Raw genomic sequence first — 72,089 nt, 5'->3', positions numbered from 1 at the left:
ACAATAAAGCATGCATTGAGCTATCAATACTCAGTCTGTATGGGGGACATTTCCAAGTCAACCACCTGAAATTAAAGTCCCTGATTTTATGATGCTTGGAAAGTTGCAAATGTGGAAATATATCTTTCTCTTTAGTTTTAAATCCCAATGTTCCACAAATAATTTTCTCACTGTCATGGAGTGCCACAGGATTGATTGTCCTCGACAAGAGAGGAAAGGTTATCATTAGCATGTTGAACAATGGATGACATCCACTGCATTTTCTTGTTTAGGAAAATAAATCATCCTGAAAACTTTCATTATGTTCTATGTAAAATGGAAGCACATCAGCAGTTGTCTGTTTTCTTTTCCTGAGTTGGTTTGGCAGGGTGCCTTGGGCTGAAAGAACAGCCAGGGGTTGCCAAGCCAGGGCTGGCTTGACTCTGGGCCCATTCCCCCAGGGATGTAAACATCCTGCCCTGGAACACTTCACCAACCTGCAGCTAGAAAACTCCTGTGTGCACAGCGTGTGGCTGGGAGAACTGGAAACCATGAGTCACAGCACCAACCCGGCCCTGCTGGGTAATGAGGAGGTCAAAGGTTTAAGCTTTATCCACCCCACCCCAGGCCCCAGTATGAGAGTAGCACCGAATTTAGTAGCGAAACTTGAAAGAATCAAGTGTATACAAAAAGCAAAGAAGACAAAGATTTCCTGAGCACCCGCCAAGCACATGCCTGACACTTAGCAGGCACTCTCACGGCCGCTCAGTGGGTAAGGCTTTGGTCTAGAGTCAGACACCCCTAGGCTACCACTCACTGGCTGTGTAGTCTTGGGAAATTTGTATAATCTCTCTAATTCTCAGTATTTTCATCAGCCAACTAGGGATGTGCCAGCCAAATACTGAAACCCATATTGCCAGGCAGTCGGGAGCACTTGCCTTAAATCCCCAAAGCACACACCTTCCACTATCCTGGCTGAACTAGCTCCTCTCTGGGAATTACCCCACCCATCATGGGTCACTTTGCAATCCAGGAACTACAGGGATATGAGGGCACAGGAGAGTCTCTGAGCCTGTCCAGTGGCAAGGGCTGGTTTGCTGTCATTGGTTGGTACTCATGGAATATAAGTTGCTAGATGGTTTGCTAGGGTTATCCTGGAAAAAGCAGGGAAGATTCTATAGAGCTTATCATATGATAAGCCCCAAATAAGTGATGGTAATTATATCTATTATACAGCTGGGGAAAGCTGGGCTAAACAAGGTTAAATTACAGGGTGAAAACTGTGCTATGGAACCAGGATATGAATCTAGTTGACATAGTTTCTCAACTTGAAGTCTGTCAACCATGACCTTTTAATCGGAGAATCAGAAAAGCCTATTGAATGACATCATGAAAGACATCCCTTCAGATGGCTATGCTCATCTTGAATGTCACCCTTGAGTACTCCATAAAAGGCAAGCATGGATCCAGTTGTGATGACAATGTTGTAATAGACTCATTATATGGAAATGGCTTTTCTCAAGACTGAATAGAATCATTTGGTCTGAGCTTAGGACTGGAGTTTGACAGGCATGTAGCTAGTCTTCTCAATCACAAGGTGATGTGATGCTAGTTTTATGTTTAGGTAAGTGAGCACTGAGTTGCCCCTCTATGGTTCTCTGTGTTCTCTGAGGGTGGGAGAAGAATGTGTGTAAGATTCAATACCTAATTTCATACTGTCAAAAAGATCACTTAAAAACTTGTATCAAGGCAGGATACTGTCAGGATGCATGGAAAACAATAGTTCATTCATTGGAAATGAGATTCTGTATAGTAGTCACAACACAGATCCTACATCCTGCTCTGTAACACAAAGTCTTCTGATTCTATTTCCTAGTTGTTTACCAGCTATTAGCACTGGAATGTGATGAAATGGTTGCCTGGGGACAAGAGGGTGCTTCTATGGGAATAGGACATAAGGCAGTTAAGTTTTAAGAGAAAGAGATAGGAACATTAAGGGGAAGGTCAGAGTGGAGATGATTCCAGAAGCAATCTAAGCTTTTGCTACTCAATATGTGGGTCCTGGATCAATAGCATCAGCCTCACCTGGGAGCCCATCATAAATTAGAAACTGAGGCCCAGCCCTGTGCAACAGATGATAGTCTGTATTTTAATCCAATGCCCAACCAGTTCGTACGCACATGGCTCTTTGAGAAGCTCTGTTCTAGGAGATTCAGCTTCTGCCCTGACTTCGTGGAACTGAACTAGTTGGAGCTGGCCTAGAGCAGAGGATGAAGTTGTGAGAGATGGGAAGATACCCCAGTGTTTGCTCAGAGGTCATTCTGTCTGGATCGGCTGGAGGAAAAGTCTGTTCTCAGCTGACTGACAAGCAGGCCACGGGCGCAATCGCACACAGCATGGTGGCCATCTGTGTATCACAGAAAGGAAACACTGTGCAGGGACGCGGAACTGCGGCAGAGGCTAACCACGGCCAGGTGTTTAAGGGGAAAAAGGCAGTCCCGAAGATCAAAGGCAAGTCAAACATCTTGCCCACCAAACCCAGGCCCTCGGAATGGAGAAAGGGCAACATCTGAACAGACCAGATGTTAGCAGCCAAGGGATCCTGAGAGCCTAGAGTAAACTCTCCAAAATAGTTCTGTGGCATCAAAATCTCATTACCTGCCAGACCCACCACTAAATACAAACATAGGTTCTATAAGAAGATGGGAAAGTCCTTTGTGGCACCCAGCTGAGGCAGCAGGAATTTTCTGTCCCTGTGGTTATATGGGCAGTCATTAATTATAGGACTGATTCTGGAGCCCGGAAAGGAAGTTCTCTTTGGGGGATAACAAGGGAGTGCAGTTTTTGGAAAGAGCTGTGGGCGCACTTCACATTCACCAGTCTGGGGCCATGACAAGTGCCATCTCCTGCAGGCCTGGGATGCATGTCAAGTTATTTTTGTACAGAAGAATAGGTGGCTTTGGCTTGAAAGCTACCACCCCTTATGGCCATACTTTATACCTGGTACTGGACAGGATCACTCCACCAGCAACCCAGCAAGATTGTGGGGGACAGGCAGGGAATGGATGTTTTGACAGCTTGTGAATTTTCCACAAGTACAAGCTGGTCTCCTCTTAATTGCCCCCACAGAGATTTTCATAAATACATTTAAACATTGTTATAATATTTAATAATTATTGTTTTACTTTGTACTTCTAGATGGCATGTTCCCTTCAAGTAGCTCAAAGAACTATTCTGAAATTATCCAATTAATCTTTGCAAAATTTCTGTGAAGAAAGTGGATGGCAGTTTCTTTGCATTTCTGGAGATGAGAGAAACAGAGAGAGGTACAGGCCTGGGGTACCATGGGGATGGTGCAGAAATGAAAACTAGACTCCCAAAAAGTCCTCTCAAGTTCACAGCCCCCCAAGGTGCAAAGCTGCGGAGGCCAGGGCCTTAAGTACAAACGCTTGTATTCATACCCTGGCTTCACCCCTCAGGAAGATGCATGGATTGATGCCAGTCACTAAGCCTCTCTAGGCTGCCACTCCCCCATCTTTCAAATGTCTCAGTGAGATACTTGATGACATGTGGTGTGCGAAGGACTGCGGGGCTGCTTGGGCAGGGCTCTAAGCAGTTGCACAGACACTTTCCGTACTGAGTAGCACAGCCTCTGGAGTCTAAACCCCTGTGGCTCTTTTGAAGTTATATGCATTGCAGTGTAGGTGGCATATTTGGGGGTAGAATGGAGCAGGAGAGTCTAAGATCTGGCTGGGGAGAGGAACAGACTAAGATCTTGACTCCAGTATTTCCTAAGTCTTAGGACTTTGGACAGTTCAACTAACCATGATAAACGTCTGTTTCCTTATCTGTAAAATGGGGATGGTGATGACTAAATTTGATAGTGCAGAAAATATGCCTGGCATTAGGACATTCAGTGAGTATTGAGAGGTTACGAGATGAGGAGGCTGCTATCAGACTGCCTGCATTTGAACCCTGGCTCACCACTTTCCAGCTCTGTGACCTTTAAGCAGGTCATCTCACCTGACTGGACTAGGAAAGCTCCTGTGAGGACTAAGCAAGTTCATACATGTGGTTCACAACAGAAGTAGGCACAGAGTCCACGCTTGATGAATGTTAACTGGCCTCCACCCCCAAAGAAAGATGTGATGGTAAGGTAGAAATAACTTAGTATCAGGCCACTGTTACTCTGGGAGAAGATTGGGAGAAGTATCTCTTAGATGGAAAACGCTCCTTCTGAGGTCAGACCGACTACAATCTGTCATTCACTAGCTAAGTGATGCTGGGCAAGTCCTTCTGTCTTCCTCTCAGTCAAGATGTCTATAAAGCAGTGGCAACATGCTCACCACCTTGATTTGTTAGAAAGGTGACTTGAGCTAATATATATAAATGCACTTCATAAACTTTAAATAATATATTTAAATGATTATGAATTCAGAAACACATTTATACTTCAAGAACACACAAAGATCTGAACTTTCATTTGAACAAGGGGAAACTAAACACTTCTATGTATATTCTTCTTTTTCATTTCTTTCAACAAAAAAATTAAATCTTTTGTCTCAGTTAGGAGAAGAACGAAGATATTTTAATTCCTGATGGTGCCAGCACCTTGGGTTAGTCCTCACTTCAGCTACAATAAAAACAAACAAAAGTATGTCCACACACCCAAGAAACTCAAAGTTACTTGGATTTCTCTTTGCCACATTTTCTGTGGGGACTTCAAAGCCTGGAGACTTTGCAGATGTCTTACTGGTGACATCCCTTTACCAAACACATGGAAAATACTCCAATAAGAGAGACACTAGCTCCACCAGAGGAAATTTAAGGGGGAAAAAAAGGGAAGACAGCTGGCCAGCCGAGCTCAGTGTACACAGCTGCCCGATACTCATTTCTTGGATGGACAGCATACATTTGCTGCAGGCAGCTAGGACTTCAGCTCACCTCCAACACAGCAAGGAAGTATTGCTTGGGTTCTAGGTGGTAAATACTAAAAGCTGAACTTGGAAGAACTATATTAAATATTTCACTTTTGCCAAGAACCTCCCTGTAGGTGTTTTTCCCCCTTTGGAGACAACAATGATGGACACTCCTACTTGAGGAAAAAGAGGAAGGGTAGGCAGAGCACAGGTCCAGTCGCCAGTTGTGTTATTTTCAAATTTATGGTTCTCCTATGTTTATTTGTTTGTTTTTTAAGATGCTCCTTTCCTTCCTGAGCTGTTCACACACATCTGCAGCATTCCCTCCTGCTCTCCTCTGTGATACCCTGATAATTAAAATTTTTTTTATTTTAATTGTTGTTCATGTACACTTTTCTTGTCTTTTACTCCCATCCTAGCCCACTGCCCCCAGACCATCTCACCTCCCTCCCATTTCCACCCCGCCTTAGTTTTTGTCCATGTGTCCTTTATACTTGTTCCTATAAACCCTTCCCCTTTTCCCCTGAAATTCCCTCCCTTCTCCCCTCTGGTCACTGTCAGCCTGTTCTCTATGGAATGCTATGCAGCAGAAAGAAAGGAGCTCCTACCCTTTGCAGCAGCATGGATGGAACTGGAAAGCATTATGCTGAGTGAAATAAGCCAGGCAGTGAAAGACAAATACCATATGATCTCACCTTTAACAGGAACCTAAACAACAAAACAAACAAACAAGCAAAATATAACCAAAGTCACTGAAATAGAGAACAGGCTCTTCTATGTTTTTGATTCTCCTCCTAAAGCATACTTCCCTTGACACATAGTCAGGGACACTTTTACCATGAGCAGCTATGAGGCTCCAACACAGAAAAGTAAATCTTTACTTTCAGGAAAGTTCCTTGGTGGATTAAAATCTGCTTTTGAATCAAGAAGCAGCTCATCCTTTTAAAACTGTAATTTATGAAAAATCTACAGTGTTGTCTACAAACCTAGACAAGGAATGTTAAGAGTCTGTGCAATTGGCAAGGTGACTGCATCCGCAGGACCACAGTGGGGATAGGAATGCAGAGGGGCACCCACTCTGGGCCCAGCACACTCTCCCAGGGCAGAGGAGGGCACTTAGCAAGGTAGTGGCCTAGATCTGGGGGCAATAACTGTAGCTGCAGGTCAGAGTGAAGCCCCCTTATCTACTGGGAAACCAAACCCACATGACCAAACAGTTCCTCAGCTGGGAGGTGCCCTGCCTGCCTGCCTGGTGTTCAACTCCAGTTGTTTTTATACATTGAAGATCCTATGAACACACCTGCTATGAGTCAGGCGTGGTGACTTCCTGAGTAGCCCTAAACCAATGGTACTTGTAGTGACCCTCTCTTACTGCATACCTAATGTCATAAGCTACTGAAACTAGTGATGTGTCTTTTTGTCAGATAAATACATTTTGTTCTCCAAGAGTTCAATCCATGAACTAACTAGGTGTTTTCATTTGCAACATAAAATTTTAAATTTTGTTACGTAAAAAAGAAATATACAAATGGATATATGAAATGGCTATTGAGATTTGTTAGAACAGGGTATGTTATAATCAGAAGTCACTGGCACCTTTTCTTGTTTTAACAGTTTTAAAAAATATATTTTATTGTTATTCTATTACAGTTGTCCCAATTTTTCCTTTTGGCCTCCTCTGCCCACAGCCCACCCCCCGACCCCACAGACATTCCTGTTGTCCATGCCTGTGGGTCATTCACACGTGTCCCTTCACTGGTCCTTTCCCCTTCTTTCCATGCTTCCCCCTCCAACTGACACCTTTTCACAGGCAGAAATCCATGGTCTCAGCTCAGATAACACCAGGTTCCCACCTGCTTTAAGTCCAGGTAAAGTCATAATGGGATTTTGACCTTTGCCCTCTCATTTGAATGATATTCTAGAGATGCTCTTGTCTGGGGGCTCTAAGTGAGCAAAGATACCTAACAGACTATGTAGCAAACCAAAAAGAATATCAAAGTAACTCCCAATATTTTACTCTTGAAATTCAACATGCTCTCAAATTCTAGCAAAATTTCCAGTAGAAACGATGAACAGTATACAACTCTCATCACAATGACTATAACTCAGGTGACATAAACACAAAAGGCATGAGCCATTCTTGAGGACAAGAAACAACACTGACAAGAAAAATAATTAGATTTAAACCCACGAATTCTACTAAAATTTCTTTAGGGCTGATAATTTCCCCTTCTTGGAATAAAGATAATGCATATTTGTTGATCAAGATGAGTGAGGACTTAATTACCTATAGTAGGGTTTCTGAACTCTAGCAAGTCAGAGGGGCTCTTGCAGGTTGCATCTGCCCTCAAATTTCACCTCCAGGTGCAGAGTTCAGAATGTCCAACAGGTGCTGGATTCATACAAATAAAGTTTAACGGCTATGGTTCCTTTAAAGAATTTCCTAAATGTCGAAAGGAGACAGGTGTTGTAAATAAGTTATCACCTGAGGTTGGGCAGGGGCTTCTTTTCAAGACTCACAGTATTTCTTTTTCCTATTTACTGTTCCTTACTTCCTTTCCATCTCCTTGGCCATATTCCTCTCACCCTAACCCTGGCCCAAGTAGCCCAATTTTCTTGTATATCTTCAGAAATCCACAATGTTTTACTACTAATGTCATTTAGGAATAAAACTTTAGGGAGGTTAGCTATATTATTGTTTGCGTTTGTTAAAATGAGCATGTATTACTTTTATTCTAAAATACTGTGTGTGTAAGAATAAACGGCCTTAAACTCTCAAATGTACTTTTTAAAACAACTGGCCAAGTCTCCAAAAAAATAAAAATAGAAACAGGCCTACCTTGACCAGAACACTGTAGCAACATGAAGCATTTAACATCAAAAGCTACACAGGAACAGCACTTTGTGGCTTGTATAGGGCCTTCATCATATTTTCTCATTTAATCTTCCCACCCAGTGTTGGGTGCATTCATTCTTCTTGTTATCCAGATGAGCAAACTAAGGCTCAGAAAAGTCAGCTCACTGAAATCACAAAACTAGCAGGCGGAGGGCAGGAAGGCAGGAGCTTCTCTTGCTTCTCACTTAAACCGGTGCTCTTTTCAAGCACAAACACAATCCCCAGGGATGGAGGATGGGTTTCTTAAGGAGGCAACGTCCCTCTTCCATCCAACAAACAGCAGAGCCTCTGCTGTGAGAGAGTCTGAAAAGACCAGGGAACTCTCAAGTTAGTGCTACACTGACCAACACAAGCACACACACTGGAAGGAGCCAGGGCCACCTCAGGGCTACAAGGACGTTCAAGTGTCCCCTAGATGGCAGATGGCAAGAAAGGATGGCTCCTCAAAAGGTTGAAAGCTCAGAACAGATTGTGGTGGAGGGGACCCTGACTTCCTCTCAGAGCCCTGGAAAGGGGTGAGCCTGGAGGCCTGGTGACACAAGGAGCTTGCTCAGCTGCTAGCAACTTGGCACCAAAGTGTCACCAGGGAATGTCACAGACAGACCTGGAGCCGGCTCACAGGGGGAGGTAGAGTCCTCCTAATTTTGCTCATTGCTAGAATCTAAAATACAGCTTTAAACAATTAAGGGTCTTGGAATGCCACAAACATTTTGACAACTTCCCATTAGGATCAGAAAGACACTTGGAAAAAGGACCTTCAAACCAAGCGTCAGAAACGAGAGGTGGCCCAGGTGACCACACTTCACTTGGCCCGTTAATCAAGCATCAGTTACCAATGGTGGGGTGTGGCTATGTGGAAATGGGCTCTACAGACTTATAAAATGGGAAGCCACTGTATGGATAGTCGCATGTTTTGCTTACATACTAAAGGGGAAAACCACCTTGGTCTTCTTCCTGAAATTGTGAAATAAAAGTATGAACATTTCATTTTTGGAAGTCTTTTAGGGAAAGGCATGAGGGACAACCAAGGACAGTCAGGGGACCATATTTTGTGCAACAGCAATTCTTCTAAATATAGGACAGAGAGTGATCAGAAGAAGGATGGGAGCTGTCTTTGGATGCTCCACAGAACAGGCTGAGACCAAGCTGCTCAGAGGGCTTTGCACTGGAATCCTGGGCTCCCAGATCCAGCAGAAGGCTTACTCCCCCCTCACAGCACTGGGTGTGGGGCGGAGCCACAGTCCATGCATTCTGCACTTACTTCATTTTGTCCTCTGCCACCCTAACAGACACATAACTCCCCTCCCTACCCCACCCCACTGAGGGCATTTGATGTTTAAAATCAGGTAGAAGTAAATTTCCTTACCCAAACTCGGGCTATCTCTAACGTTTGCCAGATATCACAGGCCAACTTCTTTTCTTTTTTAAACCCCATCTTCCCAGCAGAAACATAAAAGGGGAGACCTATAAACATTTCAGATTCATAATATACTACTTCCTTTAGGTTCTTCTAAGCGGAAACTCTGCTCTTGAGAAAAGGTGAGCATCTACTAAAAAAGTAATTTTCTCTGTCAGGAGGGCTCGCCATGCACTCAGTTGCAGCTGAAACGTGTTTTAATAAGGCCTTTCTCCTTTACAAGCCGGCTGGTTTTCAGCTCCGACCTCAGGCAGGAGGAGGAAGATGGCTCTAAGATATCCTTTTGTGACTCTAATCAGAGCCAGTAGGGTTGTATTGACTTTCGGGCCTTGGGGAGTTATAGGTTTTCTATCCATCTCATCCAAGAAAATCAAGTTTGATTAATTTGTCATCAAGGAAAATGTGTGACCCTTCCAGAACAGGGCCTTTGAAGTGGAAGGGTAAAGCCTGGGCTGCAAAAGCTGGGTCAGCAGGAGAAACAGGAGAGCTGTCTGGTCTCATTTACAACACTTCAAAAAAAAAACAAACAACCACCTTTTCCACACGTGTGCAGAGTTGGAGTGCCCCCTGTCTAGGGTCTCCTTTTGTTTACTTTAATTTTGAAAATAAAGACTACAAAGCAAGACCCAGAAAATGCTTAGCCATGACACCAAGCATGGGGGTAAAAAAGCTTGACCTCCTGCCAATCATAGAAGACCACTGCAAATTGAGAGAGCGGGGAGGGTGGAGCTCTGTGTCAGCGTGTGCTTCTGGAATGAATAATCGGAAGGGGTCCCCAGCTGGGTCAGGGGACAGATGCTCATTTACGATGTTCTGGTCTTGTTAACCTGCACTTAAAGGAGTCCCAAACTGCTGAAAATGCATAAGGTAGTAGCCCCAAGATATTATTTAATCCTAGACTTAGTGTCATATTTCTTGTTCAGATGCTATATATACTTTATAGAGAACTACAGAGCTTTTAAAAATTACAGAGTAAGCAATCTGTAGGCATTCCACAGTAAAAGAATCCTCATATTTAACATGTTGGTGCACAGGCCTTTTTATGATGGTTACCCCTGAGGTATATACATGACACAGTGAATAACTGAGCAGAAGTCGAGGACTTGCTTAGCTTTTAAAGGTGTTTGAACAGCACCAACAAACTGTAAACAGTTTTTGTGGTTACTGAATTCAGTGTCAAAACTATTATTAGAGAATTTTAGAATAATGAGATTAATGAAACACTCAGCTTTAGAAATCTAACACTATTTTGATTTAAAAAACCAAACCTCTGTTTATGGCATTTAAACATTCCTTCATTCAAACAAGCATTAAATTCACAGTATTTTGAGCTCAAAGATGTTTAATATATACCTCCTGCCTTTTTTATGGCCTAGCAGTTTGCAACTTTTAATGCTATTTACCAATCCACTAACTTGTAAATGCTATGAAAAAGACACAATGTCCTGTATTGCTTATTTTTGTATCCCAAGTGCCTAGCACATAATTGTTCAATAAATACTAAGTGAATAATTCAATCTCCCAAACAGTCCTTACCTCAGCTATATGAATGCCTATTAACTTTCTCTTCAGGTATCTCGGATAAAAGAATATGCATGGAATACGGGGAACTCTTGGGAGCCTCTTCCAACCCTCCTCCAATGATAACTTTGAGTGCTCATAACCCACAGAGGACAACATGGGACTTATGCTCCAACATAGATGTGTTCAGCTTGGAAAACATTTTTATTACCTGAACTTCCTTCTTATATTCCTAAGCAAGAACACCCTTAGAAAATAATTAATTGAAAAGTTCATGTGTCCTGCATAATTGCTACTGCAAACCCTTCAACCTTTTCCCCTGAAATTCCCTCCCCTCTCCCCTTGGGTCACTGTCAGCCTGTTTTCTATTTCTGTGTCTTTGGTTATATTTTGTTTGTTTGTTTGTTTTGTTGATTAGGTCCCTGTTAAAGGTGAGATCATATGGTATTTGTCTTTTGCTGTTTGAGGATTTAAATAAAATTTATATAACATTCAAAAAAAAAGAGAAAAGTTCATTCAGGTTTTAAGTTGGTTCTGGCAAATTGACTCAAAAGTCAGAAAAACAGAGGTCAAGTGAAGAAGGCAGATTTGTTTTCCCCAATGTAGTGTGACAAGAAAGGAAAGTCAGCAGACAAGCAGGAAACTAGTAAGTTTGGGCAGTGTTAACATCAACAACTTACAGAACTTCGAACAACTTTAGCTGGACCAACAGCTTGAGAGGAAAATGCCAAAGGTGGATCACTTCATTCTCTTTACCATAAGGATGAATAGATACAGTCAACCAATGAAGTACCATTTACTAACTGTACATGAGCAAAGTATTGAACTGGGTGCCTAAATACATTATCTGCTTTGAAGAAACTCTATATATTTCTGTCTAAAGATAAGTGAGTTGGAGCTCAGAGAACATGAGTGACTTACTCAAGGCACAAGCTAATGGGATTTCAACCCAATAAAATAAATTCCAAACAAAGCTCTTTGCATCCTTGCAGTTTTCTTTTTTTCTGTTTACCAACACCCAAGGCTAAACTGGGCACCTCACAGGGTTTCAACCCAGAAAGAATCCCAGTCTCCCACCAAAACCTCCAAACCTTTTACCAGGATATGTAACACTCTGCTCAAGAAATCAAATTCCATCTTCTCTGCTCGTCTCCTTTCCAATCCCTGGTAGAAGCATTTGCAAACACAAATAGTTAAAGGTCACTGGTAAGAAGCAAAAAATGGATTTTGCATGATCCATCTGTGCTGGGATAATCCAGAATTGGCTGTGAATATGCTGAAGGGCCTACACTACACCAGTAATTCTTCTTCACCTGCCATCCACAGCAGTCAAATGTGTTATTTTTGTACATTCTTTAGAGAAGAGTGTTAGGCATGTGCATCTACAGATTGGGTACTTCAATGAGTGAGACAGAAAAGCAAATTTCAAAGTAAATTTTTTAATTCCCAGTTAAATCCTTGAGAAAGTAAGCAAGTGGATGGTGTGTCCTAGTTATAAATTGATTTCAAGTCAAATCTGTTTTCATGGAACTGATATGAAAAAGCAGATTACAAAATGTGTATTTTTTTCTACATAAGGTATGCGATGAAGGAAAGATTACTGATTTTAACAGTCAGATTTGGGGATCTGGCTGCAACTTTGCCACCAACTGCTTAAACAAAGTCTCTCTACTGTCTGGGTCAATTCTTCATTTGTAAAATGAAAAGGTTGAACTATACCATAGATGTTTTTCCATTTTTTTCTTAAACTTGTAGATCCTCTCTTTTAGAAACAAGCTTTTATAAGAAATCACCAAAGTACTGTACATTGGAATCCTTACTTTCCATCAGTTCAGTCTAGTGTTGGGAAAACAGGCTGGAGCTACACTACCTTACATGTCCTGGCTCTGTGACACATTGTGTGACCTTGAGCAAGTTACTGCACCCCTCTGAACTTCAGTTTCCACATGAAGAAAATAGGGGGCAACAATAATTGTATCTATCTCATCGAGTTTTGGGGAGAAGTACATTAATCTCCTTAGATGGCATGGAAGTCCACATTAGCTGTAATTACTGATGTGATAGCTATGAACAGAGCCACACCACATCAGGAACTTGTCAAAATGCCAAATCACTGACTTTCAGGAGGTAGCAAAGGCTTACAGAGTGTCATTCTGCACCTGTTTAAAAGGCTTATATATAGCTTTTGTGTATCCAACTTTCTTTAGCAGAGGAGCATCTACATAAAAAAGATAAAAGTAATGCTTATCCCTTGAGAAAGCAGAAAGAAATGTAAAGAAGGGCTTACTGTAGGTCAGGGAAATAGTTATTTTAGCAGAGAAGTTGGGGCTGTGATAGGGAGGGAACTCTAGAATGGTGCTCCTTAGTGGCTGGCAAAGTTCTAGTTCTCGACCTGTGTGCTGTTTTAAGAATGTGCTCCTTAGAACAGTTTACTCCTTATAAGTTACCCATTTGTTTTGGGTAGTTTTTCCATATCTCTGTTTTATTTTTATAATAAGAAGGTTTAAAAAATGATATTTCATAAAATGAGTACATAAGTTATGCTTACTGTTTTCCAAAATGTTAACATCTCGTCACATAATACATGTAAGTAGGAACATGTTATTGTTTTAGTACATTTTAAATATATATATTTTACAATAGGAGCTTTGTTTGCAGTATCTCGAAGTATTTCTGTAGAACCAACCACCTGGAGAACACTCTTTGAAAGCCAAAGACTTCGGTTAAAATTTTATTATGAGTTCATGATTTTTAAAGATACATTTTGAATATCAAAGTCTTGTCCTTTATAACTTGCTATCTTCATGAAACACCAATTATTTTTTTGCCTAAGAAATGAAACATTGTTTTAGTGTTTAACCTTCACTTCCATCATTCTCCAGGAAGAGTGAATCACAAAACCCAATACTTTCCTAAGACCTGAAACCTTCCTCTAGGTCTGTGCTTTCTAGAATTCTCTATGTGTGAAAACAAATGATTTAAGTTTCCTGAGTGAGGGAGGCAAATGGATAGTAAGAGCTTGTCCACATCTCTGAGGCTGGGAGGAGCACACACGTAACCAGACCATCTGTACAAATGGTACCGGAGTTCAACATGCTTGTGATTAGGGTTGAGAAGGGTTTAGGATTTATGCTTGCTAGTTAAATATGCCTAAGATTTAAAGTTGTTTTCTCTGGCAAGAAATAAGTTAGTTAGCATATAGCCTAGCCAGATGATGGGAAATAAATAAATATTTCAATGACATATAGTTTAGCTTGCTGAAACTTGTAAACACGACTGCTTTCTTTTTCTCCTGTGACAAACACCTATACTCCTGTAGGATTCCAGAGATTAAAGAAAAAACATACTCATTAGTGAAAGCAGTTACAAGTTCTTTAACAGCAATTACTACACTAATGGAATCACTGGTGGTGGCTTCTAGAAAACTGCATCTCTGTAGGAAGACAGAGCCTAAGCTTACAAACCACCAAAAACACATTCCAAAAAGAGCATGGAAACCACAAGATGTGAAGTCCACACATTAACGGCAGCAGTGATCACACTCAAAATGAGGAGATGCTACGAAATCCTAAAGTGTCCAGAGTGTTCGGCCCTGCCCCTCAATGTTTTCAAGAAATTCACTGTGCTCAAATTAATTGAGCATCATATACATAATCTTGAATTGCTTGTTTCTACGGTGATAAATAGGGATGTCCAAATGAATGGGAGGAATAAGAATTTGCTGGTATTTTTGTTTGCTTTTAAAGGGATATCTTAGACCCCATAAAAGAACAGTAAATTCACTTTGTTTGGCTAAATGGCGACAAGTGAATCTTATTGATTGCAGGGCAAACTGCAGGTCAAAAGAGAAGCATGGGTAATCAACTTATTCTAAATGAAATCATTCTTAGTAAAGGGTAAAGAAAAAGAATTAAACTAAGTGAAGTGTATTTTCTAATAGACCAAATGAGCCCTATCACCAAATGTGTTCAGTAGGGGAAAGTAATAAATAGAAAGAGTTGCTTCCTGTCAGAGCACCACAGACACCACCATGCACGGAGCATCACATGTTAGAGCAGTCGAACAGGAAGTTTCTGTGCGTGCTGGGATAAACAGGCCTGTGACAACCACCACACGTATACTTGGGATTTAACTAAGATGACGCAGTGTGGTCAATAAAACTGCATGAAATTTTAAACCCAAGGGAGGTGAATGACATTTCTATACTATAAAGCCCAGGTATAGGTTGAGAATTACTAGTGCTAGGTTAGAAAAGATTAAATTCTTCAAACTCATGAACACTTATACCCCGCAAAGTTTTAACTTCAAAAAGGAAGGAGCACAAACTCATAGCAATATACTGGTAGTCCCAAATTAGAAAAGTGCAAGAACTTTTGCATGAAAAATCTAAACATTTGCAGAAAACATATAAATCACTACAGTCTCAAGTAAGAAAAGTACAGCCTAGGCTTACCTTATAGCTGCAAAAAGGCTGGAATAAAAATTACTGACTTATAGAAGCAACTTTCACATGTATCTGAACATCAAACACAACACACAATATAAAACAAAAAATAACTAGAACAGAGAAGTTTTCATTCTGACCTTAAAAATCCTGAGCAAATCGCTGGATGAAGCCAGATCAAAGGGGGCATTCCACCAGCTTGGAGCCATATGCGCGAGGGCCCCACTGCACAGGGCGCAGCTGGTACACAACGGGGGGAGGGGGCCACGGCAGATCCAAAACATAAGGCCAATAAACTGGCTTCAAATTACTCAGGTAAGACAGAAAGAATGAATAATTTTGAATGCAACTAATAAGATTTTAAATGTGAGACAAATGGTACAAAATAAAGTGTGCTCACAAGTTTAAGCTCTGAAATTCCTTTCTGTCATAATTTAAGTGAAACTGAAACCTCAGTGAGGATACATGCGAAGGGATGGTGACTTGTTATTAAACAATTACTGAAAAAAATAGTTGAAACTTGTTATAATACCATACAGTGATTCTAAGCCATATGACCTGATTAAAGTCTGAGACATTTGGGAGGAATTTAATGTAGACTCACAAAATTAATAACTCTACTTGAAGACAGAACCCCTGTAAGTTTATTATAATGTCCAAAGTTCCTTAATATTCTCCATTCATCATAAAATGTAAAATGCTAAAATTAAATTTTCACCTTAAACCTTTAATTCAAGTTGCCTTTTCATATGTAAAAAAGACAAGCGGTACTAATTTTTTTTAGAAAACTCAGAAGCACTCATTTACTTCATGCTAATTTCTATAACACAAAGTTGCTAGTTTAATAATTCCCAAATAAACACTTGCTCCAAAATACAAGCTTAAGAAAAAGTCTCCAACTTGAACATTACAAGTTGAAATTTTCATAACAAAATCTTGCATTTCATTAAATAAGTTGATAACTTTTTTCAGTCAGCAACCAAAACATTTAACACAGATTCCTTCAACCTCATGACTTCTGAAGGACACAAAAGCATAGAATATCCAGAAGGCTATTTTTATTGGATATTCTAGTTCAACACACATTCAACACACAGATATACAATGGCAATCGAAATTTCAGTAGCAATGATGAACAAGAAAATATTGACGCACAATGACTTTGCTTATCACTCACACAGTTTAGGGAATACTTTTTTTTTTGACACTTCCATGTATTAAAGAATCCTTTCAGTTTAGTAAGAGCTTTGCTAAGCTACATCTAGGAGTGACAATTAATTTTAGTAGAAATTCGCTCCCAGGCTACTTTGATAGTCATTTGAACAGTTTTGCATTATTTTAAATGCAATTTTATAGCTCTGTAATGTTCATTTAATCTTGTTCAATGATGCTGAACCCAAGATGCCGTAAGACATTACAGGAAAGCATCTACTGCACATATGGAGTAACTACTTTTTCTGAACATTAATTTCTGTCCTCTTAACAGGCTGAGAAAAGCCACCACTCTGTATGAAAGGTTTTATGCTATGGACTTGCAGAGATGGGCTACCTGTTACCGCTTGAGGCCCTAGCCGTAAAGTGTGGTATTTAAAGTGCCTATTTACGAGCATCAGCTCAAGTCTCAGTAAGAATGGCTTTCTCTGGCCTTCCTAGCACTGCTGGCATCATACATTCTAATCAGGTCACCGGAGAGAGCTCAGGGCATGGAGGATTTCCTCCTTTCTCTGTGTGAGGGTTGGATATAGTCAGGGATCCTCAAAGTGAAGTCTAAGGACCATCCACAATAGAATCACTGGGGAGCTGGCTGAAAAGGCAGGTCCGCATGCAACCCCTACCCCACAACACTGAATACTCAGTTCTTAGGTTGAGGCTGAGAAATCTGCGTATTAAGTCAGTACCCAGTGACTATTCTGCATGTGAAGGGGTGAGAAGCACTGACAAGATGATCTCGAAGGTCCCTTCCACTCTAAAATTTTACGAGTCTGTGAGTTTTCTTTTAAAAATGGTGTCCCACCAGCAAAATGAAAGTGTCCCTACAACAGCAGAGGGCGACTTTCAGCCTAAATCATAAGTGTTCTTAGCTTTTGATGTGACATAAAAATAACAAAGTACAAAGAGAACAGTATAGTCAGATGTGTAAGAAATCTATTTGGGGTTTTTTTCCCTCATGGGAGACGTAGAGGAAGAACCCACTCTAATTACTGGAGCGCAGGTTCCCGGCGCCTTTTCCTGCACCTTGCTTCCTATCTTTTCCTCTTCACCTTCTGACTGGACTCCTCTCAGCTGTTAAGGAAAACCCAGGTTTTCTAAATCGTGAGGCACCAAACTCTTAGGTTATTTTTAATCAATCTGAATATATTCTTTTTAAGAAATAAACTACCACAGGCAGTCCTCTACTTTCATCTGTAGTTAAGTGAAATCTTATAGAAATATAGAATATAGGAAAAGTAAACAACAGGCCTATTTTCAAAAACAGTTCCATATTCAGAAAGCTAAAAAAATCAAACTGCAACTTTACGTCTCCCTTTGGGCACAATATTTGAGGAAGTGTTTCCTATATGTTACTTATTTCATTCTTTCTCTTCATAACTGCTTAAAGGCTCAATGAGAGACTAAGATCTGAGATATTTTAAAGCACATCTGGAGAATTTTATCTTGATGTATTTTATTTGGTGTAGGAGGGCTAAACTTCTATTTGTAATATCTTTTATAAAATCATTAAGAGCAAAATGCAGCAGACTTTTAGAATAATTACACAAACGTAGCTGAATGAATGAGGTTTGCTGAACCAGAGCACTGGCTGGAAGGCAGCGCCACCGTGTGATGGCTCCAAATGCTGTCGACTCTGTGCAAGTCCATGGGGGGGGGGGGGGGCGGCTCACAGCAACACCTCCGTCCTGTCCCAATCAAGCCACTTTCAAACACCACACAGTTAATACCACTGCAGAGTGAGAGGGACAAATGAGCACTGGTTATAACGAAGAAGTCTGATGATGCATTTAGTCTTATCAGTGGCCAGACTGGATCAGATACTTAGTATTTGACTGGGTGACTCCTTGAGGGGTTACGGTGCCAGACTTTGTATATATACCCTTGGTTTCAGGAATCACAGACTGGACGTAGCCTGCAGATTTCAGTGTCCAGCTCTGCCCCTTGTTAGCCCAATGTCCTTTCACAAAGGACAGATTTAGTGAAGGTGCTGTGGGTAGATAGTACATTGTGCCTAGTGGAGCCAATTTTATTCAAAGCTTCTTTCAACTATAAAGTCTTGTGCCTATGTACATGATGCAGATGAGCTAATATAAAGAAGAAGGCTGAGAAGGTTATAGTCAACTTAAACTCCTTTAAAGTTTTTTGGGGTTTATTTTCTCCATCAGTTGTACCATAAGTTTAATAGCCACATTATATTAAATATCTATGTTCACTGTAAACTCTCCTCTCATTTCAGAAATGTAGAAAAGTGGCAGGCATTTAAGGAAATGCAATATTTAACTGAGAGAGTCGGCACTTTGGGAGTACTTCCAAAAGAAAATTCAAATATAGACAAGTTACCTTCAATGAGTATTATTTGACCTTATTTAACAGGAGTACTTTCTTAACATAAACAGTTAAGCCCCCAAGCTCTCACCACCTAGGAAATAACGGGAAGTGAAACACATATTGGTCTCATAGTCCCTGGCTCTGCATCCCAGCCCCTGAGGAATTACAATACAAAGGCAAGAAAGTGAGCTCTTTGGCTTCTGTATTTGTGTTCAGGTGGTACCTGCAAGGGGTTGGCTGGAAAAAAACCCAGGATTCTACTGACGGGTTTCACTCTCCCCAGCATCAGTTGAGATGGGTGTACCACCCCACCATGACAGTCACAGGCCCCACAAAAGAGTCCGTGTATCTCAGAAGAGTACTGGATTATTTAATCCAGGTAATAAGAAGTTATAAAATGGATTAAATTAGTTTAGCTCATATAACATCTCTACGAACTAGATATTCAATTAAAGCAATTTCAAAAGCAAAATCTGACAAAATCCTCTCTTAAAGTAAATTAGATACTAGGTTCTTAACTTAGACAAATTAAATCCTTCTCGTGGTTGGTATTTTCCACAGGGTCAGAAATAGTGGCAACAAGTTCTCTGGGATAAAAATCTACTTTGTGTACTAAGCCATGTTTCAAGATCATAAACAATATAAATTAGAAACATTAATGTGAGCCTAACATTCCTATTTATTTTATTTTACTTCAAAAGCTACATACATGCAAAAGTTGAACATGCCATCACAATGCTTTTAAATAAAGTTCAAAAATAAAAATACTTCAAAATCCATTTACTTATGGAAGTATACATGACAATTATAATGAAGATAATTACATGCCTTTTCTAATCTATCAGAAAATTATAAATAAGAATTTTAATTCAAGTACAGAATAATTTTTAACTCTTCCATGAATTTAAAAAAAAAAACAAATTGGGTGTTAGTACAATGTTTAAAGAAACAAGTTCCAGGGTTTTAAAAAATGGGTCTGATATCCTTATACTTCATTTTAAAAATCACTGAAGAAACTAAAGTTTAGAAACAAAGCATTTTTGTAAAAAAACTATAATCATTGTTATTATGGTTAATGCAGTTAGTAATGGAAGTAAAGGGCACAACTTTTATAAATAGACATTTTGAAAGTCCTTTCAAATGTTTAAAGAATTTTATTTACAAACACAGGCTGGAGGCTTGAAGTACCTCTGTCTCTCTCTGCTGGTCAATACTACTAGACACAAGGGTATCAAATTCATTTTTACCGGGGGCCACATCAGCCTCACAGTTGCCTTCAAAGGGGTGAATATAATTTCAACTCCTTAACAGTTAAGGAGTAGTTACATTTATACAGTCCTAAAATTATTTCAGCCCTTTGAAGGCAACAGGGAGGCTGATGTGGCCCCCAGTGAAAATGAGTTTGATATCCCTGTATGAGAGAAATGAAAAATTCTGGGTTCAGTGTAGTTCTGAGCACTTGGCCCTTCTGTAAAATGTATATGCATGCATGAGCAAACCTGACTTCAAAAACACCCACAGGAGGTGGTGTCTTCAAAGGACCCCATCTCTTCCAGGTGGGAGAAGCAAGAACAACAGCAGGGTCAAGGAGCAAATCTGAGTGTTCCCAAGGGTGGCCAGTTCCTTATTCTAAAACCAGTATTTCTTTGGTAACATAATACAATTTTTATTAACAATTCCAAAAATTAATGTTAACAGAATGCACTCCAAGTTCAACTTGGTGGATGTCCACATTCATCCTAGAAATGAGATTTAACTTCCTGCCCCTAAATGAAAAAGGCTGCCCATTTCAGAGGGCTCCTGATTATTGGATATAATATACAATGTGAACGGGAAAGGGGGTCATTTAACAAAATGTGTAAAATTGAAAAGCCCTAAGTAGGTACACATATCCAAAATTTGGAAGCAGCTTAATTCAAATAATTAAAGTATTCCCTTCCCTTTAAATCAGAAGTATAAGGTTTCTTATTTGGATAAATCCCTTGTTATCATTCTAAACCTTCCTTTAAAAAAGCCAAATTGAAATTCTGGTTAAAAATATATTCACAGAATCCAAACCTAGAGTTTGATTTGTATCCTGATACTCCACTCTGATTATAGTTTTCATGTTAGGCAACCCAACTATTATTTTTCTTTTATAACTAAAAAAATAAGTTTTAAAAAGGAAAAATAAAAGATATGTATGCTGTCAGTGCAAAATCTGATTATGTTTTTTTTTTATCCCCTAGGACAGAAAAAGCAATGCCCGGTGCATAGTATGTAGGAGTGTGTCACGACAAATAATCAAGACAGGTTTCGCCAGGTGGTATTCCTGCAAGTACAGCATGGTTTTCAAAAGCAGTCCTGTCACAATTATGCATATTCTGATTAACTAGGTACAGTACAGCTACTTAAAAGAAAACTGACTTCTGTGCCTCAATGAAAGGAGAGTGTACAAAACAATAATTACACAAAATAAAGAATTTGAGAGGGGAAAATTAGAGTAAAAAGGACACAGAAATTAGAAAGCAAAAAAAAAAAAAAAAAAGGCAAGCAACATGACGGTAGAAACCCGCAGTGTCCCACCACCCCACCTGCCACTTAGTCCTAATTGCCCAATCTGCAAGGACAGAAACACACCCTAAATCGACCAGCATGGAACTTCGGCAAGTCTTCTCTTCACTCTCCCTCCTGTTAAGACCGTTTCCAAAACCAATCAGCAAAGGACAAAGAATTCTTTACAGAGTGCAATTAGTGTTTTCCACGTCCACCTTCAAAAGCATGATGCTCTTCATGGGCTAAAGAACAGAAAAAAACAAAAAAGAAAAAAGGAAAGAAAACTTTAAGCAAAGGATGGGGCAACCTTTCTCTAAGGCATCTCATTCAGTTTCCCCAAATGTTGGCAAGAACTCAGATAACTTTTTGTGCTAGTAACTGTTAGCTAAGATGTGCATTTCCTGAGAAATGTAATAATGAAAATTAAAACAAGGAATAACCAAGCAATGGGCATGCTGTCTATTCCTTTAACTGTGTCGGAGAGGATGAGTAACCGGACAAGCTGATGAAGAGAATATGCTGGGCCCTGAACAAATGCTGTGGGGAAAATGCACCCCATGGAATGCATGAGTAGGGAGGGACGGGCCTCTTGGTACCCAAGACAGGGCCATTCACAAGCCTGTTTTTAAAAATAAAAATAACAAAAATAAAACAACACAAAGAACAACACAAGGGTGGTAGCAATTATGTCTCCCCATCTCTGAACACCTTCAGGAGGAAATGAAGTTTCATAAAATTGGTGGGTCTTTTATCTTTCCCAAGCATCTTTCCCCCACTCCCATCTCTACTGACTGGCTTGCAAAATTACTAATTACAATTTTAAAACTCTAGAATAAAAAATTACCAAAAGCATTTTTCGAAGACTTCAATTTTTTTTAAAAGTGGATGTGGGAAATGGGAGACCTACGAAATACATATTTCCTACAAGGCAAAGGGCCAAGATTGAAGATCTACTTTCTAGATTTGGTTAACCATCACCATGAAACAAGGGCAGATTCTCTTCTCCCAAATGGAAAAGTCTCTGTGGCTTGTGTCTAGTAAAACCAAAGGCAACTCAAGATCCTCTGAGCTTTGTCATCTGCTCCTTACATCATCAACAGAGATCTCCTAGGGCACAGGCAGACTGGCCCATTTCACTTCTGAAACCCCTCCCAATTCTCTTAGGTTTTAATACGGACTAAATTCTTCAGACTAGTTGGGTGGGGGGAATGGGCCATCTTCCCTTCAGAATCATTCTGGGTATTCATCCCACCTTCTGTTCACTTGGATAAAACACTGGAAGGAGCACCCCAAGTTCCCTAAGAGTGGCCTATAATCCAAATTAATTTAATTGAATGTTTTTCACAAGGGGAACTTTATAAATATTTTACTTTTTATGATTTTTTAAAAATGCTTTTTAAAGGACGATTTTTCAGGGCAGACACCAAAGAAAACCTGGTCTGCTCTGCAATAAAATATACAGTGCTGATGGTCTCATGGAGAAGCCATGACCTCACATAAATGGTCCCCTCCAAACAGTAAAAAATCAGTAGATAGGAACTAGCCAAAGATGCATTACTCCTGAGTGTGAGGGACACTGAAGTGCCATGGCAGATGGGTCACGGAGATAACAGAAGAGAGCATTCAGGATCAGGAGAGTCTAGAAGTGGAAGGACCTCTGTTCCCCGGTGAGCCTTGGCAGAGGGGGAATATAGAAATGCTCTAATCCAGGACTCGGCAAACTTACTGTGAAAAGGGGCAGAGAATAAATATTTCAGACACTGTGGGTCTCTGTGCCCATTACTAACTGTGCTACTGTAACATGAAGCAGCCATCGATGATATGTACACAACTGGGCACTGCTAGGTGCCCATACACCTTACACACATATGTGAAAACCATTCTAGCTGCAGCCCATACAGAACAGGCAAAGAGGGGGTAGATTTGGCTTGTGGTTCATAGTCTGTCAACCTCTGCTCTAAACAATTCTCAGATCAAAAAAGACATTTGTCATTCAGCTGCTCTGAATCACCTAATAGAATTTGGGAAAAGGGGTTTCTGTACATTCAGTTTTGTGTGTGTGTGTGTGTGTGTGAAATAATCAGTCTTTATCCAAATCCTATCAACAGCCCAATCCTCATCCACCCTGCTAGAGAACCTGCTGTGCTTCCCGGCTCTGCACTCTGTGAATGAATACTTAGACCAGAGTCCTAGGAATGAGACAGAGTGAAAGCATGCAACTGACCATTTCTAACTTACCTCACCCTACAACTGTTCCTTATCATGCTGTGAGTAAGATTTCTGCCCAAACCCCAGTTTTCCAAATCAGTTCTACAGCATGTAGTATATAAGCCTACTGAGTAAAGGACTGCCTGCTTTATATAAAATAAAGAGAATTGCTTCTTTTATCCAATTAAAATTTTATTTAAATAATCTTTGACTTTTTAAATGTTAATTTATGCCATTAAAATATGGATTTCTACTGAGACCTGTAGACAGTTCTGTATTACCCAGAAACTTCATGATGAAATCTGCCTTGGGGTATCTGTTCAGCTTCATTCAACTGGCTAAGCTATAACTTTTCTCCTCTGCTTGGCTCCCCCAAACCCCCTGCCCATCACAAAAGCTGAGCAGAGGTTCATCCTTGTTTAGTCTTGCCTGACGTCCTAACAACCAGCCTAACCACTCTGTGCTAATCACTTAATGAAACACTAATATCATGTCAAATCTGCTGCTAACCAACATGTTACCTGGAAATGGAATCACGTAATTTTGAAGCAGAAGGGACCTTGGAGATCATTTAAGACCAACCTTCTCACTATGTAGATGAGAAAGTATAAGGATAAAAAGTTGTGACTTGCTCAAGGTCTCACTATTGAAGTGGGACAAAAATCCAGAGTACCTGACTTAATAATTCCAAGCTGTTTTTCTCCTCTTTTGAGTGAAATGTGGAGCTGGTTCAAAGGTGGTAAAGAATGTTTTGGCCTTGTATAACTGCCAACAAAACACACTTCCTTCCAGTGAGTTTCAGCTGTGGTTAGTCTTGTGGAGTAGAAGGAAGAAATTAATATCTGGGTTGAAAATACCATTCATGTTTCCTAACATGGGGAACGTGTTCGGGAATGAAAATTCTATCTACAAATGTGCAATTTCCACACTAAGAGCCAATAAGCAACTTCTGCCATGCCATCTTTGTCTCTTTTATTTAAATTGCCATCTAAAATTTAGAACCTTAAGGACCTCCTGTAATATCTGCAGCACCAGCTCAGTCTCACTGCTAAAATCTTAATCGCTTGGCATGATTGTGTGATTTCTTAGAGGGAGGACTTAGTTTTAATATTCTTCATTGTGCTAAGACAATCATGAAATAAAATTTGATTCCCCGCCCCCCCACTTTGGTCAAGGGGCTGAGAGAAGTGAAATGGTAAATGAAGTCTCTTTCAGCAATTCTAAGATACACTCCCCGCACCAGCATCCCTGAAGTCAACGTATCATCATGTAACTAGGAGCCTTTTAGTTTTCTTTTTTAGTATTATTACTAAAATAATACTTATTATCAAGGGCGTTTTAGATTCAATAAAATGCAGTAGTTAAAGAAACTGGGTTGCTGACTCTTAGCATAGTTTGGGAAACAGGGAATCTGTCATATATGTGTGGGCCTGCCGAAGCCCCTCTCTATTTCATTGTTGAAAGTATAACCTAAAGTTTGATCTACCAAACATTGGTTTAACAACATTAAGTTGTTTTCATTATGACAAAAAATGACTTTTTCAAAAGAGCACACAAAAGCAATGAACATGAATCATGATGCAAACAATAGGTCCACACGCCTATTCATACTTCTAACAGGCCACCACTGTGCGTGAATTCTCCTTCAGTTCTGTGTCACAGTCATCCGTAATGAGGAAGCATTAGCATTTCAGTAGAACATTCAATCAACACTGTGCTCAGAAGTTCCTCCACAAATACAGATGTTATATAAGCATATTATAAAGTCCTGTTTGTGAAGGCACAATTGAATATCTATGTTACCACTCATATAGTAACATTTTTGTTAGTGTTGCTTCAAATACAAGGTAATTTTTTTCTGAGAATGACAAATTTAAGATCAGTTTTAAATTTTTGAAATGATAAATACAACATGTATCTCATTTTCTGATTCATGCACTTAGGCAACAATTAAATCTCATTCTAATTTCTGAGACTAAACTTTTTTTAAACATTTAAATGTATTTTATTTAAATATTTTCTGGATTATAGAGTTTCATGTGATTCTGCCTTTACCTCATTTGCAACACAGTTCCTATTTTTAAAAGTATTATAGAATTATCTAGAACGTAATAACTGGAAGTGAAGCACTTACGTTTATAAAATACTGCTTTAAAAGATATGTGGGGCAGAAGTTCATAAATCTTTTCTAAAACGGTCGCTTCACCCACTAACGAGGCATTTACATTCCAGACTTGGACGACGTCGTCTCGGTCCCGAACGCTGACACTGACTCCTATTACTTCGTCATCTAAGGGGAAGGCAGAAAAACAAAGAAATGAGTGATAATTTCAAGTCTGCCTGCACTGCTTTTTAAACACATATTATTTCATCTGTAAGTTATAAATAAGATGATAAAAAGAAGGTGGCACAAGAGAACCCATAATAAATACTTGTTTCTAAGGAGAATTGTTGGACAAAATACAAGTTATTGGGCGAAAGCTGCAGCAATCATATCACATTTAAACAGGGACTTAGATATACAAAGTGTTCTAGCCAAACAAATTTTCCAGGTAAGTAATTTGCCCCTTTAAACATGTTACCAAAGCTTTTGACTCTTTTTTTACTCTGTTTTGATGAGACTTTTTCTAAAATGAGTTGCATAACTCTGCCCTCCGAAAGCCAAGTGAACTCAAATGAACTTTTCCTCGATGCTTGACTGTCTTCGTTAAGAACAGCAAGTACTTTCTCCTGACTTCCTGCTGAGCGTTCATGTACCTTGGGGTGGTCAGTACTATCTGCCTCAAAACTAACTAGACGTGGACTGTGTATTCCAAGCTGCTCTTTCTGCTTTTGGGGGTTCACTTGTCTCCTTTCCTATTGATGCCTCCTGCTCTTTCGTGCTTCCTTCTAGCCATCCCTGTTCCATAGTCAGGCTTTTTAACTGTGAGCTAGAGAATCAATGACCATCTGTTAGCACTGTGTATAAAGAAAGAGTAAAATACCTTTTAAGTGTGGCTCTGCTATCATGGCACTGCAGTAGTTGGACACTAAAGCATTCACCTAAATTAATTAAGAGATGTCTTTTTAAACTAAACTAAATTCTGCATTTGGGGCTATCTTGTAGATATCTGAGAATGGTGGCTGGATCAGTAAAGTTTTTTTTTGTACTGTCCTTGCACACGCTTTGTGTATGTTAATCTGCAGCAAAATGATAGCAGTGAAGACTTCTGACTCCTGGTTTACATGTTTATGACATATTAATGAAACGGGGTCAGCTCTCTGAACCTGTATATCCAGCACCAAGTAAAATGAAAAAGGTAAGCATCACAATTAGAAAATGTTGCTTTAATAAATATGCTTTGCTTAAATTTCTGTAAATCTGTAACTCTAAATAACTTACATCAACAGTTCTTCCAATTGTCTTCTGTAAATTAAAACATTCTATTATTTAGATACAATTTAAATAAGCACATGTCCAATTTACTAAAGGAATTCACCTTCAGTAAAATAATTATTTTCTTTCCTTCTTCCTTCTCTTCTTCACTCCCTGCTTCCTTCTTTCCTTCTTAAATGAATTTGGTCCAGCTAAACTCGTATGATTTGGCACTAAATGGTTCTACTTATAAAAAAGTTTGAAAACAGGCATAGCGAGCCCTACGACATTGTGAGTAGACTGTCAGCCACATTTGGGGGACAGGAGGATAAGCAGGGATCCTGGGGGTTGATAACGTTCTGCTCCTTGACATGGAGGCTTGCTGCAGGGATCTGTTTACTGTAGGAATATCTGTCAAGCTATAGACATGATAGCTCGTACACTTTTTTTGTATGTATGTCACATTTAAACAAAAACTTCCAAAAAATTAAACAGTACCTGACCATGACCATTCAACAGGAACTTATTCCATCAAAATATTTGCTTTTTTAAAGATTTTATTTATTTATCTTTAGAGTGGAAGGGAAGGAGAAAGGGAAAGAAACATCAATGTACGGTCGCCTCTCATGTGTCTCCTGATGGGAACTGGCCTGCAACCCAGGCATGTGTCCCGACTGGGAATTGAACCGCAATCCTTTGATTCGCAGGCCCGTGCTCAATCCACTGAGCTACGCCAGCCAGGGCAAAACATTTGTTTATTTACACCTTTAAAATATACTTGTTAGAGCTCAGTTATGTTAAGTTTTATATGAACATAAAGTTATCACGTAAAGAGGGAAGCTCTGCAGTTTATCACTTTCAAGAATGGTCATGAAGTCACCAGATCAGTCTTTTAGGAAAATATCAGCATTTTCCAGTCTTTTCATATTGCCCATTTCCACACTTTTGGTCACAGGGTGCTAAATATGACAAACTGTCAATATTTCAGTTTGGCTTGGCTGTTGGTAACTAGACATAGCCTACTAGTAACAGTGCTTTCAGAAACTGCATGGTAAAAAGGCTGCAACTCTTATGGAAGGGCAGATCCATCAGCAAACATGTCATAGTTATGAGAGTCAAACAGCAAAACCCTGATTATTTTAGGGTACTGGCAGCATAAGATGTTAGAGCCATGATGAGCCACTGTTTAAAGATGGGGGATGAAGTGACTTACTTCAGGTGGCAGAGACAGGTTCATGGAAGGCTAATGGTTAATAGTTAACGATGCTCTCCTTTCCTGAGTCAACCACAGAACAATAGGTCCTCTCTGCTGAATCCTGGCAATTTATTATTACTTAGATAATTTTCCCTGGTTCTGGAAACAGGAATAGTTCTACTTAGAAAATTTTCCCTGGTTCCAGAAACAGATATAATTTATATGGAAAACATCCTTTCCCAGGGATTTCGTTATTTACATATAATTATACCTAGGTCACATTTTCGCTGCAGATTGTGAAGTTGCTCACCACTCCCTATTAAAATAGAAGAAATATGTATTTCTAAGGCAATTTTATCTTAACTCAGTTTTGTCTTAAGTAAAAAAAAAAGTAGTGTAAGAAGAAAGTAAAACAAAAGCAGAATTATCAAAACTGCTAGTGAGACGGATTTGAAATTTGCCATAGCATTGGCTAGGTGTGCAGGGGCTCTGAAGGTCGCAACCAGCCAAGATATCTGAGGATAAATTAGTCAATACTGATTCACTTACCAAAAAAAATAAATAAATAACTGAAAGCTGAACAGGAAAGATGTAATTCTAAATGTTACCTCTGAAGCATCCACCCAGGAAGACTTGCCCAAGAAAAACAAAACTTTAAACAAGCAATTCAATTCCCGTCTTTGAGTGGCTTCATGATCAAAACAAAGCAAAATAAAAATGGACTTACACAGGCTCTCAGAAATTCACTCAGTATTTGAAATGGTCTCCAAAGTAAAGTCCAGAAGACCTTATATTTTAGCCTTAATTGTGGGGTCACAGCTAATAACATTAAGTACATATTGCTCCCTTTGAGCAGGGGACCAAGAGAGGGACAGGAGGAAGGGGAAAGGGACTGAGAGGGACCGAAAGAATTGTGCCAAACTTCACTGGACACCAAAGGCACTTTCCCCTCAAGAAGAATAGGAAAAGGAAACCAACCAAAAGCTGTGTTAAAAATCCAACTGATACCACATTTTCTTTTCTGTTTGCCTATTTATTTTGGATAGGTGGTCACAGATACTATTAAGATGAGTTATGAGGGAATATACATGTCTATACACAGATGTATGTACATAATATACATATAGCACTAAATGCCACAATCACATGAATAAATCAAAGTAACTTTATACTTGTAAAATAAACAACTTTGAAACATGAAAAAAAGTAAAAAACACAAACTTTTGTAAGTGACAAGCACAAGCCAAGCACACCCGAGCGGGCCCACAAGCCGTGGCTCTTTACCTGCTGCAGCACAGTCTGTGAACTGTTCCCCGATAGTCGCTAACAACAACTCTTTCCAAACTGTAGACTGGTGTGAAAAAGAATAGAAACAAAAAACAAAACCAAAAAAACACAACATACATATATATATGTATATATATATATATTTTTAGACAATTATATCCAGGAGCTAAACAAGTCCCATTTTCCACAACTTCATGTGCACTTTCCATGCCCATGTGTAGAGCCCAAGGCCATCTCCCAATTACAGGTATAAACACTCACAATAGTGTGTGTTGTACAAATAACTTTACACAGATAGATACAGTGATCCAGAATCACAAACTCTTGTGTCCAAAAACCTTGGTGTCCTAAGCCACGAAGCTAATTTGTAGTGAAACCCCTGATCAAATTCAAATAACTGTGGGAAAATGCATTTGAATGACATAATTGTCTGATTTCTTTACCTGTCCCTGATTCAAAACATATTAACTGGTTATAGTTGAATGCTATGAGTGAAATCCTTGTCTTCAAGACCCCTTTCTCTGTTTTTCTTACAGTTTATTAAGGTACTTCAAAGGTTACACAAGTAAAGAGCACTTGAGGAAATTTCTGGTTTATTGAATAATACTAGAGACTTGCAAATTTCTGTTTATTCGAGATAGACTGTTTATGTTAAGTGACAGAACTTAATGAGTGTATGTATGCATTTCCCCAGAAGAATCAGTACTTGGTCTGGTCTACCTCCAGTGAGAAAAAATGGAGTCTTTCTATTTAAGATCTAATGATGCCATCCAACAAACAAGCTATTGAAGTCCTAGAAGTTCTTCTAGTTATTCCCTCCTGCATAGTTCTTGGTCCCATTTACCTTTCTTGCCCTGGTCCACAGGCTCTGAACTCACCCAGAATTGGGTTTGAATCCAGACAGGCTGCTTAGTATCTGTGACCTAGGCAGGTTATCAATCTCTCTGCACAGGTTTTCATAGGTAAACAGGGAATAATAAGAGGGCCTGACCTTCCAGGGATCTCAAGTCCATGAGACTTGAGTGAGACATTATTAGTTCATGAGACTAATGTGCTGAACACATTAGTCAACAAATGTGTTCAAAGGATTTAGCACTGTGGCTGCAGCCAAGGACTCAACCACTCCATAAATAGCTGTATGTTTGCTACATGTCAGAGGCTCAGTACATTTTAACCACAACAATAGTGTTTATTATTACATTCTACTGAGCTGAAAGCAGCCTGGCTGAATTTTTAACCCAGATAACAGCAGTTAAACATTGTGACCTCTTACTTCCAAGGAGGGTTTTCTTTTCTCTTTCCTAGACCATTACTTTCTGGTCTACACGTCCCCCATCTAGAAATCATCCTTCTCTCTCCTATCTGATAGTCCCCACTATCAGTCTCTTATACTGTTACTGATGAAGTTGAGGGAGACAGGAAGTTAGGGAAGGGAAAGTGTCCTGTCCTGTTTTGGATTCAGACAAGGTTGGACCACCAGATTCCCACTTGTTGACAGCTGTGTGTACCAAACTACTCAGGATGGCAGTGCTTGTGAAGTGTTATTATTTGTGACTGAATATGGCCAACTGGGCCAACAAGGAAAGGACAAACGTGCCTTTCAGCCTCTTTTCACTGAAAGTTGGCATCCTGATTGTTTCAACTCGAATTCAGTCTAGTGTCAAAAAATAACATGAAAAAGAAAACTTATTCTTACTGAAATTTTTAAAAACTTATATTGCTTTCTCTTTGTTTTCTGTTCTTACACTGCCTTCTCTCCTTTTTAAGGGGGACAGAGTGGATTCATAGGCCTTAATTAGCTGATTGGCTGCTGGCTCCCCTGACATTTTCTATTATGTATGCCAAATAAGAGCCAAGTCTTGGAGTTATACATTCTGACTAACAGATTGCATCTTTAACAAATAAATCTGGCCGTATCTGTAGATGTGCGCTTATAGGAAAATGACTCCAGCTCAACCGTAGGGGTCTCTGGAGATGGTTCAATTCTTTGAGCTTATCCACATGAAACAAACTGTGAAAAGGTGAGAATTGGTAGCATTTGCCCTTTCATCTATTTTCAAAGAAGCCTTTTGGTTTCCAAGGGCTTATGAACAGATCTGAACATTCGTTTTCAGTCAGCATGATATATTTGAGCATTCCCACCCCTGGAAAATTGAGGTGTCTGAGGCTTGGCCATATCAAACCAGCATCCCACCATGCTATTCCTCTAACCAGGTTCTCATCAACCTCATGTGAAACTCCAAAGAATGGTGAGATCCAGGCCTCCCCAGTACCCCATTCTCAATGCCATGGTCATTCTCAGAACCATGTTGCCTCCACTGGAGGAGGAACATATCTTTGTTAGGAGGAGCCTGCTTGTTGCTTTGTAAAACCAACATCCGCATGGTAAGTATTGCTTGATGAAGAAATGAGTACCATAAAGATAATAAGCTTTCTGTAAAAGTTGCAGGCATTTGGCTCTTTCACAAAGTAAAACTAATACACCATTTCTACAGAGAAGTGCCTTAACATATTTTCAAGGTGACAGTGTAAGACAAAAATCACCAAAGTCAGAACAGCATTTCTAACCCCCAGTTCTGTTCTGCGATGGCCAGGCAGGCTGTCTTAAAAGTACAAAGTCCCATCATTTGCAATCAACAACCCCAAGCTTAGTCAATTCCTGAAAAGGATCAGAACAAACCTACCGTGCTGTCCTTGGGAACTTTCATCTTCCATACGCCACCCTTTGCATTACTCTCCTCTTCCCTGGATCAAAGACCAAGGTCTGAAGTTACACTCAAGGATTAAGTGGTTGTACATATATTTACTTTAACAACAGATGACATCAAAAACAAACAAACAAAAAAGCCCTGGCTGGTGTGGTTCAGTGGGTTGAGCGCTGGCTTGTGAACTAGCAGGGTGCTATTTCAATTCCCAGTCAGGGCACATGCTTAGGTCGCAGGCCAGGTCCCCGGTTGGGGGTGTGCAAGAGGTAACCCATCAGTATTTCTCTCCCTTTCTTTCTCCCTCCCTTCTCCTCTCTGTGAAAATAAATTAATGAAATCTTTAAAAACAAAACAAAACACCAGCATTCAAAAAACTCTCGCCCAGTCCTTTTATCGGAAACAAGTGAATTCAGAGACAAGGGCAGGGAAGGTGATGGGACACGAGGTGCTCATCCCCAAGAAGGTGGTAGTGAGAGGTTCCCTGGATTACCTGAATGGACAAATCAATACAAGTGCTTCACCTGTGTAAGGGCCCTTTCCATCTCAATATCACAACAATGGCATTGCCTCATCTGACTCTCCTATCAACTTGTCTCTTAGGTATATTAGGAGACTAAAAATCTGTTGTGTCTTCCTGTTTAGTGTCTGCTTCCTCTTCTGGTAAGAGCATCCTGACTTCCTTTTGGGGAGCCACTTGTCCCTTACTCTAATGTCAGATCCATTCAGATACGAGTAATGGCACATCTTAGCTTCAAACATGGGCTTGCGACCCAGGTTTGCCCATCAGATACTGTCTTTTGCTAGTGTTTGTAATCTGCCAAGAATGGAAAGGTGACCCATGTGAGCCAGTAAGAGCCAACCCTAGTATTTTCCTGGGGCTAGTGAATGCTAACAGGGATAACCTTTTAGGGTACAAGACTAGATGTACTGTGAACTATTTTTCCACCTCATATGGAGCCTGAAAGTTAAACCAATGCAGAGTAAAGCAAAGTAAGTCTGATGGACAGCATTATGTTTCTAGTAGCACATGAATACTCGTATCTGTCAGAAATCAGACCTACCACTGGACTTCTCAGCTACGGGGCCAAAAATCTCATTTTTTTGCTCGGATTAAGTTCCTGTCATTTGCTACCAAAGGAGATGAGATACATTTCCATTGTACTCATGAGTCCATGACTTAGAATAGTTGGGGGATATGATATAAGGATTTATCACTAACAGGGACTCCAGCTCAGGCAAACTGGCTTTCTGTCTACCATCCTCATCACTGCACTAAACTATGAAAGAAGGACACTCCCTCACCCAGACCCTAGGCCATGGTCAGTACCACACACTTTTTAAGGTTCATGTGAGAGAGATATTTCTGGTGACACGATCTTGTTCAACCATACAACAGGCGTGGATCCTACATCGGTCCCCCTCAACTCCCCACTAGTCTATAAGCTTTTCCACTGAACTGCTCAGGTTGTTTCCTATAGAACTAATGAAAGGAGCCCAAATTATGCAACTGCCACACAAAGGACTGAAACCGTACTTTCAGAGCACTAGTAGCAACCCATTTGTGGGACACTGAACAGGGCCCTCGAGGGAGGAGCACCAAGAAACCTTCTCACCATCCTGAGTCCAATGTGAACAGGGTGGTGGGCAGGGGCTTACTTCATAATTAAGTAAAGCTAAAATTACTTCCTGCATCACCTGGAGAAAAGTGCTTTGGTGCTCCTATTCAGTATGACTTCATGTATTTAATGACGGTTAATCATTTCCCTCCCACCCTAACCTCCAGTTGATGTTAGACACTTACCAAAGTGGTCGCCTCTCTCCTCTCATTAAATGATAACTACATCTCAAAGGCAGGCTAGTCACAGGAGGGATATTATTGTACACACTCCAGAATATCTTTAAAAGAAAAACACTTTGTTTAATATACCCAGTACTGATTTTTACTATGCCACTAGATTATAAAATTAATGTATCAGACAACAAATCAGAATCTCATTAAGTCTTATCCATTCAAAATAGATTTTTCTCAGTGTTCTCATTTTTCGCCAGAAAATTTAATATTAATATTTTAAAATGTTCCTTGAAGCCCTGACAGAGTAGCCCGGTAGGTTAGAATGTCTACTCAATACACCAAGGTTGTGGGTTCATTCAATCCCCAGTCAGGGCACATACAAAAAATCAACCAGTGAATACATAAATACATGAACAACAAATCGATGTTTCTCTCTATCTTTTCCCCTTCGAATCAATTTTAAAATATTTTTAAAAGAATTAAAAAATAATAAGCCCTGGCTGGTGTAGCTCAGTGGATTGAGCACGGGCCTGCGAACCAGACAATCGCGGTTCGATTCCCAGTCAGGGCACATACCGGGGTTGCAGGCTGGTTCCCTGCAGGCCAGTTCCCAGCAGGGGATGCATGAAAGGCAACCATACATTGATGTTTCTCTTCCTCTCTCCTTCCCTTCCCCTCTAAAGATAAATAAATAAAATCTTTAAAAAAAAAAGAATTAAAAAATAAAACAAAATATATAATAATAATAAAATAAAAAATGTTCTGTGCTGAAGTCAAGCCAATTTCCATGGGTCAGAATGCTGTGGTTATTAAGCAAACATTTCTGTGCCATGTATCAACACATAAAACTGGGTAAGGATCTTGCTAATCATTTTTCTGACAGATAGACTGCATCTAATAAAGCCTGTAGTGCTGAATATATGCGCTGAACCATATTTCCTGTAACACAGGCTTGGTTCTGAGCCTAAAAGAAGTCTACACCCCTTTGGACTAAGTGACGTGGTGTGAAGGAAGAGGCAGAGAAGAGTCACCTGAGGTGCCCTGTCCTCCTCTGTTCCCCTAGTGGGAACACTCAACAGCTCTGTTGCCCAAGATACAGGGCGTATGGACTGCATATTTGTGTTCTCCTCAAACTCATATAGTGACTTCATATAGAAGGCGGAGCCTTGGAAGGTAATTAGACACATGGATGGAGCTCCATGATGGCATTAGTGTCCCTGTAAGAACGGGAAGAGAGGGAGCCCCCTCCCCCTCCACCATGTGGAGACACAATGAGGAAATGGCTCTGTCTACAAATCAGGAACAGGGCTCTCACCAGAACCTGACCATGCTGGCACCTCCATCGTCCTCAGACTTCCAGCCTCTAGAACTGTGAGAAATCAATTTTTGTTGTTTAAGCCACCCAGAACATGGTATTCTGTTACAGCAATGAGAACGAATGAACACAGAGTGGCTGGTAGGCAGAAGCATTGTATAAAAATAATAGAGTAATAGTAATAATAATAATAGTAATAGTGCCAAGCTTTGGTCTATTAAGGTTTATATGTTTATATAATTTGTCCTAATAACAACCTCATTAGGAGACACTACTATTATGCTTGTTTTATAGATAAGAAAATTGAAGCACAGAGACTAACCTGTTCAAGCATCACTGTCTGGTATGACCATTAGGATTTATGTAAGAATTGTGTTTATGAAGAACAAAACCTTTCCCAGCTGTTCAGAATAGGATACAGAATTACTCAGCTACGAATTCCATGAGAAGAATTACACCACAAAGCAGGAATATTCTTCCATGTAGTGAGGTAAGTAGAGGGTGACTGTCTGTGTTTCATAGTGGGTTTGAAGGGAGCAGCACAAGCAGTAGAACAATTAGAACAACTTGTCCCAGAGTGTCATGAATAAAGTAGCCCTGTTGGAATGAGATTTCATCTATGTAGACTAATGACCCTTGACGGTTGTTTGGTTGTTCGAGTCTGCCTTGTGTAAAAGTTAAAGATGAATTAATTGCAAGGGCAGCAACAATGAGTGGTAAGAAAACTGAAGGCAAAAAACTACCTGCCTGTAGACTTATTTATTAGGGATGCCTTGAATCCCTTGCCTATAGCAACACTAATGTGGGGAACAGCTGAAAATGGATTTGTAGAAACAGCAGCTCCTCAAACAGTATCCATCTTTAGGGAAAGGGATCACTGTTTACCACCCCCAAAATATGACTTTTGAGATACTAATTATTTTGTGCTGGTTATTTTTAAAGAACAAAAGACTCAGAAAGAACCAAGAACTCTTCCCCTTTCCTGCCTAAAAGAATTCAGATAGGAAAACCTTCTTCAAAAAGGCAGCCTTAGCATATTCACCTTAGCATATATGAATTAAGTGTGGCAGACATGGAGGATACAAGCCAGTTTATTAAACACCCTTCTATTTCCCATAGTTTCTGGGGCACCCAGCATGAATTTGGTTACCACATTTGCTCTTTCTCATCTACCAGTAAATTGTCTGCTTTTCCTTTGAAGTCCCAAAGCCCTGGCTCCCTCTCCTTAGACCACGATGGCACATACAAGGTCTGTCTGCAAAAAGTCCAGTCATCGTTAATATAATGGGAACGGTTTGCACAATATCGATGTAACCTGGCAGCCAAGTCGAGTGGACTGGAATGCATATGTATGAACTATGATGACTTCACTGTACTAGTCAGTGGGGGCAGTAGACGCCACTGAGTGAGCATGTGTACTGTGTGGTCATTGCATTCAAAATGACTGAGTAAAGCAACAAGTCTGTATAATATTTTGCGTTGAGCTTGAACATTTCTCCACAGAAACTACTGGGATGATTCAGAAGGCTGCAGCTATGGGCAACTGGCATTTGGCAGCTTCATCATGACAACCTGCTTGCTCATGCATCATGTCTCATGCAGAATTTTTTCATGAAACATCAAATTACCCAGGTGACTCAGCTCCCCTACAGTCCAGATTTGGTGCCCTGTGACTTCTGGCTTTTGCCAAAACTAAAATCACCTTTGAAAGGGAAGAGTCTATGGCCATACCACCCTGAACATGCCCGATCTTGTCTGAAAGGGAAGAGATTTCAGACTATCGATGAGATTCAGGAAAACATGACAAGGCAGCTGATAGCAACTAGGAAAACTGTGTGAGGTCCCAAGGTGCCTACTTTGAAGGGGACTGAGGGGTCATTGTCCTATGTACAAGTTTCTTGTATCTTGCATCTTGTTCAATAAATGTTTCTATTTTTCACATTACATGGCAGGATAACTTCTGGACAGACCTTGTCATCCTCAACTGTCCGGTGGGTCCCTGAGTCTCACAATCTTTTGGAACCCCAAAAGAATTTATTATGTGCATACATAATAAATTAGTTCATTTTTCTCCTATTAATCTGTCTCATGTCAATTTATTAGTTCAGCCCAAAGTTAGAAAGGCAGAAAGAAAATTATTTTTCCACCCTCATAATTTCTACCCTATAAATGGGTTGCTCTTAGTGTAAAGAATGAGATTACTCCAATATTTCAGCTTCTGTCTGTGGTACACACATGAATAGGTAGAACTAGAGTTTGATGCCAGGCATTTTGATTTCAAAACCCGTGTTATTAACCTCTAGGCTATTTTCTTTGATGATATTACTCTGTGTTTTTGGCATATCTTTCTTCCACCTTGGAAGCCATGGACCAAGTCATGGAATCACAGAATGAAGGAATGTTTAAAGCTGTTTTCCCTTACTAGCATCAAGCATGGCGGTGCCTTAGCTGCAGACTGGGATCCTCACTATGCTGTGGCAATGACCTGTGTAGAATTTATAGGCAAGACTATGCTAAATCAGAAATTTCTGCCTCCGGTAAAACCAAAAGGACTTTGGTGCAGGCAAACTTCAGACAGGTTTCCTGAAAGGCGCCCCACACCAGAGCACCTGCCCTACTCTCTGCCAGAATTCTTGAGTCCTGACTTTTTATCTACTGGTATAAGCACCTGGAGGGGTGGGAAGGGGGAAGGCTTCTTCTGTTCCAACGCTAAGAAAACACCCTAAAGATTGTGCTAAAGTTTATAGCTTTACAAGCTTCTCTTGAAAACAGAAACAAACATTTATTTTGTTAGTCTTGGCAAATTTGACAGCAGGAAACTACAGCCCAAGAAGATACAACAACAGACTTAACTCTGACTTAATGTACTTATAAAGCACATGGTTGCACATTTGTGCATGAAAAAAAATAAAATACCCCATGACATTAAAAAGAGCTCAATTTTTAAAGTATATGGCATTAAATTGGTCTATTTTCTTGTCGCAAACCTCATACAACTTAGTAGCTTTGTGTGATGGAGGAAGAGCTCAAGGAAGGAGCCCAGCACCCCGCTGCTCCTCAGACCCTCTTCTTCCGTGTGGAAGTAGAAGGACTGTTTCACTGTAAGGTTGATGATTCACGACTGTTTTCCTCATAACACTTTTTTGTTACTGTTGAAACACCTAAACTTTACTAGAGATACAGAACCTTTCATATAGATTTCACAAGAGATTAGGCTTATAATTAATTCTATTTGGGTTTGTGAACAACAGATTGTAGTAAAGCTAAAATTATGTACAATGCTTATTAATGATGGTCAAGTGCTTTTCAAAAGCCTAATGATAACCCCCAAGGGCAAGGAGAAGTATAAGAGCTGGGAGTCATTCACTCAGTCAGCAATTGTGGACTCTGCAAGGAGTCTTTGGGGAATGGAACTGAGTGCATGAGGGGCATCCTTTCCACAGAGTCTACTCCTTGGTGGGAAGTTCTTAAACATCATTCTGGCACCTCTTCTGTTTAGAAACTAAGGCCAGATGGCTGTCTAATAGAGTCTTAAATCCAATGGAATCTGCCTGGATTTAAGTCCAAAGTTTCCAGGATGACCTTGATAGGGCACACAGTCCTTGAAACCCTAGTTTCCCTCTCTGTGTAACAGGACAATACAACAATTTCATTGGGTAATTCAATTATTAGGTGGGAAGTGAAAGTGTGTGTTAAGCCTAAAGTAAGGAAGCAAGGTGTAATTAAACTCCTTAAACAACATGACCACTTGATAAATCCCTAGTTTACTGGTTCAGATTGGAGCAACTATGCCCCACCAGATAGTCTTTTCCCAAATAGATGATCCTTCACTACCAGAAAAACTGGTAAATTTTCTCCTCCAGTGTCTGGAAAGTAAAACAAGCAAAAATACCCAGCAAATATACCTAAAAAATAAAACAAAATCCACAAAGTCCAGGTTTCCTTTTGATGGTTGTAGCATATGAGGCAGGAGAGCATTTTGAAACATTAAACACATATTTTCTTTCAACGGGTTCTAGTTGTCTGGGACTTGCTTCCCACCAACTGAACCAATGGTATTTACGGGAATAACAGATCAAGGAGGCTCCTGAAGAGCTTAATGGATGTTTTTAACTCATGGGGGACACAACAGGCTGAAAACAAAGTGCTTCTGATTTGCAATAGCTGGTTACCAGAGACAGAAATGGGTTTTGCTTTGAATTCCAAAAGGGCTTGACTTAATATGAGAGCCCAAGTTTTGAGGACTAGTGGTCAGGAAGGTAAGATGAAGGCGTCAGGGCCATTTCTCACCATACAGGGAGCCAATAGAAAAACACAAGGTCCGGCTGGGCAGCCAACTGGGCTTTGAACTTTGGGAGACTAGGACAGAGTCCCACCTCCTGAAAAGTTGGGGGAAAGAGCAGAGCAGCATGTAGCCTGCTACTTGGGCAAAGCCCGTAGGTAGATGATCATTGATGCTAATATTTTTAGATACAAAGGGGCTTCTTAGAAAACTGAAAGAACTGGTTTCTGAATTTTGAAAGAACTGAATTCAGAGTCCAACGAAGAGTGATACGCTGTGAAGAAGCGACTAGACAAAAATAATAGGGGGCAGAACTCCTAGAGGGTGACCAGGAAATATATGGTGAATAAGGGCTGTTTAGTAAGGTTTGTGATGAGAAAGAAGGGCTCCTTTACACAGGGAAATTTAGGCCCTGCTTTTAGGCAGAAACAACTATGTCTACTGTTTCTCAATTGCCTTCAGCTCAAAATAATCCTTTTGATAAGTGGCATATTCCCAATTCCTTCAGAAGAGACTAAGTTTTACCTTTGAAGTGACTAAACTACTTTTACTTTGCAAGACCTGACCTCTGCACCCCCTCCCACGCATGACAGGGCCTGCACGCAGCTGACATGGAAGTCATAGGTGATCTTCCTTCCATTTCTGCACAACTGGGTCATAACTAAAAATGTTGATCCCGTAACATGTGATGAATAAGCAAATGATAATAAAGAATCTTGTTATTATTAGCCTGCAATTACCAGAAATATGAAACAGACCTTGCTGTAAGTCCCTATCTCTCTCTTTCTGGTGTGGAGTTTTTCTTGCTATACGCCCACCACCCCCATTCACTGAGATGATTCCCTTCAGATAACTCTGCTGCAGGATACCACATGCCCTGAGCTGCCATTCTGTGCCCAGAGCAATGAGTACTTGGCACCGTGCTTCCCATCATTCTCCATGATCAATACTGACCTATAAAACTTCTCCTTCTGAAAGGGGCAGCAGACTCATTTTCCAGGGATCTGGAAAGCTATCTGTTGTCCAAACTTAATGACCGTGACAGCACAATCCTACACTTCTGATAAGGGATGATGTCTTGATGTCACAATTATAGAAGGAACATTTTCTTAATTTTATCAGACTATAAATATTTTAAAGATGACCTTCTCTTTAAAATAAATGGCGTGTATGATTCCACTTACAGAAGAAATATGAAGTGTATGTTTTATTTAAATATAAGTAAAACATAAGTGAGCTTATGGGAAATATTGGGTAGAGCATAGTACAGGTGAGATACAATGCAACAGAACTCGAAGTCACAACAACAACTGAGGAGAGGCAGACGGTGCACAGGGGTGGGTTTTCAGGTGTGTGGCAGCAAAACTGGAAGACACTAGGAGTGAGGGAGCCCTCCCTTGCACATCAAATCTGGGCAGGTAGATCTTCATTCCCCCACAGGTAAAATCAGGCTTGTTTAGAAGCTGTATCTTACTCTACAGAGTATTCATTTAGGACATAAAAACACAGAAGAAATGTAGAATATTTGGACATGTTCCAAGAGAGTAAAAGAAAGAAGCACCTATAAAACAAATTTACATGAAACAAAGGAATTTTCCAAGAAAGGCAGGAAAGTTGGAAATAAATTTAAGTCTAAGCAGACAGAATTATTGTTGGCCCTGACAACAGTGTCCTCAGCAGGGGTTATTAGGTCATCTGGAAGCACCCACCTCCTCATCTGGGGTGGAACTGAAAGAGAACTGAACTCAATAGGAGCAGGATGACGAAAGAGACACAGCATGACTGGCTGTTTCCACTGGCTGTTGGGGCCACTTACCTCTTAGCCTCAGCCTCCCCACTAATGAATGGGCATAATGATTCCCCCACCCTACCAAGACCTCAAAATACAAAAAGATACATGGTCTTTATGAAAAGCATGATTCTTACATTTCACCCAAACATAAATGGGGAAGAAACAGACATGAGTAGGATGCAATTTTTTAGTGCTAACATGAAGTTCAAGAATCAACCTACAACCACAGAATAAAAAGACAGTGGGACAAAAACAAGTCTTCAAACGACCTTAAGATGGGCACCTAGGCTAGCAGTTAAATACTAAGGACTATTCACAGATATTCACTCAAGGGCTAAAACCCCAAAAGTTATTGGTAATTTAGATATGTTTTCCTAAGTAGGGGTGTTACTAGTTGTGCTATAAATACTTCAAATAAATAATCTAGAAATAGTAGCACAGTTTGCTGATATAAAACATGACTCAGAAAGTAAAAAGATGCTCCAATAAAAGTAGGCAAATGATGGCAAATGAGCTGATCATTATGATTGGCTCTACATAGTGCCTTCTACCTCCTATACCACTTCATTCTCACACCCTTGTAATACAATTGGTGTCACAATTACTCCCATCTTAAAGATGTGTAAGCAGGTACAGAGAACTTAAGCAACTTGCCCAAGCTTATATGTAGCAGATATGGGATACAAACCCAAGCAGTCTGACTACCCTGTACCAGAGCCCACATCCTCACCAAGCAACTGATGGAGTTGAGGAGTGGAACCCAACGACACTTTAGTAAAAGCTGATGAAATCTGAGGGCCTACTAAGTGCGAAACACTGCTGAAAACTACATGCAACCTCAACCCTCAATCAACCAGAGGGAGTAAGCACTGCTAAAATCTCAGTTTCTCCATGAGGAAACCGAGGAGATGGAGACATTAGAGATAGGACAGAACTTCCTGTCTACTTAGATCAGTGTTCCATTATCGTCTCTGCACCTGAAGGAGCCCTTTTTCCTTATCACTCCCTTGTGAAATTTTAATACCACAGAGAGACTGTATATCTGTTTATGTATTGCATGTATAATTGTGCTGTATGCATAAAAAGAGTAAGATTTTTTGGCTCATCAAGAATCCATTCTTGCCCCCCATTAAGAAAGTAAAGCCTACAGCTTAATGGATCCTTATATGATCAACCTGTTGTGACTCAAGAACATGGTTCATTTATTAATTTCTCATTCATTCATTCATTCATCTAACTTTGCAATATTTACTGAGTAATAGGAACTAGACAAAATAAGTACTCTGTGATCCCATTTATATGAGGTTCAAAAAAACTGAAATGAATATATGGTGATGGGAATGTGAATAGCGGTTGCTTCTGGGAGAACTGGCTGAAAAGGGGCACAAAGGAACTTTCTGGCATGATGGAAACTTTTTTATCTTGATCTGGGTGATGGTTACATGTCTGCATACTTTGCCAAAATTTACCAAACTGTGCACTTAAAAAATCTTCACTAACTAAATACAAATTATATCCCAGTATAGTTTTTAAGAAAGCAATTCCTAGTGTGTACCAGCCTGGGTACTTGAAAGTGGTCCCTGAAGCCCCTGTCTAACTGGCTGCAGGTGCCAGAGCTTACCAGTTGCTTCATGTCATCATTCAGCATGGGGGAACATGAATGACATCTTCATCTGACTGCACCCAGTTGGGCCAGACTGCCCTGAAATTTGAGGCACAGCTCCAATAACCCAATGTCCCTCTCGTTAGAGGGACAGTCTAATGAGTCCCTCAAAAATCCATGGGATCTAAGAACATTCACATGAAGACAGGCTTTAAATTCAAGTGCTCTGAGGTTTAAACAATAGCTGCTTCACCACAGGAGAGAAGAGAGAGAAAGAAGCTCATAACTGTCTCTGATTGGTTATCACAGCAGCACTGATGTTTTGCTTTCTACATGCTTACATCATTTTCCCGACTAGATAACAAATAGTCTATGGTTGAGACTGTGTCTACTCCACTTACTGCCCTACCTGGAACCACATAACTACAAATACCAAATTTCCTGCCAAATATTGGGAAAATTCTGAAAAAAGCTCTTTGTGCTACTTCTGTATGTGAGAGGATGCCTAAGACTTGCAATCTAGTGACAATCTAATAGAATTCCTAAGACATTAAAAAATTTAGGGGCACAAACAAAAGGAAAACTATTTAAATATGGCCTTCTAAAAACTTCTGGACTTGGTCAATGCAATTATAAAACAGACTTAAAAACGTTATTTTCTCTGTAGTGTATTAAACTAGTAAAGGAGGAGAAACTTGATAGAATTTGCTTTTGAATAAAACAGAAATTTGATCAACTAAATAAACCAGCTTTTTAAAGAAATGCTTACCCTAAGAGTTGGAGACAGAAAAAACTAACAGAATTAAGCTTGTATTTGTTGAGAACATATCAAGTATTAGGCTAAGTAAGGTATAAACATTATACTACTCAACCCTCACATCAATGAAGAAGGTACTATTGGTATACTAAGTTTACAGAAATTAAAAGGGTTGAAACTTGCCCGGTTGAGGACAGAGGAATTTGAACATGAAGTAGGGAACTTGGTGTTAGACCTTTCACTTCTATGCTAAGCATTCCCCTGCCCCTATGTGTTGCTACAGGTGCTGCCAGTGCCTCTCGCAGATGGGAAATAAGAGCTCAGACAGGGAGCTGGTGTTGGGATGGGGGCACAGGTTCATGTCTTCCTAACACAGCACAGTCTGCTGCTCATGAGGGGCTGTGAAAGGTTTAGGCAGTAGATAAGTTTTAGCAGGCCCTGTGGGGGTGTGCTCAGCAGGCCTCTGGGGTCGTATGAGTCAAGGACAACTGCACCAAAATGGACTGCAACGCTATCACCAGAGCAGAGACCTGGGTGGGGCTTCCAGCACAGTGGCAGTTTTCAGGGTAGAAGATAAAATAAAGTCCAGCATATAGCATGTGATTGGGTATGCCCCTTTTTGGGTCTTACCTGTACTGTTTGTACCGTGTAGATTTTCTTCAGATTTGATGCACACTCAGCTGCAGTGGCTCCAGGGAGGGATCTAAGCAAAAAGACAAAGAAATGTAAGACAAATAGTCAACATTCATGAATTATTCCACAGTACAGTCTTCAGATGTTCATGCAAACCAGGTCTGCAATCACAGAACGAACATTTCTAGGATCTGTTAAAATTTAAAATGCAAAATTCCTACTTTGTGAAGTCATGGGTTTGCTTCTCCTAAAAAAGAAACTTATTTTGTGGAAAGTTAGTAGAAAAAAAACAGAAATGTACGTAAGAAAGGTATTAGAAACCTTAAAATCACATTTTAAAATACTAATAAAATAACCCTGTAATAAATAACCAAGCCTTTGCCTAGGACTTGGGATGAGAAACTGTGCTGACTGCACAGGTGACAATGAAAATGCCAGGTCACTGACCTGGTTATGTTTGACAAACCTCTTAGCTCTCAGTGGTTAAACATTCACAAACTCTTGAGAAACAGAATGACTTCTGCCAACTTTAAGAAAACATGACTACTAAAAATTAACTTTAGTTTTGCTAAATTTGCATGTGTTGCCAAAACACTTGCCTTTAGAAAATATTTTATCATTTTCCCTGGCTGATTTAATTAGCTCTGCTGAACTTCAGGGTCAGAATACATTAATCTCTAGTTTGCCTATATTCCACTAGATGGCAACATACTACAGGTTTATTCACCAAAAAACCCCCATGAACTATGACTAGCTTTACTCAGCACTGGTTCCTATAACATGATCTCATCAATCCTTAGAAGACTTAATTATAAACACCTTTTCTTTCTCCCTATACTGAATTAGCAGTTTTTGCTAAAAAATGTTGGTGTCCAGCTACATCAAGCTTATGGTAAAAATTCACCACTCAGTCTTGAAAGTGCCATGTCTGTCTACCAGTAAGAAATAAGAGGCTTGGTGTGAGAAGAGAATGTACTGTCATGGCTGATCCATTTGGATCTGAAATCTATAAAATGGATGCTCTTTACCCATTACTGACCTTCAGAGACACAGCCCCCAGGGAACCTCAAGATGTTGAACTTCCTGGATAGTTGTTATGCACACTGGTAAGTGCACAAGCTCACATAGCTCAGCAGTAGAGGGGACAGCAAAGCAAAGGGCCAGGCCAAGGGGTCTTGGTATTTGGTGGGGAGGGGGAACATGAGGCACAAGTGGCAGGGCTCTACAGATGACATTCCTCAAACTACGGACCAATGAATGTTACCTGGGTGTCAGGCCTGAGTACCATACATCAGCTCCTTAGGCTGGTGGTTACTAAGTACAATTATGGATTGATTAGTTTGAAGGCAAACAAGGGACCCCTGTTGAGCAGGTAAAGTCTGATAAATCTACCTGAAGCACTGGGTTTACAACTCATTTCTAGTTGTTTATAAAGAAGCTGGACATCTTTTTTTTTTTTAAGTAGATCCACAATAATGACCATAATTGCGTTTTGTTGCCAGACTTGAAGCCTCATATAACTATGCTGAAGAGCATGGTGAAGAGTAAGATACTAATTTAGTACCTTGCTATGACAGTGCCTGCCTGTGATTCATCCATCAGTTTATCTGGACTGTCTGGACATGGGGGTGCTAAAGTTCTGACTTCGATAACATTGATCTGCTGTTTAATGCAGGCTTTTACACTATTTTCAGCTAAAATTATGAAAATATTGGTGGAAAGTTTTTAAAAACCTTAAACTTTTTCTGAAGAGATAGTCACATGAAAAGTCTATTGCTGTTATATGAAAATTCACTGGTATTTATTCTGGTACTAACTTTTCTTCCTTTGAAAAGTCTAGCTGACCTCCCAAATGAGCATGTCCAGTACAGATACCCCACCTCATTCAAATCACATAGGATAATGGGTACAAGGCACCCCTATAGGGGATGCTGGGGTCCAAAGGGAGTAAATGCAGTTCATATTTTTTCATTTTAAAACTATATATTTCAATTTTTACTAGTTTTCAAAGTTACATTTCAATTTATAATGCTCCAGAACAAGAATAATTTGTATGTTCCCCTCATACAGGATTCTGTCATCTAAAGCAAATCCAATGTGAGAACACAACCATTTCAACCCAGAAGGAAGGTCATTGATGAACTTGTTAAATGCCTCTGGTCTTTTACTCATACTCTAGTGGAAGAGACCATTAAACAAAGTCATTTATGTCCATTCAATTTCACATTGTTATGATCATTTAAACATTATTAGCCACAGTTGACACATATTATTATATTAGTTTCAGGTATACACCCCAGTGATTACACATTACATAACTTACTAAGTGATCATGATAAATCCGGCACCCACTTGACACCATACAGAGTTATTAAAATATTATTGACTACGTTCCTTATGCTGTAACCTACACCTCTGTGGATATTCTACAACAAGCAATTTGTACTTCCTAATCCATTCACTTTTTTTCACCCATCTTCCCAACCCACCTCCTATCTGGCAACTGCCAAAATGTTCTTTATATCTGAGTCGATTTCTGTTCTGCTTGTTTATTTTGTTTTTAGATTCAATTGTTGATATGTATTTTACATATAACAATATGACATTTTACTGTTCATATTTTTTCCTCTCCTTTTTTAAGGAAGACCCTTTAACATTTTATATAATACTGATTTTGTGGTGATGAACTCCTTTAGCTTTTTCTTATCTGGGAAGCTCTGTATCTGTCTTACCTTCCATTCTAAATGATAGTTTTGCTGGGTAGAGTAATCTTGATTGTAAGTCCTTGTTTTTCACTACTTTGAATAATTCTTGCCAATCCCTTCTGGCCTGTTAAGTTCCTGTTGAGAAATCAGCTGACATTGTTATAGGAGCTCCCTTGTAGGTTACTAACCTCTTTTCTCTTGCTGCTTTTAAGATTCTCTCTTTATCTTTAACCTTTGGCATTTTAACTATGATGTATCTTGGTGTAGGCCTCTTTGGGTTCATCTTGTCTGGGATTCTCTGTGCTTCCTGGACTTGTATGTCTAATACCTTCACCAGGTTTGGGAAGTGTTCAATCATTATGTCTTCAAACAGGTTTTCAATGCCTTGCTTTCTCTCTCTTCTTCTTCTCCCTATGATCATGAATGTTGGTATGCTTGTAATTGTCCCAGAGACTCCTTACATTATCCTCATTTTAGGGGATTCTTTCTTCTTTTTGCTCTTCTTAGTGGGTTCTTTTTGCTTTCTTATATTCCAAATCACTCATCTTAGTCTTGGTTTCATCTACTCTACTGTTGATTCCATGTAAATTATTCTTTCTTTCATTTAATGTACCTGTCATTTCCGACTGGTCCTTTTTTAATGCTGTTGAGGTTTTCACTAAGTTCCCTGGGCATCCTTATAACCAGTGTTGTGAACTCTCTAGTGGACTGCTTGTCTCTATTCTACTTAGTTCTTTTTCTGGAGTTTTGTTCTGTTCTTTAATTTGAACAGGTTTGTCTCCTCATTTTGGCAGCCTCCCTGTGTTTGTTTCTATGTATTGGGTAGAACTGCTATGTCTCCTGGGCTTGGTAGAGTGGCCTAATGTAGTAGGTTTTCTGTAGGGTCCAGTGGCATGGTCTCTGTTCACCTGAGCTGGGCGCTCAAAGTGCACCCCTATGTGGGCTGTGTAAACCTTTCTTTTGTAGTTGAGCCTTGATGCTGTTGGCATGTCAATGGGAGGGATTTACCCCCAGGCTGATCAGATGCAAGGACTGGCTGCAACCAATGACCACTGACCTCTAACAACCATGAAGGATCAGCTGTGCCCATTCCATAGAGCAGGACATACTTCAGAAACACACCCTGGTGCCTGCTAAGTCTGAGCCTTAAGTGTGTTGCCTATGGAGATGGTTGGGTGGTAGAGCTTCAACATGGTTTGAAGATGTCCAGTGGGTGTGTCAGCTCTGAGGCCTTCTGGGAGATGCAGACCAAGGTTAGCCACCACCTATGTTCTGCCCAGGGCCACCTAGCATGGACTACAAAATGATCTGCAGACAGCTGCTATTAGTGCTGGGTTTGGAAGTGTCTGGGAGAGGCCAACCTGTGAATCAAGGCAAGCTCCCAGTAATGCCCACTTGCTGAGTTCCTATCCACACCACGGTTTTTGCTGAATCCCATTTTTAATACTAGATTATGTCCATATAACTTTCTTAGAACAGCCTCTTTTTCAATGGAACAAGATACAGAAGGCCCTCACTAAAACCAACAGGATCATGTCAACGATAGCTCTATTCTGGTTAATATCCTACAATGTTTGAAAGGAAATATGTCAGCTTCTATGGAAACTGACTTTTCTAATTTGTTACTGGAAGAAGGTTGGAGTCTGTGATCTGAAAGGCTCCTTCCAGGTGTTGCAGTTTCATGAATATCCAGATTTCAAAGTAACAAAATGGAGTTATCAGAACTTCTCATGGTAGTAAATATTTGGATTGTCCAGTGCAAGACATGGCATTATTCTGCGAGCCAAACCTCTCACGGTCACTAAAAATGCCAATAGACTAACCCTCATGTCTGAACCTTGGACATATTCAATACACAAAACCAGGCCACATACAGAGAACCAATTTTAAAATAGGCAAACAAGCTGAGATTTTTATTAGTCTGCCTTGTAAACAGGCCACTGTGTGCTAGACTTGCTGGTTCAACACTGATCCAGAAGCTGTACTGTCTACTGTTCCTGTTTCTTTCTTTAAAAAAATATGGAACGCTTCATGAATTTGCGTGTCACCCTTGTACAGGGGCCATGCTGATCTTCTCTGTATCGTTCCCATTTTAGTACATGTGCTGCCGAAGGGAGCACTGTTTCTGTTTCTTAAAGCACCAGTGCAGGCTGTTAATGGCAAAACAGCAGCCTTGGTGGTGACAGCCCACACCTTCTCTTCCCTGTTCTGCTAACAGATAGTTGTAGCAACTAGAAGATAAGTTTCAGTAGTGAATTTCTTTGAAAGAAACATTTTTATTGGTATCACATGTAGAGTATCTTTTACTTATTTATTTACTTTTCTGTTTTATTGTTGTTCAAGCACAGTCATCTCCATTTCCCCCCATCACTCCCCTCCACACAAACCACCCCACCTTCCATCCTTGATCCTATCCCCCTTTTGCTTTGTCCATGTTCCTTGATGACCCTTCCCTTTCTCCCCCATTATCCCTTCCCCCCTACCACCTGATTACTGTCAGTTTGCTCTTTATTTCCATGTCTCTGGTTACATTTTGCTTGCTTGCTTGCTTGTTTTGTTGATTAGGTTCCACTTATAGGTGAGATCATATGGTATTTGTCCTTCAATGCCTAGCTTATTTCACTTAGCATAATGTTCTCCAGATCCATCCATGCTGTCAAGAAGGGTAGGAGCTTCTTCTTTCTTTCTGCTGCATAGTATTGCATTGTGTAAATGTGCCATAGTTTTTTGATCCACTCATTTACTAATGGGCATTTAGGTTGCTTCCAGCACTTGGCTATTGTGCATTGAGCTGCTATGAACATTGGGATGCATAAAATGGAGTACAAATAGCTTCTTCAACAAATGGTGTTGGGAAATCTGGACAGCTACATGCAAAAAAAATGAACCTAGACCACCAATTTACACCATACAAAAAAGTAAACTCAAGATGGACAAAACTGAAATATAAGTTGTAACACCATAAAAGTCCTAGAGGAGAACACAGGCAGGAAAATCTCAGATATTCCAGGCAGCAACATTTTCATCAATATGTCCCCTAGAGCAAGAGGCATGAAGGCAAGAATAAACAAATGGGACTTCACCAAAATAAAAACCTTCTGCATGGGTAAAGAAAACATCAACAAAATGAAAAGGGAACCAACTGTATGGGAAAATGTATTTGCAAATGATACCTCCTCGAACAAGGGTTTGATCTCCAAAATATATGAAGAACTCACGTGACTACACTCTAGGAAGACAAACCACCCAATTAAAAAATGGGCAAAGAGAGACTTCCGCCAAGATGGAGACATAGGTGGAGACACCGTGCTTTCTCACACAACCAAGTTTAGAGACAACAAAATATTAGCAATAGAAAATAGCCAGAACACAGAAAATTGAACTTTTCAGAAGTCTGATAACAACAAATTCTTCAGCCTGACCAGTAAGAGGGGCAAAGCCAGCAGCTGGAGGAGAGGGGTTGCACTGGAAAACTGGGTCAAGACAAACTCAGGCGTGCAGATGCCAGGCGTGGGATTGCAATGGGTGGGCCCAGTGAGTGACCCAGTGAGTGACCGGAGGACCCAGTGAGGGTGCAGGGCAGTGGGTTGACTATGGTCTCCAATTCGTGCGCAGATAGACCAGCGAGGGAGTGGGCACTGAGACGGGACCGAGAAGGACCCAGCAGCAAGAGGCAGCAGAGGGGACCGCCATTTCCCTGCTCTGACCCCGCCCCCACATACAGCGTCACAACCCAGTGACCTGGGTGGCCCCGCCCTGGTGAACATTTAAGGCTCCGCTCCTCATACTTAACGGGCACAAACAGACCAAAAATGGCTCAAAGCCCCAGAGCCCATAACTCTAAGTGACAAAGAAATAGCAAAACTTTCAGATGCACAGTTCAAAACACTGGTGATCAGGATGCTCACAGAACTGGTTGATTTTAGTCACAAATTAGAGGAACACATGAAGGTAAAACTAATTGAAATGAAGGGAATTGCACAGGAAACCAATAGCGATAAAAAGGAAACTGGGACTCAAATCAAGGGAGTGAATCAGAAGGAAGAAAAAAATTACCAAACAAGAAAATATGAAGAAACAAGAATTCAAAAAAATGAGGAGAGACTTAGGAACCTCCAGGACATCTTTAAATGCTCCAACATCTGAATTACAGGGGTACCAGAAGGGGGAAAGGCACAGCCACCAGTGGAAAACTTATTTGAACAAATAATAAAGGAGAACTTCCCCGTTCTGGCAAAGGAACTAGACTTCCAGGAAATCCAGGAAGCTCAGAGAGTCCCAAAGAAGTTGGACCCAAGGAAGAACACACCAAGGCACATCATAATTACATTAGCCAGGATTAAAATGAAGGAGAGAACCCTAGAAGCAGCAAGAGATAAGGGACAGTCACCTACGAAGGAATTCCCATCAGACTGTCAGCTGATTTCTCAAAAGAGACCTTACAGGCAAGAAGGGGCTGGAAAGAAGTATTCCAAGTCATGAAAACCAAAGACATACAACCGAGATTGCTCTATCCAGCAAAGCTTTCATTTAGAATAGAAGGACAGATAAAGTGCTTCTCAGATAAGATCAAATTCAAGGAGTTCATCATCACCAAGCCCTTATTATATGAAATGTTAAAGGGACTTATCTAAGAAAAAGAAGATAAAAAAGATGAACAGTGAAAGGACAGCAAACTCACACTTATTACCAACCACACCTAAAACAAAAGCAAACTAAAAGGACAGCTAGATCAGGAGCAGAAACACAGAAGTGAAGATTTCATGGAGGGTTAGCAACAGGGGAATGGGAGGAGGAGAAGTGGGGAGAAGGTACAGAAAATAAGTAGCATAGAAGGTAGGTAGAAAAGAGATGGGGGGGCAAGAATAGTATGGGAAATATAGAATCTAAAGAACTTGAGACACATGGTCATAAACTAAAGGGGGGAATGGTGGAGGCGGAGGGGTGCAGGGTGGAGAGGAATGAAGGGGGGAATAGAACAACTGTAATAGCATAATCAATAAAATAAAATAATAAAATTAAATAAAAATAAATTTTTTTAAAAATTGGCAAACCTGAACAGATACTGCCCCAAGGAGGACATACAGAGGGCCCTATGAAAAGATGCTCAGCATCACTAGTCATCAGAGAGCTACCAATTAAAACCTCAATGAGATACTACTTCACACCTGTCAGAATGGCCATTGTGAACAAATCAACAAACAAGTGCTGGCTAGGTTGTGGAGAAAAGGGAACCCTAGTACACTGTTGGGGGGAGTGCAGACTGGTTCAGCCACTATGGAAAACAGTATGGAATTTACTCAGTTCTTCTTATTTTTTAACGTATTTTTACTTCATTCATGTTACGAACACAAACCTCCCAAGAAAACCCTAACTGAGCCTTGTCTCTGCAAACCAAGGATGCTCATCAGTGGAGGCTGTGGTCCCCAGGAGCCTCCATTTAGCAATGGAGGTATTCCATTTAGCAACACCTGGAAATATTTTTTGGTTCACATCACCTGAGAGCTTATTGGAGATGCGGAGTCTCCAGGAATCTCTTGACACCTGCTGAATCCCAGGTAATTAATACATACATTAAAGTTTGAGGTGTGTTGGCCTATATCATCTAAATCATGTCATCATAAGAACCGCTAACATCACCCTAGCTGGGTGGCTCAGTTGGTTGGAGCATGGTCCCACACACCAAAAGGTTATGGGTTCGATTCTTTGCCAGGGCACATACCCAGGGTGCAGGTTTGATCCCTGGCCATGGTGCATACGGGAGGCAACCAATCCATGTTTCTTTCTCACATTGATCTCTCTCTCTCACTCACTCTCTCTCTCTGTGTCTCTCCCTCTTTCTAATAAATGTGTCCTTGAGTGAGGATGAAAAAAAAGAAAGAAGGAAACGCTAACATCTCAGGAAGTAAGAGGTAATGAACATGTAAACATCACCATTATAACACATGCATTTTTCATCCCTCAAAGAGATTATTGACACAGCATTATCATTAAAGTGAAGGACAATTCTATAAAGGCACTTAAGTAGAGGTTTTAGGCAGGATTCTCCTGTTTCCCTGCAAATTTTGAAGCAGGAAGTCCTTGGCTTAATTATCTCTGATGACATTGGACCTAGATTACCTCTCACGTCCTGTCCAGCTTTTGTATCTCAAATATGAAATATGGGAGGATTGTGTCTCATTCATTGTCCATATTCAGAGGGATTAGAAACCATAGAGTTTGGGGCTACTTCATTCAAATCCCGTTTCTGTTCAATATGAGCTGTGTGACATCAACAAGTGACTTCTCTGGGGCTCAATGTTCTCATTTATAAAGTGTTGCTGATATATCCCACTTCAACATTATGAGGATTTTGTGGGCTTTTGTGTACAGCACCCAGTCAGGTGTCTACCTAGCACACTGAGGAACATGGTAGTTACTAGTAACAGGTTAAAGTGGAAAAGGATGTTTAAAACTTTATATAAGGTACAGTATATCCATCTAATGGAGATACATGTCCAGTGCACATGCACAAACAATGGTGATGAAAATATGAATGATAATACTCTACCTGATTTGAGAGATCATGTTATTTCGGTGATGAGAACTACTTTAAAGAGGAAAACTATAAAGCCAGGAATATGTCTCCTAAAGGCCAACTTTCTTGTTGAATTTACTAACATCAGGCTCAGTGGTCAGAGGGAAATTCTGCTCAGGCTCAGTTACATGACGAATGATATCCCTTATAGATCACTCACTCATTTAAATCACTTTTAGACAGATTTGTGGCTTGTGCTTACAGCAGCTTGTTGTTTGAAAGTCACCTAAAAATGACTCAAGTCCTATTATTAATACTTAATAATGCATCCACTAAAACTACATAATCTAAACTCTTTCTTTACTTTTGCATTTTTATTGTATTTTGATTTCTCCCTGCTTCCATCTATTGTCACTTCTAGCCTAAGAGCTCCTTGCCAGTAGCAACTAGGACTCTTTTTTAATCTTGATACATAATTGTATCAAGGATACTCCATGTCCTTCAGTACACAGAGTCTGTGTCAAAGAGAGGTATAACTGTGTTAGAGTTGACGACCGAACTAGGCAAGGCCAGGCCGCAACCTGTAATCATGCCAGGTTGATTTAGTGATCAACTGGCAAGATCACTAAAGAATTGTCAGTTGTCTTAGGTTTGGAAATAGAGAATGGCAATTCTAAAATTAGAAGGAGAAAATATATTTTTGGAACAGTTAGTACCAGGTAAGAATGAGTAACTTTTCTGAGTGAGGATGTTTAGAGACCACAAGCCTATCTGCCAAAAGCAAACACTAACCCATAGTTGGACAGGCTGTGAACCCCTAATCAGGGCCTTTCCCTGTCTGATCAACCCAGAGACCATTAACCCTTACGTGAAATAAAATCCTGGGCCTTTAAGAAAGGTTCAGAAAGAAAAAAATGGGGGAAAGAAAGAATAGGAATAGCTGAGATGCTGGGTACTCTCTACCTGTCAACTCCGGCCTTTTGTGTACCCTCCTGCCCTTACCTAGTCTCCAAGGACTACTCTATGAAGAAGGATAATTTGGGGATCCTCTTTGTCAAGCATTGCCCCACTTCCACCTCTCAGATCTGTTATTGTAAAGTACACAGTTGGAATGCATTTGAAAGCATCACACCCTGAAAGGTGGGTCCCTCTAGAACTCAGCACCTTGCTGAACTCATCAATAGTGCTACTGAAACATACGGCATGTAACACAACCCTCCCGGGAGGCTCAGGTCCAGTGCTGTCATTATCTTTTTATTCTTAGCACCCAGAAAAGTGACTAGCTACTAATATGCTCAATTAACCTCATTAATAAACAAAGCAGTAATTCTCAGGTTTTGAGGCCTACAGCACTTGTTAATAATGCACATTCCACTCCAGAGTTTTCACTGAGTAAGGCTGGGCAGGGTTGGGAGACTGAAGTTTAACAAGCACAGTCAGGTGACTAGGAGGTATATGGTGAGGGACTATACTTAAGAAACAATGGCTGGGTGGACCTAAAACCTGATGGGGTGGGGTTCGTGGGAGATGTCCATCATGACTCATCTCTATGACTAAAAACACAAGAACACAGCTCTGGCCAGGTGGCTCAGTTGGTTGGAATATCGTTCTGTACACCAAAAACTTGTAGGTTCAACCCCTGGCCAAGGCACATACCCGGGTTGTGAGATCAATCCCCAGTCAGGGCGCGTATAGGAGGTAACCAATCTGTTTCCTTCTCACATCAATGTTTCTCTCTCTGCCTTTCTCAAGTCAATAAACACATCCTTGGGTGAAGATTAAAAAACAAAACAAGAACACAACTACTCACTAAGCACCTACTATATGCACTTAATATGCACTCCTGGGAGTCAGACAAGAGGGGGTTAGAGCCTCCCGATCAAGAAGAAGGCACAGAAGAGGAATCAATGATCCGTAAATACTGGCCTATAAAAAATGCTGTGGAAACACAAGGATTAATTCTTCCTGAGCCAAAGGCTGACGAAAGACAATGATAAATGCAACGTCTCAGTGAGGCCTGGAAGGGTGCAGGGCAGCTCTGCAGGTAGACAAGGGGGAGAGGGCACCCCAAGCACAAGGAGCATTGTGAGACCAATCTCAGAGTCTGGCAAGACCATGGCTTATCCATTAAGAGGGCCAGTAGTCTCCTGTTACCAGAGAGAATGCACAGGCTGAGTGGTACTTTGGAGCTGGGGAGCGGTAGGTGATGAGACTAAAAAGAAAGTGAGTTTCACATTAAACATAGCAACACAGAACTTTGTACCGTAATTTGGAAGTTTACAGTTTTCACTTTTTTAAAGCTAGGGAATGCTTTTTTCAAATTCAAGTGATCCACTTCTAAAAACACAGACAACAAAATCAATCAGAGATGCTCTGGTAAAAGTAGGGGTGGAGATCCAGAATCCCACCTGCCCAGTACATACAATCTTAAAGCAGAAGCACCCTTAGGTGGTGAGAGACAAAGAGTCAAAACTTGCTGCTATGGCGAAGAGGGGTAGGGGGTTTGGGAATGACAAGATCAGGTGCTTAGGAAGTTGACCCTGCCAACCTAGGCTGGTGAAGGGGGAGATGCTTCGAGAAGGGAAAGCTGGGTTCACGCAAACTAGTGAGAATATGGGGCCAGAGAGAACTAGGTCTCTGGAGAGGAAGATGTGGAGATCAGGGGACAGCTGAGGCTTGGAGTACGTTTTCCAACAGTGAGTCAACAATTGGAAGGACTACTGAACTGGATGAAATAGGGCACTTGAGAGGGAAGAGGATTCAAGGGATAATGGAAATTCTAAATTTGAAAAACTCATAGGATGGTGTTATCTTTACACAGCGCTGGGTAGGCAGTATGTGTCCAGAACTCAGGAGAGAGTTCAAGGCTAGAGATGCAGACTTGCAAATGATACTGAGTAGCATGAACTACCAGGGGAGGAGGGAAAGGCACTGTAGGTAATATTCAATAATGCCCCAAATATTTAGTGTGGGCCACCTTGTACTAGGCTCTAATCTAGGAGCTGCACACAGAGCAATGGGGAAAGAACCCTGTGAAGCTTACATTCTAGTGAGAGAAGATAGGCAAACGGGGCTAATCCTATACAGAAAATGAAGCAGGGTCAGGGACATGGGGAATGTGTCTGGATGTGCATGCTATTTTGTATCTATGTTCAGGGATGGCCTCCCTGAGATGACATTCGAGCAGAAACCAGAAAAAGGAAAAAGCACAGGCACCTAGCAGATGATTGAGAGAACAGTTTCCCATGCATAGGGAACTCAGTGACAAAGGACCATCCTTGGGATAATGGAGAAAGAACGAGGGGGACAGTGAGCTAGAAGGGTGTGGGAGGAGGGAGAGTGACAGGAAGACAGAAGGAAAAGGGTGTCCTGGATGAAGACAGGAAATTCTGCAGAGTCTCATGGGCTGCTATAAGCACTTTGTCTTTTGCTCTGAGTGAAACAGAAAGCAGAAAAGTAACACAGTTTAATTTAGGTATTATAAGGACCACCAGCTGCTGTGGTGAGAATGGGCTGTAGGGACAAGGATAGATGCATGGAGGGCAGTTAGGATGCTCTTGCATTCATCAGGTGAGAAAACGTGTGGTCCAAGGTGTAGGATGCAGACAGTGCCAGTGAACTGGGTTCTGGATACACTTTACTGGTAGAATGAATGGCATTTGTTGATAATGGATGTAGCAGGGGAGGGAGAAGGACAAGAGAGAGAAGACAAAGGGGGAAGGCAAGGAGGAGAGTCACAGACACTCCACGATTTCTGGGCTGAACAGATGGAAGGAAGGAGTTGCTGTTAAGTGCTTTTATCTGAGATGGACAGATGGAAAGAGTCATGTCTGGGAGGGAAGTTGAGGTGGTCTGCCACACACTGAATTTGGATGTGTATCAGACATTCACACAGAGACAGGAAGAGGAGCTGAACGCACAGTGTCAAGTTTGGGGAATAACCAGTGCACAGATGGAACCGAAAGCCTTGTGACTAGATGAGATCACTGTTGTGGACGGAGATAAGAAGAGGGCTACGGACTGAGTCCTGCAGAGGAAAATCAGAGGAAAGGGGGTACCCATGAGATGAAAACAAAGCAGACACATAACCAAAAGTGGCCTCCAAAAATCAAGACAGGGCAGGGTTTTAAATATCCAGAAAATGGAAGGAAAACTCTTCATTCTATACTGTCAACTAAAATTACTTCCCAAATGCTTAAATCCTTAGCCATAGAGTCCATCTACTTAAAAAAAAAAAGATCATATTAGAGTTTACTACTGAAAATGCAAATAACTTCATTAGGGGTTCTCCAATTCACTGACTTCAGATAAGCTGCTCCAGGAGCTGTGTGTGGGGCTGCGGTGTGGTGGTTACATGTGTGGGAGAGGGTTGCTGGGGAGGGAAGGGTCTGTAATGTGGGAGCATAAAATACCATTGTTGGAAGTGAGCATTTAATAAACATTTATGCGTTGGTGTTTCACATTGGCAGCTCTCACTTAAGCCTCAGAACAGCCCCATGAGATATACCCTATGATTATCACCCTTTTACAAGCAATGAAAGGGAGGATCAGGAAGGCTAGATTACTTGCCCCTCACCACACAGTGGGCTGGATGGTAGGACAGGCTAGGAGACAGGTGCCAAAGGGGAGTTTTAAGTAGTGGGGGGCCTTTGGATGGTATGTTGCTAAAAACTGATGTTGCTGGTAGCAGATGGTGGTACAGCTAAAAACTGTACCACCCTCTCTAGAATCTTGCTTCTGTAGGGGAAAAATTTATAAATGAAGCTCTAGAACTCAGTGTGTTCACACACCCAAGAGTAAGGGGTGTGAACCCCTTACATTCCTACAGCCTACAGGAATGTAGGACTCCCAAAGAAGTGAAGGAAGTCCAACTGAAGCTATGGGATAATTAATCAGGAGAATAAATTCATGTGTGCAATGCTAGAATTATAATTTCCAAATTAAGAGTCATTTCTATTAAAGATTTTGGACACTGTGACAATAATAGTGTATTTCACTTGTTTTCAGGCTTTCAGAGAAAAAAAATGTGCAAATACATAATATGAAAGCTATGGCTGTCTTTACTGAAGTTACCGTGTTCTTATCTTTAAAAATACCAGATGTTCTTAAAAAATTATGGTGTTATATAGCTTTAATACCTTAGACCATTCTTAAGCCATTACCCCTCTAAGTAGACTGATTTTTGATCTGTTTAAAAAGAAATTCTTTTGATACTGTTTCTACCAGTCAACAGTATTCACAATTTACTCCATAGGTCCAGGTTTAACTCCTTCAAAACAGATACCAGTTCATAACCACAGTTCAGCACACCCTTGAAAACAAAGACACACGTGACTTCATTTTGATAGTTTGCCAAAAACACTCTCATTATGACAGTCAAATTCTCTCTTAACAGAAGTGAAAATATTTTGAAAGATGACGCTCACTGTATCTCCCCCACCCCAACTTCTTCTTTGGGTCATGGAAAACACAAGGGCTCTGAGTGTCAGTTCTTATAGATGGGTGCTAATTCCAACAGGAAGGAAAAGAATGAGCCCATGTCCCCTAAAGAGATGGCTATCACTTTAAAAAAGTCGTGCAGGCATTTTATATCAGGCTGTTGAAGACCTGTGTCTAAGTAAGTAAATTTCACAGAAATATATCACATACATTCCCTCCAAACACTTAAACCATAGTAGAGACAGTGCTAGCAAAATTTCCATGAGCTCTTGGGACAACCCTAAGATGTCACGTTGGGCACCCACTATATGACATATTAAAAAGGGACTTTGTATTCAATTTGTTCGTCAAAAATTTCTTGTGCTCCTCCTGTGCGCCAGGCACAGTTCTAGGTGTTGGGATATAGCAAGTGTCAAATACAAAGTCACTACTTTTTGACCCTTAACAGAAGGGAAGTGTTGAGGGATTGAGACAGATTCCTCCGGTAGCATTAAGCATCATAACAAAAACAAGGGCAGAAAACGGAATGGCTGGAGGGTGGGGTGCGCTAAATTAGACGCGGTAGTCAACGAGGCATTTGAGAACATGGCACTTGAACTGTCCCTTGAGAAAGCTATAATTGTCCCTACCGGACTGACAACGTGAGGTATTGCTCCCCATTGGATCCCCAACGCCTAGTAGGTGAGTGGCTCCAGGGTAAGTGCTAAGAAAACAAAACAAAAACCAACCCCCACCCCCCGTGCCAAATGGGTAAGAACTCAAAAACATAAGTACGGCTGCTTCGGTGGGGGGGGGGGTCCTCGGTACTATCCTAATACTAACACTGCACACTCCCAAAGGCGGCTCAACTTTTCCCAGCTCTGTCACTGCCAAGGTCGTGTCCCCAGCTCCCCATAAACCCCGAGGGGTGGCTGGCCCTCCACCTCACACCCCGACGCTCGCCGGCAGACCTGCTTTAAAAGGGAGGGAAAAAAAGGAAAAGTGAGGCCGAAACTTCTGGGGCTGAGCCTCTTCTCTCCCAGAGGCTCGCCCCGGCCCAAACCTGGTCTGCGCGAGGCCCCGGGACAGAGACGGGGGCCTGGCCGCCCAAGGCCAGGCGGTGGCGCAGGCCCGCGGACGCGCGGCGGGGTCCTCACCTGTCCAGCCAGAAGGTCCAGGACGAGTGCAGCGGAACCCCGCCCGGCTCGGGCCGCAGCGCGGGCAGCTGCTGCAGGCCGGTCGGCGGCGCGGGGGCGGGGGCAGCCCGCGGCCCCGCCATCTTCTCCGCCCCGCCTGCCCGGACGGCGGAGCGGCGGACGGCGGGGTGAGCGCCGCGCGTCCGCCCTGCCCAGCCCCCGCCCACTTCCCGTCCGCCCCGCACCAAGTCCCCGCCCTCGTCCCCGCCCTCCCCGCGCTAAGCCCCCTCCCACTCCCGCCCGCCGTCGCGCCAAGCGCCCGCCTACATCCTCGTCATCCCCGCCCGCAGAACAAAAGCTACGCAGCCGACGGGCGAGGTGGTACCTCTCCGCCCAGGCCCAGACCCAGAGACGCGAGGGCCGAACTGCGTCCGGGAGGTCTCAGCAGGCTGTGGCAGTGGGGGAACAATGCCGGTCAAGCGGTTGATCCCGCAGCCAGACAAGTGGTCGGACAGCTCCGGAAAGAAGATTGGAGGAATAACTCAATGGTGATAGGAAAGGGGGAATGGGAAGGAAAGTTGACAGGTGACAGGAGTAGGGATGGAGGAACGAAAGGGCAGATGGAAGCACAATTGGGTGTGATGATGCAATGGGAACCTCTGGCCAAATGGATAAAGAGACTGGAATGTCCAAGAGTGCAGACAGAAAGGGTCGGACGTACAGAAGCCAGGAACCGCTGACTCAGGCCTGAAGTTGTAACAGGTCAGCCCTTAATTCCTCATGGTGATTTGCACTTTCCGAACTGAGATGATTTGAAGGGATTAGAGCCCCCAACCCACCCTCTCTTGGGGCCACCATCTACCCATAGTTAGGGGCTGAAGCCTCGCCTAAAGTGTGGCTAACTTCAAAGGAAGATTCCCAAAGTCAGCTGAAGTTCTCCAGGCTTGCCCCAAAGCACCTGCAGGGATGGAGGAGGAAACCAGGCAATCTGGAACACAGAGCCCTCTGCTTTCTGCACCTCTGAATAAAGAGGAAGTCCCTACCGCCAGAAGATTCCTCAGGGATCCTCCTAGCACAGCCCCCTTGCCAGGTCTTTGTCACTCTCTCAAATGAAAAGGAGAAGCATGAGGGCACGTGAACACATAAGTCATAACTGGCATAGGCATGGACACTCTCTTTAACCTTTGGGCTGTAATGGTTCCAGCTCCTCTTAGATTTTCCACCTGGCCTAATACATTCTGCTCTTAGCTTGAGCATTCACTGTGACGGGCCCTTTAAAAAAGAAGAGGAGCTGCAAACCCAGATGCACTAGGGACCATCACAGGCATGGTAAAGGCCTATACAAATCCAAGGGCAGGTACTTTCCCTAAAAGGTATTCAAGTCCAGATAAAATGACAGTGAAAACAAGACGACTGCTTTTTGATCCCTGCTTCAAACATAATTTCTATACAACATATGATGCTGGAAGCAGTGACATGTTTATAAAATCTTTCAAACTGAGATACTGGGGGTCCTTTAGGTTAGACGCACTTTAAAAAATTTCTCCTTTTGTTTTTTTCAAGAAAATACAAATGTAGCATTGTTTAGGCTGTTCTGAGCACTTTAAACTTAAGTCATGTAATCCTCACAATAATCCAAGGAGGAAGGTCCTATTATTGGCCTATCTTATTGATGAGAAATGGAGAAGTTAAATTAACTCCCAGATCATACGCCTAGTAAGTGACAGAGCCAGGATTTGAACAGAGTCTAGGCTTTTAAATTCCAAGCTCTACTCCCTCTCTAACTAAAAAACTAACATGTGCACATAGTAAAAATAAGGACATGAATAGCAAGTCTTCCCTCCATTCCAAGGCTATCGGTCTTTCTGCCCAGAGGAAACCACTGTTAACTTTCCTTCCAGGAAAAAAGCAAGTATGCACATAAAAGCATGCATCTAGACATAAATTTTATACCTGTCTATATCTTTTATAACAGAAATAGAAGCATTTTATACCATAGCTGCACATCCGTATCTTACTGAACATTATATACTGATTTTTTTCTATATCAAAACATACAGATCTACTTCATTTTAAGGGCTGCAAAGTAATACATTCTAAAAAAATAATATAACTCATTAGCTCTCAAGATTTCTGTCATTTGTAGTAATTTCCTTTTATAAATAATACTACCATAAGCAAAATTGTATTTGATATCTTTCCTCATCTGTGCACATTTATTTCAGAGGAAGTTTGAAGAAGTAGAATTTTTGTCTATGTTTAAAAACTTGATGAATTTTGCCAAATTGTTGTGCAAAGTGGATACATGAAGTTACATATTATTAATTTATAAATAACAGCTGATCCTGAAAATTTATATTTACCAAGTGACATTTATGTTTATCAAATTGTAAGGCATTGGTAGAAAGGGGGTTTTTGCTTTCCAATGATTAAAACTAGTCAAAGTGTCAAATTTAATTTCTTCCTTATGTCCTTTACTACACCCTCAGCAAGAAAGGGTTAATTTAAAAGTATTATAGGCAGTCTCTAAAAGACAATATATACCACATGATAAATTACTTTCAGAAGTTAGAAGAACAGTCTGGCAATTTTTCTTTATTGAGTAACAATTATGCACCTCCCTCTCTTTTTTGCTTTGACTTCCACGATGCTCAATACTACTTCTGATGCTTAATCACAACATCGATATTAACCAATGAAGAAGCATCACTATTTTTATATTACTTTAGTCCTATTTTATTGTAATGACCTAATTTCACACATGCATCTTACACATATGCATCTTATACAACCCCTCAAACCTCTTTTGGAAGTAGATCATATACAAAAAAATTTTAATGACCTTTAGATTAATAAGAGGTCAGGCAATGTCACTAAGGTAAGAGGCGAGGAGAGAACAATGAGCATAACTTTCATTCCCTTACTGTTTGGAATGTGTTATTGCTCCTCAGAATCATCCTCAGAAGATAACAATTGGGAAAATTCTCCTCCTTCCCCCTCTGTAACTGGACAGCAGGAATTAGAATTTCAGTGTACAAAAGAAATTTGAAGATTATCTAAACAAACCTATCATGTTACAAAGGAGGAAACTGAGGCCCAGAGAAGTGAGATGACTTACCTGAGGCCACCACTCTAGGAAATGACAGGAAAGGACTAGAGCATGGGTAGCTTGAGATCCAGGCCAACGTGTTTTGAGTAACACGCAACTCAAATGTCTTGGGATGGTGGGAGAGAGGAAGAGAAGATAACCATACAGCCCCATAGCAACAAAACAACAAAAAGGAATTAAGGCACTCATAAATAATTAAGCAATTAGCTGCAGCAGCTACTCCCCTCCCCTCCAACATGCAGTCACCAAGGCAACTTGGGCAGGGTGCCTGCTGGTTGCCTAGTAACGGTGTGGTCGTCTCCCCTGACATGCTCCCTAAGCATCAAAGGACTTGAGAGCAAGGAAGAACCTTAGACAGGGATTAGTCTAACATCTTCACTTTCCAAATGGGGAAATGGAGGCCCAGAGAAGCTGAGCAACCTGTGCAAAGTCACACAGCTACTCAGAGACACAGCCAGACTCTCTATTTCCAGTTACTTTCCATTGCACTAGGGCTGCCTTGGGGACCCTGTAGGTGATGGAATGTGGGGAGAAACATCTCTCCACAGTTCCACAGAGAATAAGGAAATAAGACTCAGCCAGCAAGAAAGAAAGAGACAGAGGCCTTGAGCTCTCATATGCAATTAACTGGTAATCCCATCAGCCCAACTTTCATCATCACCATGGCAACATGGGTGAGGTGGGTGCTAGTTGCCTAGTAACAAGTGGTCCTCTCTCTTGCACTCACATCAGGCTCTCTGGGAGTCACAGGAACAGTAGAATGTTGGAGCTGGAAGGGAAGGCAGAGATCCTAACTAAGTCTCTTTCTTTGATCGATAAATAAACTAAAGTTTGGGGACAATGTGCAAGGTCACACAGCCATAGAGCTAGCTAATGATAGGGACTCATTGTTGGCCAGCCAGCCTTTTCTGAACCTCCTCCATTTATTATCTCTGTCACAGCACCCTGGGAAAGGAAACCACTCAAAGTGAAAACATTTAAGGGGAATGTCTGGTGGTCCTCTGAAGGTATTTTTACCACTTGTCTAAACATGACTATGCCACACACAAGGCCTGGCACACAGCACTGTGAAAACCTCAGTCAAAGCCAGCTCTCTCCAAATCTGGCAAGCTTCTTATCCCTCTGTGCCACAGCCTCCACATCTAAGAAATGGGTATCCTGACAGTGCCTATCTCTCAATGAGCATAAAGATTAAATGAGAAAATAAGCATTAAGATTAAGTGAGTGTTATGATTTAAATGAGAAAAAGGACAGCAAGTGACTGGTATACATCTGGTTGGCCAAAAAGTCCATTTAGTTTTTCTGTAAAATAAAAGACACATTTTTCATTTTAACCAATAACTTTATTGATTTGGATACTCTGAGAAGGTCAGCTACTGCCCGCTCTTGGCTTCTAGTGGGTACAGACCAAGGATATTGCTAAATATCTTCCAATACATGAGACAGCACCACAGCAAAGAATTATTTGGCCAAAATATCAGTAGTACCAAGAAACTACACAAACTACTCTTGACATGTTCAATCAGTCACAACACCCTCTCCACACAATGTGCAAATCTTTTTTTTGCATCTCAGTTGCATTTTTACCTTTGTTGAAATAGTAAAGCATAATATGCTGAAAGTGTTGCATATCTTCTTCCATTTTCAATATTAAAATGGCTGAACAAAAATTCATCCATTTTGATAATTTTTTAAAAATGCACACTTATGTGACACAGCTGTCACGACCTAACAAAATTGTTGTAATGAAGTTAAAGACAACTAAGCACTATTAGAGGCATAGCATGGAAAGAACTAAATGAATTTTTTGGCCAACCCAATAGTATAATGCAGTAAATGTTAGGTTTTCACTTTTTCTACATTCAATACATATTTGTTGCATGTCTGCTATGCAAGTTTCTTGTCCAGGGCTCTTGATATTCATTAGTAACCAATACAGAAATAGAAATCCCTTTCTCAGGGAGCTCACTTTCCAGTGGAATAACTCGTGCGTTTATGTGTGTTTAACTTTTTAAATATTTTTGAATGGGTGGAGGAACTTAGTGGAAATATCCTATGTTACTGGGCTCCTTCTCTAAGTCTGAGAAGTTTCCTGTTTACATGGAGTGATGCTATAAATATGCAGGGCTGTCTGTAATAGGGCCGTTTGTAAGTGGGAACGTCATTTTTCTTTCTTTTAAAAGCTCAGGAGAAATAGGAAGGCAGTGGCCACTAGGTGGCAGACCTCAGTCTCCCTAGATACAGAGCACAGGTGGGAACCACACCCCGGGCACTCTTCCAGCAAAGGCCAGTGCTGCAGTTGGTCCGCCCGAGGGTGTTGGTTTCAAGGGATAGGGAAGACTTGAGAATCCCATAGGACACTGCAGGCAAGGGGGAGGCTGTAGCATGGTTTAAGAGTGATTGCTTTTGTGACACCGAATTCCACTTTAACCAAGATTCTACCAGGGGTGAGCTGTGTGACTTCGGGAAGTCATTGACCTTTCTGAGCTCCAGATTCCTCATCTGGAACATGGAGAAAATGACAAGAGGTACCTGAAGGGGCTTCTCTGAGGCATGTGCAGGAAAATATGTCTAATGCACCTTGCAAGCTCAACAAATGTTACCCACAGAAAAAGCTCAACCAATATTACTCATCTAGAATCTAAAACATCCCTGAAGAGTTGGTTCAGAGTGGCAAGTGGAAGGAAAAAGGGTAAAGGAGATAGCATTTGTCGAGCATCTGCAGTGAGGAGACTAAGGTACTGCCAGTCACCAAGCCTGTAAAATGTGACATTAAGATTCGGTTGTCCACCCTTCACATCCAATTCCACCTGTCCACCACACTCGGTATCTTGTTCTCTGAACCCTCTGCACTGGTCTTCATTCTTTTTCCCAGTGGTTCCACCCAGTCTCAGTCCTCACTTCCTGAGTTCCAGCTAAGCACAACACCCTGGTCTTCCTACTGCCAGCGCTTGCTCCTCCAATCCACTGTAGACAGCAGCCTGAGCAACTGTCCTTGATCTGATTGTGCCTAAAGTGTTTTGCCTGCTTCTTGCCACTCCAAGGACAAAGCAGGGTTTGGTATCTTCTGGACCCTTCCTGCCTTTCCAACCCCACGGCTGTGCTCTTCCCCTTTCCCCCTTCCTCAAAGCTTCTCAGCAGCCTGGAGGAATCTCTAGATGTTAAACTTTCCTCTCTTAAATCACTCTTAAACCTCCAATCCTTCTGCTCTGCATGGCTGGCCTCTTCTCCCACTCAAGCCTCCTAGGAGACCTCTCTCACCCTCCAGATCCACAGCAGTCCCCCTCCCCCCAACACACACCCTGTGTCACAAGCTGTACTGATCCACTGTCTTCCAAAGGACTGGACCCTCTTGTGAATCTCCCTGCCTCGGTGCCTAGCATAGGGCCTGCCACACTGATGGCACACCACCAAAATTTGTTAAGATAAACTGGGTTTACAATATTCCTTACAATCAGTAGATTGAGTGGAATCGTCTGTGAATTCATCTCTAAATTTCTAGTTTTTCTCCTCTGCCAGCTTGTCCTTTTCATGGATGGCAGATTAATCTCCTAGAGTGCACTTTCCCCCTGTTACTTCTTTGCTCAAAAGCCCACAAGTGGCCTACCGTGTCTCATAGGCTGAGTTCTGAAATCTCTAGTATTTGTAATCTTCCCCATATAATCCACCTGTCTAAATGCATTTGCAAGTACATTCCTTATATTTTTGGTTACATATATTGACCAATATTTACATATACTTGGAAACATACACACATATATAAAATATATGTATTTGTAAATATGTATTTAAAACATTTAAAATATACTTTAAAATATGTATTTAAATATTTCTGCATATATATTTATAATATTTATAAAATATATGTGTATATACACACACACACACACATATTTGGATGCATTCTCTTCCCCTTGGTGCATCTTCAGCTGTGCAATGACATGAGCTCCTGAGGGCTGGTCTGTGACCCTCCCCTCCAAGACTCTTTCCCCAGGTCCCAGAGCAGCATCCGGTACATGGAAATTCAACTTTATGGAACCAGTGATCCATCCAATCCCCACTCAGTAAATACATGCTCTCACACCTCCATGCTTTTTTCCTGACACCATTCTTTTCTTTTCTGCCCATCAAAATTCTTCAACCACCCTTCAAGGACCAGATCAAGTTATATCAGAGATCAGTCACTAAATACAACTCTGAACGGGGCAGGAGATCCAGAGCTCCAAAGCAAGTGTCCAAACTACCTTCCTTAGGAATCTCTTGCCGTAGCAAAGGGAAAACTGGAGCATAACCATGTTTTTCCTTGGTTAATAAGAGATGATTTCAGAAACATTGGCTCGGTGCCCAGCCTAAGAATTCAGATGAATGGGCCTTTTTTTGTAGCTGCACAGGATTGTTTACTGATTGCAGGACCAGTGATTCATATAACCAATTCCTAATGTTGGGCATTTAGATTGTTACCAAGGTTTGTATCCACAGTGTGCAGCCCTGGGATAATATGCTCTGTAAACCACTGGTTCCTTATCAAAGGGTAGTTATTAATGCTCCTCCAGGCTATTCCACCAGAGATATGAGGACCACTCAGATCAGAAGGTGGAACTGAACAGGAAAGCCAGTAGGCATCATTTGGCCTTCAGCAGTTTTCAAAGGAGAGGAAAAGATGGACAGTAAGAGACAATGTGAGCAGAATAAAGTCCAAACTGTGAGTCTGAGTCCACCCTTAACAGCTATGTGATTTGAGACAAATCATTCAACCTCTTTGAGTCTCCTTTTTTTTTTAATTTTCATTTTTATTTGATTTTATTTATTTTTAACATTTTTTAGTGTTGTTCAAGTATGGTTTTCTGCTTCACCCCCACCCCTCCCCACTATCCCAGGCTTCCCCACCTCCCTCCCTGTTTCCACCCTCCACTTGTTATTGACTGTGTGTCTTTTATAATTGTTCCTGCAAACCCTTCATCTTTTCCCCCTGAAATTCCGTCCCCTCTCCCCTCTGGTCACTGTCATCCTGTTCTCAATTTCAGTGTCTTTGAGTCTCCCTTTTTCTTAATTGAACAATGACTGTGCTAACAATACCTGCTTCGCAGGGCTGTCTGGTATGGAGGCCTATCATACACCGTAAGATGTTACACAGTATGGGTTGCTGTTTCCTATCAGGATTTGAGCACTAAGTCTCTGAAAACCCTTCCTCAGTCCTGGCATGTCCACAGAGCGCTGCCTGTTCCACCTGGTTTTCTGCATCCATTATGGGGCCCTCCTTCCCATCTGGCAGCTGACAAGGGCTTGCATAGTAGCAAATCAGCCTTGTGCTGGTTATCTTTTTACAGCTAAGAAGTTGCTTTTGTGGTAAGATTGTGTTTTGAGCTTTCAATTATCACTCAGACATCATTTAGGGGAACATTTTGCAAGCCAAGAATTTGAGGAAGGGCATTGTGCTTTCTAAATTTAAATAATCACCTTATATAAACAACCACATCAATAAAATACAGTACCATAAGCAATCCCGATACAGAAAATACCAACTTACACAGCAAAATACTAGAAAGTGGTGAGTTGTATACAAAATTACCTCCTGTACTCATTTCCTACATCAGCTCTCTGGAGGTAAGGAGCTTGCCTTGCAGTTCTTACTACGGAGAATACCACAGAGATTGGTCATGTAGTAGATACTCAATAAGTATAGAATAATGAATCCTTCTATAATTAAAACATTATTAAAGTGTACACTGACATGTCATTTTACTCCTTAAGGACTGCATACTCTAAAAATTGAAAAGCAATTATTAATTGACAAGCACTTATAAAAGAAAAATAAAGCAATTTTTGAAACGAAGACATATTGTTTTAAAAAAATTGTTAATTGCACACAATTTTCAGAACCATAACTACTATGCTACGTGCTACATAAGAATCACGAAGATACTTTCAAATAGCATTTTAGGCCAAGGAAACCTCAGCAGTTACTTAATCTTTCCTTTTACCATCAACAGGAATTGTATGCTCTAAAAACAGAATGATGCTATCAATTTTTAACTCCCTTTCTTGTGCATTTTCATTTGTTATATATAATGTATATAATGTTAACTTGCCTGTTATGTAACTTATATTTCTTCAAAAGTTTCTTAGCTTTTTTGGTAAGATAGTATCTTTTTCTGGGAAATGAAAAGCATGCACATATCCATCATATTTGATGTTACAAAGTATGAGCTCTAATGGGGATTATAAATATGGTACTCACAGGTCATTTTGCACAGGGGTTTTGTGTTTCAAATGTTTACTGCCACTGACAATGACCTTGCAGATACCTAAGAGTCATCTTTGTCCTTTCAAAAACTTCCAGATCCCTCAGATCTGAACTCTATATTATCCTAACTTTGAGTAGATTCTCTATCATTCCTAAAATTTATATTACATGGCATATAATTTAGTCAACAAAATACAGTACAATCTTTTTCATATTATACAAAAGTGTAGTTAATGATGCAAATAATTTTGTATATTCCATTCTGAAGAAACACTGTTAATAAAGCCATACTTCTTGCAACAATCAAAATTTAGAGTAAGTGGGCACAAGCCACCCAAAAAAGGCAAGATTAGCAGTAAGGAAACAATCATAATGATTATAATGTACAGATGGAAATGAATAACTGAATCGTTCTTTGTCAAATCAAATAATATTTTAATACACTGTTGTGTCACCTCTGTTGATTTAATCCAGCTGGAAAACATCAGAAAATGATTATAACCAGCAAAAATAGCTTTATTTCCTATGCGTATTAGCATTTGGCCTGCGAATCCTCTCCTTTTATTTTTAAGGTAAATTTACCCCCAAAATGGCATCTTTCCCTCATAAACAGCCATGCTAAAAAGAGAATTAGCCCCAAACTATAATTAAATTATTAAAATTTAAAAAAATACTGAAATCCTTGTGTTTCGTCAAATCTTCTATCATAGAAAGAATTCAAACATTTCTTTTACCAAGCAAGCTGGTAAGTACCAGTTGTCATGGAAACAGGATGTTTTCAAATTGTATGAGGAATGATGTTTCTCATCTAACTGGGTATTCATTTCCTCTAAATAGGGAGAAATTGTTGTATCTGAAATCCATTATATTTATCTTCATATCTGCATTAAAACCAATAATTTCTTGTATTTTATTTAGGAATACTTAGTCACAGAGCCTCACTCTCATAAAAGGAGGCACTCAAATGACTTACAAAAGAATTGGTGCATAAATAAAAACATAAAATGAAAATAAATCCCATGATATAAATCTACTCTGCATAGTGAAGGGGTAGGAAAAATGAAAATCAGAGAATATAATACCTCCAGGGACCTATTTGTCTTCAGTGGCAATAGTGACCATTTTTTACAGAATGATCTACACCAGAATGGTTCTCAGGAAGTTGTGGTGACTTGTCAACAGGTGTACTATTGCCATTACTTGGTAACCGACAGATTTCCAAGGAAGACATAGAAAAAAAGGCAATGTCATGTTGAAGAAGTTTTTCCCACTACTTAAGAAGGCAATCACTGAGAAACACATGGCATAAGCTAATTTTGTGGGGTGGGATTTATACCTTGGAGGGCTTTTGTACCCAGGAGGCCACCTAAAATATTTGGGGATCAAGGTAATCCTAGAGATTTTTTTGTCTTTTTCAGGTGAAGATAATTTCTTTACCTACCTCCAAAGAAAATAATCTTTTATGTTCTGCAGCCTAGAATGGTGAGGCCTCTCTATCTAACACATAAGATAATAACAAGTCAAATGAAAATACCAACAGATCCAAAATATTTTTAAAAACTGTTAAAAATAAACATTAAAAAATGAAAAACCTGATTTCAAAGCAGGCAAAAACCCTGAACAGACTAGACACCTCACCAAAGCAAATAAACAGATGGCAAGCAAGCATATGAAAATATATTCTACATTCTATGGAATCATGGAATTGCAAGTTAAAGCAATAATAAGATACCACTACAAGGATTAGAATGGTCAAATTCCAAAACACTGACAATACCTGTTGGGAACTGCTCTGCCTGGTTTCAGGAATTGTAACTACCCCCCATGGCCAAGGATGAGTGAGTGACCTCCAGAATGCGAGCCACTTAGGAGACAAAGCTTGTCTTTGGTAGCAAACGCTGCCTCTGCTTACTTCCCTGCCCCCAAAGCATGGTCAGTGTCCATGATGGGTAAGACTCTTCACACAGAGAGGGGCAACCTAAGCCAGACACGATCACTTGGGAAGCCATCACAGAAGGACTCAGGGGGCTGCGACAAAAAGAGAGTGATGGACTCTCGCCATCCTATTCTGACATAGCCTGAGTGCCCATTTCCATCTGGGAGAAGTGCTTCTTGGCTCTAATCCACTTAAGCCTAAAAACCTGTAATGGGGAAAGCTGTGCAGTCCTGTGCTGGAAAGGGCGGGTTCCCCAGGGTGATCAGGCCTAAGAAAGAATATGTAAAAATCCTGTGACACCTGCTTTGTTTAGAATGCTCTCAAGTACTCATTTAAATGTTAAGGGTCCAAGCAAGAAGTTTGTTCTTCAAAGTTTTATGGCTCATTAGCCATCTGACCCTGACTGAGAATAAGCCCTCATAGTTCTTTGAATGCTATCTATTATTTGATCCTTACCTGTATTCTTGTGCAAATGAACCCAACAAAAACCCCTTGAGGAAGGCCCTCTTGGCCCTTCCCCTTTGAGGGATCAGCCACCTTTCCTCCCCAAGTAGATCATGTCTGGGTAGTTTCACTTTCAACCTCAGTGTACTCGGGGAGAGGGGGGGATGACTTTGCGGGCAAAGTTGCCCCCACAAACACCAAATACTGGTGAGGATATGGAACAATAAGAACTCTCACTCATTGCTCTTGCGAATGCAAAATAGTAGAACTACTTAGGAAGGCAACTAAATATAGTCTTAACCATGAGATCCAGCAATTATGCCTTTGGTATTTACCCGAAGAAGTTGAAAACATATTCACACAAAAATCACCAAGCAAATGCTTATAGCAGTTCCACACAAAATG

The 72,089-nt window shown here is 40.8% G+C and overlaps 1 protein-coding gene and 1 non-coding gene across 4 annotated transcripts; both read right to left on the bottom strand.

The window, feature by feature from the left end:
* Window positions 1-19,375: 19,375 nt before the first annotated feature.
* EIF4E3 (eukaryotic translation initiation factor 4E family member 3) lies at window positions 19,376-60,166 on the bottom strand. Of its 3 annotated transcripts, XM_053654791.1 has the most exons (8): window positions 44,397-44,585; window positions 44,173-44,245; window positions 34,370-34,470; window positions 33,803-33,897; window positions 31,981-32,041; window positions 29,294-29,360; window positions 25,594-25,749; window positions 19,376-21,493 (listed from the first exon to the last, which is right to left on the bottom strand). In XM_053654791.1, exons 3-8 carry the CDS (start codon window positions 34,430-34,432, stop codon window positions 21,447-21,449), a joined length of 489 nt encoding a protein of 162 aa, XP_053510766.1. In that variant the 5' UTR covers window positions 34,433-34,470; window positions 44,173-44,245; window positions 44,397-44,585; the 3' UTR covers window positions 19,376-21,446. The 3 variants fall into 3 exon arrangements, with proteins under 3 accessions (XP_053510766.1, XP_037006156.1, XP_053510767.1); XM_037150261.2 differs by lacking the exon at window positions 34,370-34,470 and having other exon boundaries at window positions 44,397-44,584; XM_053654792.1 differs by lacking the exons at window positions 19,376-21,493; window positions 29,294-29,360; window positions 34,370-34,470; window positions 44,397-44,585 and adding an exon at window positions 59,973-60,166 and having other exon boundaries at window positions 25,659-25,749.
* On the bottom strand, window positions 48,894-49,000 carry LOC119052906 (U6 spliceosomal RNA). Its single transcript, XR_005083207.2, has one exon. It is a non-coding gene; the product is annotated as a U6 spliceosomal RNA (small nuclear RNA).
* Window positions 60,167-72,089: the final 11,923 nt, after the last annotated feature.

The sequence above is a fragment of the Artibeus jamaicensis genome, unplaced genomic scaffold (genome assembly GCF_021234435.1).
Source record: "Artibeus jamaicensis isolate MK-2021 breed Jamaican fruit bat unplaced genomic scaffold, CSHL_Jam_final contig_886, whole genome shotgun sequence".
Classification (NCBI taxonomy): domain Eukaryota; kingdom Metazoa; phylum Chordata; class Mammalia; order Chiroptera; family Phyllostomidae; genus Artibeus; species Artibeus jamaicensis.
The sequence above is the reverse complement of the archived record's forward strand: the minus strand, read 5'-3'. Positions and strand labels throughout refer to the sequence as shown.

Bases quoted from the DNA above. Each gene is read 5' to 3' on its own strand.
- EIF4E3 (XM_053654791.1), bottom strand. From the start codon at position 34,432: ATGGTTGCCTTTCATGCATCCCCTGCTGGGAACTGGCCTGCAGGGAAC. The intron at 29,361-31,980 runs GTAGGTTTGTTC...TTTTCACACCAG, and splicing joins AAGTTCCCAAGGACAGCACG to TCTACAGTTTGGAAAGAGTT. The intron at 21,494-25,593 runs GTAAGTGCTTCA...TCTGTTCTTTAG, and splicing joins TAAAGCAGTATTTTATAAAC to CCCATGAAGAGCATCATGCT.